The sequence below is a fragment of the Neodiprion pinetum genome, chromosome 2 (genome assembly GCF_021155775.2).
Source record: "Neodiprion pinetum isolate iyNeoPine1 chromosome 2, iyNeoPine1.2, whole genome shotgun sequence".
In the NCBI taxonomy this organism is placed as follows: domain Eukaryota; kingdom Metazoa; phylum Arthropoda; class Insecta; order Hymenoptera; family Diprionidae; genus Neodiprion; species Neodiprion pinetum.
In genome coordinates this window covers 16600458-16661405 of record NC_060233.1, presented here as the reverse complement: position 1 = coordinate 16661405, position 60948 = coordinate 16600458, and the positions used below count along the sequence as shown (strand labels likewise).

General features: G+C 35.8%; 2 protein-coding genes across 6 annotated transcripts; both read left to right on the top strand.

Annotated features, from left to right (window-relative positions):
- The first annotated feature begins 217 nt into the window (after nt 1–217).
- LOC124212723 (glucose dehydrogenase [FAD, quinone]) lies at nt 218–15764 on the top strand. 3 transcript variants are annotated; one of them, XM_046613083.2, is made up of 6 exons: nt 218–333; nt 1476–1743; nt 4600–4865; nt 6275–6588; nt 12203–12503; nt 12806–15764. In XM_046613083.2, the coding sequence occupies exons 3-6, from the start codon at nt 4728–4730 to the stop codon at nt 13919–13921; spliced, it is 1869 nt and encodes a 622-aa protein (XP_046469039.1). In that variant the 5' UTR covers nt 218–333; nt 1476–1743; nt 4600–4727; the 3' UTR covers nt 13922–15764. The 3 variants fall into 3 exon arrangements, with proteins under 3 accessions (XP_046469039.1, XP_046469038.1, XP_046469040.1); XM_046613082.2 differs by having other exon boundaries at nt 218–392; XM_046613084.2 differs by lacking the exon at nt 218–333 and adding an exon at nt 425–802.
- Nucleotides 15765–23879: 8115 nt separating this feature from the next.
- Nucleotides 23880–46079, top strand: LOC124212716 (glucose dehydrogenase [FAD, quinone]). 3 transcript variants are annotated; one of them, XM_046613070.2, is made up of 5 exons: nt 23880–24198; nt 25251–25329; nt 41880–42834; nt 43793–44336; nt 45385–46079. In XM_046613070.2, exons 3-5 carry the CDS (start codon nt 42095–42097, stop codon nt 45985–45987), a joined length of 1887 nt encoding a protein of 628 aa, XP_046469026.1. In that variant the 5' UTR covers nt 23880–24198; nt 25251–25329; nt 41880–42094; the 3' UTR covers nt 45988–46079. The 3 variants fall into 3 exon arrangements, with proteins under 3 accessions (XP_046469026.1, XP_046469027.1, XP_046469028.1); XM_046613071.2 differs by having other exon boundaries at nt 23890–23947; XM_046613072.2 differs by lacking the exon at nt 25251–25329 and having other exon boundaries at nt 24182–24198.
- Nucleotides 46080–60948: the final 14869 nt, after the last annotated feature.

Sequence of the window (60948 nt, the reverse complement as noted above, 5' to 3'; positions counted from 1 at the left end):
GTTGGAGATTTTTAAACGTTTCTGTTTGCTTTTCCTAACTTTTCATTCAGACGATACGTCCAATTTATCGGTTAGCGTTCGGGAATGAATTTGAAATAGGCAGGCAGAGGTTTCTTGTCGAATAGACGACGACTGGGCGATGGTGAAGGTGGGACACGATGGCGGGGGAAGAGCTGGCGAGTTTCACTCCTGGCATTCACCGAGACGAGGAGCCAACGTTCGACTTCAAGACCGGCTCACTTTATATTCGCGATTTGTTCTCGGTCAACTAAACTAAAAACTGTTCCATCGTTTCCGCTGACAATAATCCGTGACGTCAGCTGATCAGTGCAAGTGAGTTTTTCAGTGAACACAGTCAACGGTTTACGGTTCACCGACTTCCAAGGAAAAAAGTACCGTGACACGGATAAAAATACCGTTCGCTCTTTTCCTCACGTTGAAAAAATTTCATTGTATAATTCATCGCTTTATCGAATCAATTGACCATTCGGTGTCCGAGATTCGATTCCATTGATAAACCAGTCAGGCATTCCAATAACGAAAATCGGTCAATTTTTAATCATAAATGAGATGCGATGGAACTTGTTAAGTGATGGTTTTTTTTTTTGTTTTTTTTTTTTTTTTTGAGTGTCCGTACAAGTTTCGTCTTCGGTGAAGAAAAACGTGGTTCGATTTTGTACAGAGAAAGTGTGTGAAAAGTGATAGAATATGTGATTAAAATAGCTCTCGTCAGGCGGGAAAAACATTTTGAAACATTGAATTTAAAATGAAACCACTTTCTTGTTAATAATATCAATGAAATGTAATTGTACCATCACTTTTCATCGATCGAAAAATTTATACAGTTTGACCAATTTTGATTAAAGATAGTTCATCTCATTCGCAAATACATTTTTTATAAATTCTCTGAGTTATATTTTGGATAAGCTAATTTTGAGAAGCCGCTAAGACTTGAAAGGAAAACGTATCCGAATAAAATTAGAATCGATTGCTTTTGAAACGTGAAAAGAAACAAATATGGTCAAATAAATATTGATAGTATTTGGCGACAATAATAATACCGGAGCAACTGACAATGTTATACAATATGTAGAAACATTTTCTGTACGAGGAGGAAACAAATTTATATAAATATATAAATCATGATCGCATAACTGATTTCAGATTGATAAGTTAACGCAACAGATGCCCGCGAAATTCGGCCAGAGATTATATAAATTTTCTGAATTATCCATAATAAGATTAACAATAGTAGCTTGCGACGTTTCAATCACGGTAACTGTAATGTTGACAAAATTTATAAACTATTTTTAATAACTCGGAGAGAAAATGTAAATTCTAGTCGCAATTATACTAAAAAAACTTGAAGGATGTTGATGTTGAAAGTGAGAAGAAAAGAATAAATTTAGCCTTCGTTTAAACTTTACTATTTCAATGCTCCTGGTATGACTTTAAACAAGTACCGTTTCTTTCAGCTTATTCATCGCGCGTGAATATACGCGGTCAAGTGGATGATAGCCTGGAGCAAAACCTATCGGTCTAGCCGTCTAGTTTTCGAAAGAAAGTTATATCAGCAACGCTTGTAACTTGGTCCGAAGTTCGGCGGCGTTAATAGTTGCAAAATTTCACCAAGAACGGTCGAAACTTTCGGCTGCAGTTTTGCCGCCATCCACACAACACGTGTGAACAACAACTTGATCTTGAGTGAAAGTGAATCCGTCATTATAACTTTCAAGATTACAGGTGAGTGACGACCTATATTTAGAATATTTGCATTTATCAATTTATCAGAGTCCGATCTTTCTTCCTTCTCAACCTTTCAACTCGCGCATTATTGTTCTGAGCCAACTTTTATAACAAGATAGTATTGTACGGTTTTTGGTGTCACCGATTACGAATCTTGAATCGAATTTGAAAAATTCTAAATGCCTGATTCAATATGGCAGACAAAAGTTTCAAATTTCACTGAATTCAGTTGAAAGACTTTACGCAGGAGTTTTCGGCGTCGCTGATTACAAATCTGAATTCAGATTTTTCAAATTCAAGATGATGGATCCAATGTGGTGAACGAAAATTTCAAATTTCATGGAATACGGACAAAAAATTCTATACAGGGGTTTTCAGTATCACCAATTGGATTCACCGTACTGAATTTTCAAAATCTGATTTCAGATTCTTTATTATCAACCCCGAAAATCCCTGGTCAGAGTTTTTTTTATACATTCGATGAAATTTGAAATTTCTATCTGCCATACTGGATCCGCCATCTTGAACTTTTTAAATTCGATTTCAAATTCGTAATTAGCGACTCCAAAGACTTATAATTTATGTAAAACGTGTAGAGGGGTCACTTTCTCGGAAATTAATTATTACTTCGACTGTCGCGATTTTTGGGAATCAATTTGTTTCTAACAATAATAATTTACAGTATCTCGCAATAATGACTCTCAAGTATTGCAACCTATCAGTATGCTGTCAGAAACAGTAAAGAACCGCAAAGAAATATGTTGCAAAGTTCTCTACATATACAAAAAATGGATATAAAATAAATGGCATGAATACTTACGGTTATGATTAAAAGGGTTACTGACCTGCGTCAATGAGAGACGGTATTTGAAAGAAAAAAAAGTTTGTACGCCTAGTGCAGTATGTTCCACAATCCTTAATTACAATTTGTTATTAATTACATTTTAATGAAAAGTTACATTTGGGGAATTCCATGAGAACCCGATCAACGTCTGACCCTCGCCATTTATTATTTTGTTTAATAAATTTTTTGCAATAATACAGACTCTGAAACCGTACCGTGATTTTTTCAGATTTCTTATTCAACTGTTCAATTATTTACAAATATTTAAAGTGTTCGAGAAAAGAACCTACTTTAAGATTCTTAAAAAATTCTCAGACATCGTATTTTCTATTCCAAACATTTCAAGACCGGACAAATGATGGGCCGATTTTTTCCCATTTTTTTTCTCAGCACTAAATTATTTTGGTCAGCTAACACATTGTTTAAACGGTCTGAAAATTTTGAAAATTTTCAAAACTTTTATTCTCCACTTGGAACATTTCTAGACCAGTTTCATTATGGAGCGATTTTTATCTATTTTGTGGTACGTGAAACTTTTCTTATCAACTTCATAATTAAACCGGTGTAGAAACGTTCTGAGTGAAAAATCGAAGTTTTGAGAATTTTTTGAACATTTTCAGGCCATTTAAACAATGTTTTAGTTGGTCAAAGAAATTTGGTGTTGAAAAAAAAAAAAAAAAAAAAAAAAAATAGAAAAAAATCGACCCATCATTGGGCCAGCCTTGAAATGTTTGAAAAATAAAATACAGTTATTGGGAATTTTTTGAGAATTTTAAAAAAGGTTCTTCTCAAAATCACTCTCAATATTTATATTATAAATGATTAACTAGTTGGGGTAATTACAGAATCATTTTTGAACAAAATCGTATGGAATTCCCCATATGTGATTTGTAATTGAAACAAAGTAAAATATTAAATCCATTCTTAATTACAAAAGATGGATTTGTAATGCGTTTTTTATGTACAATTATAATGCAGAAGTGTAATTTTGACTGATGACAATTCTTTTACGCAACGTGACCGACTGACTTCAACGCTGATAATTTCGGCGCAAAAAAGGTTCCAAGAAGAGTCAGAAAACTTTTTGAAACCTCCGAGTAAAACCGTGAAGTTTATAGCAATAATCGCTTTGAGGTTTAAAAACGTGTATCTTTTTTTTTTTGCAGCATTTGCTGAAAGGCAAAGTTTGACTTGCTGCCGTTTTTTATTGCGGGGCGTAAAAAAATTCGAACATTTCAAATACCAGCAGCGAAAAGGGTTGAAACCGATGGCTTTTGAAATTTTGAAAAGTCTAGAAAAAAATTTAACTTTCGTGAACGAAAATATGCCGAAGCTGGGCGAATTTAAAATAGCTCAAAATTTGTGGAAAAATGTAGACTATTCAATTCTCTTCACAACTAATATGTCGCATGGCTTTTGTTCAAATATCTCGGAAGCGTGAAGAAATCTATACCTTTTTGAAAATTTAAAAGTATTTTGCTTTTGCCTAGTTTCATCAGTTTCCACGATCGCAGCTTCGCAGCTTTTCAACTTAGGAGATTGCGATATTTGAAAACTTTCAAAATTTGAAACGGCTCTAGTTCAACTAATTTTCAGAGAAAGTCTTTGAATTCTTTCAAATTTTTCACATTCTTCACCAGCGTGTTGCAACCAGTCGAACTTTGTCCACGTGTCGACGGATTGAGGAAAATATGTCGCGATGTCCTGAATCGTACTTCATAACTGAGGACGACTCATTGGATCCGGAAGACTTTGAGCTTTCGCAACTTTTTTCAAATTTTTATCCGTCACATTTTCACATGTAGATATCGAACTTTAAGGTTTCGCGTCTAATTTTTCCAAGGCAATGGACTCGGTGCATCAGCAAACGCTTTTTGCACCTCAACCAAAACTTGCAAATGACATTAATTCTCACCGGATAAATGATCGCAGAGACTAGCATCACGTTAAATACGAAACCGAGAAGTTTCCAATCATAAAGTCGATCTAACGAGTAAATATTCATGCAGAAACAGCGAGAGTATCGACTCTCTCATTTCCTTCCTGCCTGCCAGTCGGCGACTTCGTCCAGTATCGCCATGGCGTTTCGGATCGAATGACCATAAACTTCGCCAAAAGCTAACATCGAAGAACCAAGATGTCGACCGGCTTGGCAGCGCTTGCTGGATCCTCTTCGCTGTTGGGACTGACCGCCATTCCGCTGATCGCCATCGGCCTCAGCGTCATTCGCTACAACAGCGTCGACCCAGAGGGTCATCCAACCGACGCAAGACAGGTGAAATATCGCAGTAGCGAAGAACATGAAAGACCCGGAATTCCGCAGCTTGCGCAAGTTCATTACGAAGTAAAACGACTCGGTTGTGCTCAAGCAAATTCAAAACGGGACTGTAATCATCGTGGCATTTTTTTTACCACAAATAAAAACTTCGAGTCTGACTTGTATCAAGTACATGTCCGCAATCAAGGACGAATTGGTTAAACCACCTGAATGAAAAGTTTGTTAGAAAGATAATGAAAGACATTGAAAAATTTCAGCAGTGTACTGACCATAGTGAAGAAGAATGAAGTAACACTTCTATAATGTCATAGAAACGAGCATATGATTATGAGCAAATTCCAGTACCTACCATACGTTAAGATATGTGGACAATTCGGAAAGAAGTTTTATGTAAATTAAAACGCTCACATACTTTTCGATGTCGATAATAAACCCCAGTTATAAGCAACGCTTTGACGGTATGGTTGCACTTTTTTCTAAAATAATAATGGACCTTAAACTTTCGAGGTGAAGTATTTTTTCTTTGAAATTTTTGTCACAGACCTCAAAAGATTCTCGTTTATCATACCTGACAGCGCCTTCGGCGGTCAGACTGTCTGCGAAAGACGGAACCAACCCTGATAGAAAGGCCTTTCCAACCATCTACCGTTTCCAGTCTTGTATAAAAATAGCATGACTATAATGTAATATTACCTAATTTTTTCCCGTCACAAGCGGATGAAAAAGCACCTTGAAACGTTGTGTAAAATTTTTCATATTTATCAGCACGTGATATTCGAATTTCTTCAGATTCGTTTCTGCTACACAGAAGGGACGTTTTTTCATCCGAGTTCACCATCAATGGCTCAAATGACACTACTGAAACTTTTTTAAACATGTTTTTCGCTATTACCAACTTTTAATTCAGACGGTCCAGTTCATTCATCCCTAATACGCTGAATCTGGGTCTTGAGTTTTATGATTTGACTTACGTAAAACAGTGTAAATTTCACTATTTTTATGATCACGTCGAACTTCTAAATATTTATCGTGACCTAGAATAACGATTAAAAACAGTTACTAGTAAATTACTAGTACATTACTTGTACCATTTAACGCGACTTTGTATCAACTCGTTTTTCGAGCATCGAGTCGAGCATTGCAGTTTCCAAGTGTGAGGGACATAACTCTTCAAGTAACACAAACACTCTCGATTACATGAACGTAGTTTTATCCACGAAACAAAAGTTCGGTGTTATTTTTCTTTTTCTTTTTTAATAGAATAACGTTTACTTCAATTGAAAAAAATTCTGTTTCCTCAGCCACATTTCAGTAGATTGAAGGAATCCTTTGTGCGAATCGAGACTTGGGTCTGGACGGTTTTCGAAAACTGAATAACGGTTACGCAATTTTCGACCTTCTTTTAGCTTCTGCCGATGTACGATTTCATCGTTATTGGGGGAGGAAGCGCTGGAGCCGTGGTGGCTTCAAGGCTATCGGAGGTAGCGAACTGGACGGTGTTGCTCCTCGAGGCAGGCGGCGATGAGAACGAGATTTCCGACGTCCCGGCGTTGGCGGGATACACGCAGCTTTCGGAGTTCGACTGGAAGTACCAAACTTCACCCCCGGGTGCTTCGGCCTATTGCCTTGCGATGGTAGGAGATCGATGCAACTGGCCTCGAGGCAAAGTTCTGGGGGGCAGCAGCGTCTTGAACTCGATGATTTACGTGCGCGGCAACAGGTGAGCAAAGTTAAGGTCTCGTGCTTTCGAAACTGACAAGGAAGGTCAGTTTGGGTCTATCCCAACTCGATCTCTCCGATTTCATTTCTTTTGTAATATGTTATACCTAGAAGACTAAAAACTAAGCGACACGTATTTTCTTTATCTGCCATTAACATTTTAGGCGAGTGAAACCACCTTCCATATTAATGCATGTCATAAGTCGCGTCTTGGCAGTTTTTGTATTCAATTAAGAAAATAACGTATTTCATTTCTCGTTATGAGACATCTTTTCCACTAGGATCGGTTAAACAATATTATGTTCCGACTTAAACGACATGCCTTACTTTGGAGGGTGATTTCAGCCCCATAAAGTATTTAATGGCAGATAAAAAAAAATACGTGTCGCTTATTTTTTAGTCTACTATAACATATTACAAAAGAAATCATATCAGAGACATCCACCTGGGATAACTTCCTTGTAAGAGGCTAGCCGCTTAGGAATCAAACAAATAATTTTATTTCATTGGACAAACTGATTATGTACTACAGAATGCAAATATTTCTTTTTTCATCGAGCAGCATAAATTTTAACAGTTTCGAAAAATTCATGGTTCATGTTAGCTGTTTCGACATCACAAACCAAGTTTTACGTGATCATTTCACGGGCAATAAATCGGTGACCGCGTATAGGTCTATTTTTCAGCAAACCCAGATAGTTGTAATTGTTGTAAAGTTAAGAGTACATCGTTGGCTCAATTCGACCTCACAAGGTAATGTTGCGTTCAGAAAATATGCCTTTTCTGTGCGAGTGTGAGGATCTGCGACGACAAATTGACTGTAAAGAATATTTTTTACTGCCAGACTTTGGGCGAAAATGGAAAAAAATGTACCAGTATTTTACACGGAAATGGCACTGTTTTATTACGGAGCCAAATTGGACTAACGGTGCACCTTCACATATACAACTCTGCATGAATGGATTATGTGAAATGTGGTTCTTAGTGTTGAAACAGCAAAAATCAAATATAAATTGACATTTGCACCTTAATAGTGATCAGTTTCCGCGACATAGTGCTCTCCTTGACTTAAGGGCGTTGCCTATGCCTCGAAGAGCGCGCGCAAACAGAGACTCACGATTTTCCTTCTCATTTCCTCATTTTTGAAGATAATTAGGTTCTTAGGGGGTCATTTTGAAGGTAAAGGATAGATCTGTGTCGCCTTTTTTGCCGAATTTTCGATTTCGCTTACAGATTTGCGTAAAACGTACTTGAAAGTACGTTATGTTTGAAGTGAAACACAGCGGACAGTGAATTTTTTTTCGCAATTCGGCGAAAAAGGCGACACAGATCTATTCTTTATCTTCAAAATGACTCCCTAAGAACCTAAGTATCTTCAAAAATGAGGAAATGAGAAGGAAAATCACGAAGCATAAAACAGCAAATTTTTCGCGCAAAAGGCGGGCGGCTGCTAGCGCCACGACTGCGTTGGCGGGCGACCATGCGAATTACAGGCGAGGAGAGTAGACTCAACACCCCCCACTACAATTCCCCTCCTTCGAATCCTCGTCGCTCGGCACGTGGATAGTGTTCCGCGCTTTTATTTTTGCTTGTGTTTTTCTACAGTGTTTTTTATTATTTCGAATCAGTATTTATTCCCGCGATGGCTAAGAAGAGAGGGAATGTGTCTTTGGAGAAGAAGAAACGACCCGGCATAAAGATTTTGGCTAAATTTCAGGAAAAAATGAGGTAAATCGAATTATTTATATGATTGATGGTGCACCCTCTCTGACTTCGAGATTCAATCACTTGAGTACGAACAATCGCAGGGCTTTAATTTAAGAAGGTACTTTCAAGAGCCGATAGTGCTGTTCATAATAGCAGTATACATTCATTCTCTAGTTTTTTTATACATACGAAAATATAAACTAGAATGCATTGTGACGTGTGGTACTAGCCCGGTTTGCATTAGTCGCTAAAATATGTCATCAATTTGTTACGTGTTCAGGTTAAATGATCGAAATCGATATTCGGCAATTAGCATGAGTGTTTACACTTTGTCGATCATAAGGAATATTCTTATCACTTATTGTGACTACCTAAGTATCCAAGGTAAAATTACAATGTACCTGGCAGAATTTTCCATACAAAGTAAATACGGCGCGTACGTATTAGGCCACTAAAATACGCGCGTTTTGTTTTTAGAAATAAACTTGACGTAATTCTGGGGTAATCATACATGCACACATTACTTACAAATCAGCCACCTACAAAACTGTCATCAAATCAGATACTACTGCCAAGTATAATTTATTTAGAAACTAATGATGATTTTGATATACTATAACTAATGATGACAAAAAAAAAAAAAATTGAAATCAAAATTGAAATTCTAAAAAAAAAAAAACGTAAATTTTGATAAAAAAAAAAAAAACAATTGGAGTACGTGGTCCTGGCGGGCCCATGCTTATATTGCCATTACAACATTGATATAGCTCGACTTGTATTTTCTTGTGCTTGTTTTAAAAAAGCCCGCCTTTACCACTATCTCCAATTTTTTTTTTTTCAATAAAAATTATTTTTTTTTTTTCAATATCAATTTTGATTTCAATTTTTTTTTTTGTCGTTATAGTATATCAAAATCATCATCAGCTTCTAAATAAATTATACTTGGCAGCAGTATCTGATTTGATGACAGTTTTGTAGGTGGCTGTTTTGTGGGTGGCTGTCAAATTAATATACTTGGCGAAAGGTTTTTGCAACAGAGGTGCTTTTTGGGGATATCAGTACTTTTTGTGGGATTTCGCTTGAACATTTCAAAATTTTGCTCGCTCGTTGCGCTCCCTCGATAGATTTTTGGGATACAGAATTAATATTTGAGACGAAAATAATCGGTGGAAAAGCCAAATTAGAGCTTTCTCATAATTACATGTATCAGGTCCAAGGTCTTCTACACATTACGAATAGGAAGTGGTGCTATTTTATAGTTTGGACGTCAAAGGGATTAATTTTTGATAAAATAAAACGTGACGATAAATTCTGGACCGAAAAAATGGAGAATAAATGAGCAGATTTCTTTTACTTTTGTTAGTAACCCGAAATCGTAGATTCTAGACGCGCCCGACAACGCTCAATCCGCGAACCCCCTCAAATCATCGAAGCCCAGATAAGGCCGCGCGTAAGAAACAGTAAATTCACGACCGACAGACGACAAAACACTGTAATATAAATATATGTACATATGTACATAAATATAATAGCTTTGTATATAGCTTACGTGCAATATTTCTGTGATTTATGTTTAGTTAGTTGTATGTATTACTGTGCTAAAAATTTGCTAGTCATATCGTTATAATTATATATCTGATTATTCATTCCAGGAATACTTTCTGCAGTCGGACCAGACTGCGTGTATACCTATATATTATGTAAATATTCTATAGCCTATTTTTTCATTACTGTCTGTGACCTGCACTTGTGACGTATTACTTTCCATAGTTTGCGCTTTCTATAGAATTTATTTAGCCATATAATGTATACAATGCTCGATGCTTTGTTATATCAATTTTCTTTATCAAGATTACTGTCATGTTTCACTTATCCTGTTTCAATTTAATTTCTATGAGATCCTTCTCATACAGATTTCGTGATTATGTTTATTAAGTTTAAACGAGTTCAATTTTACTTTTACCATTTTATATTATTTTTCATCATTTTGTATTTGTTTGGTGCAAACCCGATCATGGTTGGGAGGTAGGGACGGGTTAGGCGGGTCTCTGTTTGATAGCGACCTCCACGTGGTGAGACCTGGGAGATTGATGATATTTTCGTTGCTATATCATGAATTTGCTCACAGCTATTCGTTGCATTTTCAATTTAAAATGACCTGTGACGACGTCTGGCCGGTATTCGTAAATAGTTACGTATTATTTTCGAGACTGTATTAGGAACAGCTCTCAGCCGATCAAGCTATGCTTTGAGCTGACTCAAGACAGTCCTGCAAATCGAACCTGACTATGAATACCGGCTATTAGACTATTACCAGTCACGTGATCGCATTGCGTAGAAATACAGACGCCGGTGAATATAATTTTCGTTGAAATATGAAGAATGTATATCTATATCAACATACGTATAAGGAATTCTACGTCACGTCAATCAAAAAATGACCTCGTATTTTTTCAATCTATTCATACTTTTTTTCACATGAAATAAAGGTAAAAAGAATCGACACGCATTTTGGTGTTCGTCCGAATTATGTTTGTTTTCGAAAGTTACAAGACAATCATTCAATTTTGATCCAAAAGGAGCTCGGATATATCCGGTTCTATTCGACGTAAAGACATCATTTACAGTGCATTCGGAAGGTGAACGAATAAGCTTTCATAAAAAAAATGCAATGTTGAACATTATTGAAAATCCCAATTTTTATAAACAATTCAAATATTTGACGATTTTTACCTCATTAATGACAAGTTTTCGAATTATAAAAAAAATAGTTTCGGGTTCCTTATTAAATTCTGTATTACTAGTAAATTTTTCAAGTGGAATCTGAAAGGAGTCTACTTTTTTTTCCTATTATTCATCAGGCGCTGCGTCGTGCCGAGCGCGATACACTGGGCTGTTTAAAAGTATTTGAAACCGAATGCCCGTGAGGGGTGGAAGAGGCTAGCCGCGTCACCCGCCCCACTCCGGCGACAGCTCGGCTGCTCCGTCTCACTTGTTTCTTTACCCTCTCTCTCGCCACGGTTAACGCGGGAAGCGGAGTAGCCCGCGCTTTCTAGCTAGGCAACGCCCTTAAGATTGAATTTCCGAAATTTCTATCAATTTCTACTTCATCATTTAATTTTCCTTGATTTTCAGTGTAATCAGTAATTCATTGCGATTTTCTGCGACTCAACATGAAATGTTCTAAATGTTCCAACGTTCTAAAGTTGAATATTAAAAAATGCCGACTTGATAAACAAAAAAATTTCCAGTGACTTAGTATAAGAAAATCTTCTAAATAAAATGAGCCACGATGGAAGCATATGTAAAGAATTTAATGACGTTTTTTTATCGTTTCGAAACGATTTAAAATAATTGGAAACGAAGCATCGATTTCGAAGCTTCTGTCCACAATTCCAGTATTTTTTATTTTCCTACTTTTGAAGAGGTCTTCGTGGTTCACAAATGTAATAATTTCATAAATCCTCAACGTACGCTTGGGGACAATGAATTTGAGACAACTAATTTTTTACACTAGACAGTTATGTTGGCAACACAGAGAAAACTACATCGCCATAGTCGGCCGATCACGAAACAAACTCAATCTCAATAAGCATAACATAACCCATGACCGTCGAATCTAACCGTAGAATACCGCGGGGATAATGACTTGTTGGATTGACACGTCAATTCTAAGGTTAGATACGACGGCCATGGGTTATGTTACGTTTATTGAGGTTGAGTTTGTTTCGCGCTCGGCCGACTGTGGCGCTGCAGGTTTCTCTGTATTGCCAACATAACTGTCTGGTGTAAAAAATTAGCCGTCTAAGATTCACTGTCCCCAAGTATACGGTCTATCTCGTGAAATTAATAAACGGTATCAGTTTTTGACCGTCGAACCCCCTCAAATGATCTTACCCGGTTTTCAGACTGGATTACGACGGCTGGGCAGAGCTGGGAAACAGCGGGTGGAGCTACGAGGAGGTGCTGCCGTACTTCTTAAAGTCGGAAGACAACAGGAACCCCTACTTGGCTCGAACTGGGTACCACGGCACCGGCGGCTACCTGACGGTGCAGGAGTCGCCGTGGCGGACGCCGTTGGCTGTGGCATTCATCAAGGCAGGGAGCGAGCTGGGCTACGAGAACCGAGACATAAACGGAGCCAACCAGACGGGCTTCATGCTGGCCCAGGGGACGATACGAAGAGGGAGTCGCTGCTCGACGGCAAAGGCATGCAACACCTTTCGCGAAATCATTTTGAATTCACTGAATATGTCGACGAAATATGCTTGTATAAATATTTGTCCAACTCTGCATTAACGTCATACGATTGTTGAAAAGTGAAGAATAGAAGGACAATTTTTGTTATGAAGTCAGCCCGTGTTGTTTTGAAAAAAACATTTCGTTCCCGATTTTTGGTGAATATGGTGAAAGAAAAAAACATTTCGACCTTTGGCACTCTTGGTCAAACAGAGGGGTCAATAAGCTCGGGAGAACGCCGAAATCTGACGCTTGAATTTTTTTACTTGCAGGCGTTCCTGCGACCGGTACGAAATCGGCGAAACCTGCACATAGCTCTGAAAGCGCAAGCAACGCGGATAATCTTCAACAAGAACAAGCGAGCAATCGGGGTCGAGTATGTGCGAGACGGAAGAATGAACGCGGTGCGAGTCCGGCGAGAGATAATCAGTTCATCGGGAGCGATCGGTTCACCGCAGCTGCTGATGCTGTCGGGAATCGGGCCGAAGGAGCATTTGGAGAGTCTCGGAATCCCGGTGCTGTCGGATCTGAAGGTGGGCGAAAACCTGCAGGACCACGTGGGCTTGGGCGGCCTGACGTTCATCGTCAACGAGCCGGTCACGCTACGGAAAGACCGGTTCCAAACGCTGCCAGTGGCCATGGACTACATAGTGAGCGAGAGAGGCCCGATGACGAGTCTGGGCGTGGAAGGTCTCGCCTTTGTGAACACGCGCTTCGCCGATAAGTCAGGTGCCTTCCCGGACGTGCAATTCCACTTTGCGCCAAGCTCGATAAATTCGGACGGCGGCGAGCATATCCGACGGATATTGGGGCTCAGAGATAGCGTCTTCAACACCGTATACAAACCGTTGCTAAGTGCGGAGACCTGGACAATCCTGCCTCTGCTACTGCGGCCGAAAAGTGCCGGCTGGATTCGACTTCGGAGCCGCGACCCGGCGGTTTACCCGGACATCAATCCGAACTACTTTACCCACAAGGAAGACATGGACGTGCTGGTAGAGGCCATCCGCATTGCCCTTCAAGTGTCCAACACAACGACCTTCCAGAGGTTCGGATCGCGTCCTCACATGATACCCTTCCCCGGCTGCCAGAGGTTTCCATTCGACACCTACGAGTACTGGGAATGTTCCATTCGCCATTTTACCTTCACCATTTACCATCCCGTTGGAACGTGCAAGATGGGACCGGCCGATGATCCGGACGCTGTTGTCGATCCCAGGCTTAGGGTTTACGGCGTTCAAGGGCTCAGAGTCATCGATGCTTCCATCATGCCTAAAATTGTCAGTGGCAATCCCAACGCCGGCGTGATCATGATAGGTGAAAAGGCCAGCGACATGATCAAACAGGACTGGCGTGTGCACAAGAAATTCCAGGGAACGGGGAGGTAGCAAAGCTCGCAATAATCCGCGGACATCACGAGACACGCATGATGTTTATCAGCTCCGAGGCTGTGCGACTGCTCTATTTGCATCCACCAAGTCATCTCGATAAAACAGACGAATGGAATTGGCTAAAATTTCGACAGTGCACTGCGTTTTAATCGCGGAATTAGGAATAAAACAGACTTGGTGAGCGAGGTAGTTTCACTTTTCATCAGAGTTTCAAGGGCGTGTGATAGTCCTGCCTTTACCGACAGAGTCACCTCGACCGTTTCCGTTTTATCGATGAACAAACGAACAGAATCGGCTCCAACTTTGACAGTGTACTACATTTTCATCGCGGAATTTAGGATTAAGCAGACTTGGGAAACAAGGAAGTTTCACTTGTTATAGAATTAATTTCAAGGTCATGTTACAGTTCTACACTCGACAAACGACTGACATCATTGTTATTCTTCGTTTACTTTGCAAACGAATGAACGGAACATGCTTAAAATTCGATAATACGTTACTTTCGTATCGCGACATTTAAGAATCATAGAAATATTCAAAATTATTATACGAACGCTCCGATTTACATGAGCGGAAAAATGTGGTTGATATGATTAAGTTCAGATATGGAGAACGAGCTACTTTCGGTTCGTTGGTTACTCAATGAGCTAGCCGGGTTGCTCAAATTAGGATACTGTTTGGTAAGCTCGGTTTAAGGCTGTGCAACAATCAAAACTTTACCAACTGAGTCATCCCGACAAATAAATGACCGGAATCGGGTCAAGTTTAGACGGTGTATTGATTTTTCGTTGCACAATTAAAGAATGTTAGTCATACCAGTTACGTACTCTTTCCGAGTAATTGTCATACTTGCGTATAGTTTGTTTTTGTTGATTATTCGTAAGTGATATAGACAAAGCATTTCGAGCTTCACACTTTACAATTTCTGAATAAAGGTTATATACAGTTCGAACAGTCTTTTGGTTGACAAAATGCGGTATTCTTAAGGGTTTTACAATTCTCTCCTCTTGGAAACGAAATCGTTTCAAACTTGAAAGAATGATAGTGTTTGAAATTATGCTCGTATATTGGCTCAAAGCGATTCGAAAAATTGATGGCAACACTGAACATGTAATGGATTCTTATTTAGTTTGAGGTTATATTAAGCTACTGATATCCGAATCCTATGTTTTCCATATTTTTACATCAATTTTCGAATTTTTTTTCACTCAACACACAAACACAATAGTAAATGCTATTATATTCCAAAGTTTCAAATAATTTCCTTACTCTGGAAAAGAGTAGCTTCGTGGGCACTGCGATCGCCCCTTAATTGAGAATTCAACGATTTTTTGGTTTGCCATGTTTCAAAAATTTTAATATCAATAATTAGAAACTAATGGCGAACGGTTTTGGGCTATCTTTTAAGCAATTGAAAAAACAGAGTATCAACGCGGCGTTGATTACATGCAATTGAAATAAATTCATTATCCATGGTTTAGACTAACCGATTAAAATTTGCAAGGTTTAAAAATAATTTCGACTTTCGAGTGTGGATTCATATGAATTTTTGTGACTATAATTGTAGAAATATCTGTAAATAAGGTTATAATTATGTATTATATTACGATACACGTGCCATTTTCCATCCGACTCTTTTTCTCGTCAATGTAACTAAATGTTTGCGAGTAATCGTGAGACATATTTTCTTTTTTATATACGTTACGTTATAATAGGTTTAGATGGGAGATATGAAACAGAATGAAAGAGTTTCGACAGTTGTAATAATTTTAATAGCAAAACAAAACTGCAAATAATTTGTAAATGTGAAAAATAAAACTATGTATAAATTCAAATCCTAATATTAGCACATAATTTAATACCCATTCGGAAAAAAAACATTATCCCTTGGTGCAAAAATGTCATTAAAAAAATGGAAAATAACAAAACAATTTCAACTCACAAGTACATTCCAGTTGTGTTTTATTTTCTCTGATTCAGCGACAGACAAGCGATATTTTGTATTACTATCTTGGATAACGTAATTATTGTTCATTTTTACAATCAACCGTGCACAATCATATTTCCGTACGATTGTTGTTTCAAACAGAATTTGAAAAAATTTCTCCGTTATCCCAGGACTCCGTTGACTTTTTATTTTCACTGGAATCTCGTAGATATGAATACCAGGCAAGACTTCCTACCTTACCGACAGTCTAAAATTCTGCAATAACGATATTTCTGAATAAGAACGGTAATTGCATAATACCACGTTTTCAACTCACTTGAAAAAATAATCGAACCACGAATGACGTCAGCTTGTGTTTCCTGCATTCAAGAGTGAATTGTACCAATATAGTTGGTACCGAATAGCCATGTCCTTAACCAGAAATCAAAGGAGAGAGTTCATCAACTCGGAAGCATGTAGATATTAACGATATGCTTTTATAATGTAGGTACACGACACTCCGACTGAGGAACTGAATAATTAAAGAACCAGTCTGTATATATGCAACAGGACGCCCGACGTTCATTTAGTGTACTCAATATTTTTAATTAACCTCAACTGATAGCGCGATCAAGTATGATAAACTAATTAATCTTGAAAAAACACCGGGTGCAGATTTTTTTTTCGCACATTACACCACGGAAGAACTGGAGAAAAAGAAAACGACAAGTGGGACGTAGAAAGATAAATATACAGTCGAAATTCATCACCATGCAAAACTTTCATTTTACTGCCGGCAAGTTTGGGTTTGTACGTTACGTCTGCACACGTTGAAATATACAAATCCAAACAAGAATTGCGTGCGGAGAATGCATTATACGCCACAACGATATAATACGTGCGATTTCAGAATATCGTCGGTATGGAGTAATCCATACATACTTGATTGCACGACGTTGTACGTTGGGTGTGGATTTACCGTGACTGAAAAAAGTAGCGAAACACATTCACAGATTGAATATCATTCAATCAAATCAAATATTTTCGAGAATGGTGAATAAAAAAACTTTCGGACATCGTCATTGAGTCAATAACTCAAGTACCTACCTCAAAATTCCTGCATAATTATATTTATAAAACACTTGACTCAACGATTTTCATCCAGAATAACAAAATTTCTCGAGTACTGGTTCACTCATCCCTACGCGGTCCTAAAATTGTTTTCTTTATTTTGTCTATCGGAATTGTGAAGCTTTTTTTATCGAACACTTTTTTCTTCTGCGAAATATTCTTCGCGAATTAGGTTTTACTTTTTTTTTTTATTTCCATGAAATCCATACACGTTATACGTATATACCTATGTCATAGTACATTGCGTCACTAGTGCGAAAAGTGGACGATTTCCGATGAGTGTGAAGTTTGTAGCACGAGCCTCAATGTTACAGCAAGTGCTGCCATCGTACGAGCCAGATATCACTTATACGCAAATGTGGCACACGTTATTTTTTCTAACACCTGTGAGGAAAAGATTGATTTGCGAAGTAACGAGGGTCCCACTGACAACCTGTAAAATTGGGGTTAGGTAACTTACGCTCAATGCAAAGAGCGCGTACACCAATCAAAAGGCACTAGTGTGTGAAATATAGCTTTTTCAATTGTGCGCATGCACCAACATCGTTTTACCGCACTGTTTGGAAATGATGCATTTTACGCACGTCCCGCAGGCTCCGAAAATCTAACTTTTCAAGCATGCTTTGAAAGAATATTATTATCAGAATCAGAAACGTAATTATTCCACAAAGCGTAAAACAATGCTTGATAAATACTTAATATAACGTATAAAAACCTGTTGTTGGTATCTCGATTCGTTATCTAGATAAAACTGAATGGAGAGAGACTTTCACCGAGTATAATGAAAGATTCGTTCCTATTTACACCTACACAACGTTTGTAAATGCGTCAAGTCATCGCTAGATCAAGTAACAAGGAATTAAAAAAAATTATACACAACGTATAATGTGATACGCAAGTATTAAAATGCTAAATTTGCAGACCATTTGATTTTATGTAAAAAAAATATTTACACAACGTTGCTTAGTTCCGAACGTTGCACGAGTTATAAATCTTGATAGTCAATCTTATTCAAAAATTCATCTTCAGACATTCACAGTGACCAGGCTAACGAGTTTGGAATGAAAACTTGAACCATGACTTCGTAAGGAATTTCATAGATTACAAAATGCTTTCTGTATCAAGTCCGTATTATCAAAAGCGTCTGAGCGATGAGAATATGAAAAAACGATGCATCTTCCCACCTCGTTTAATTAAAAAAACTTCGAATACCGAGAACGATATTTAAAAATTTGATCCAAGAAATATGCTTTGCCAAAAATTTTTTCCTTCTCTTGTCGCTGTGTACATCGAATTTGGCCGATGGGAGCGAAAACAAAAATTAGTGCTTTCAAACAAGACACTCAATCGCGTAATCAGAAATTCTGAAATAGGTTATTTTTGGCCCTCCTTCTCGGACGTGACGAAGGGTAACCCTTCGGAGTATAACGTCAGAGACAGACTTTCGGATGCCGATGATGGACGGAGAAATCAATAAGGCGACCTTATCGTGCTTTATAAGCATATTGTAGGTCTAAAAATAGAAGGCTCAGGTTATTACGTAGGGAAATCGAAGTAAAAAAAGTGGGATTATATAGGCGTGAGACATGCACCGTTCAATTTCTAAAGTTGAACAACCTTCTATTAGCTGCTGCTGCAACGGCCTTGACTCCAAAAATGAAAGATGCTGTTGCAGTCTTGCCGTTACACTTGTACACAAGATTCCATGAAGCTGTCCGTACAGGAAATCAAGCAAGGAACGAAGTGGCTGATGAAAAGTTTGAAGTTGCTACAGCGTACAGTCGAAACGCGAAAGTGTAATTAAGTTTCGAGAAACAAATATTGATTATCGGACACACGGAGAGAGCATTTACTGACTTTACTCGAATAAACCACGTTTGCGAAGTTTTTTTTTTTTTTTTTGTTCGAGTGTTTAAAAACCATGGTCAAAGTATATCAAATTGAATTCACTAAAGACGATAGCTTTTTTTGAGTAAAGAAACTTATTTTCTACCCATAATGCACGTCGATGAATTTGAAATTCTCTGTAAATTATCAATCGTTGTAACATTATTAAACAAACTTGTCATTCATATAAGGAAACGTAACTTGGTATATGTACCTATGTTATGTCAATTTTAAAGTCACTGATTATGAAACCGATTTTGTTCATTTAAATTCGCGATTTTTTTTTTGTTCACGATGAAAAAAAAAAAAAAAAAAACAAGTTTTTTTGTAATAAAATTGTAAAATCCGTTTAAATTGAATTTCGCTTTTTGAACTCTAGTATTACTTTTAACTTTTTTCGTTTGTTTGAATGCCTAAACATTGATTATACATTCTTGAAAGTTTTTCGCCAAAGCAAAACAAAATGTATCATTGTAGGAAGACGATAGTTTAAAGGGTCGGTTACTTGTTCGATGAGAGTTGTAACATATGTTCGAATGAAAGACTTTCTCGAGGTTTAACAATTTTAGTCAAGCGATGTTGAATACAGCATTGACAACTATGCGACTTCGTTCAAGTAATATAAAACTGATTTTTATTCACGTCTTTTCGTTGAAACTGTTTCGAAAATTGAGTTACGACTCGGTAGACGTGGAAGAAAAAATAATAATTCTTTTTCATTGCTAATAATATCTTTGCGTTAGTATCATTTCTAAGAAAAAACAAGTGCAAAGGTGTGAGGAAGTAAAATAGTCATAATAAGTGTTTCTCGTGAGTTTCGAGGACGTGTCGGTTCTGCGAGCAAAGAAGTTGAACACGCAATCCGTTGTTCAAATATGTTCGGGACAAATTGTTGAAGAGGTATATTCAAACACCCGAGAAAGGCGGCGAAGCTGGAGACGAGTCGAAAGTTTGTTTATACAACAGAAAAAAATAAAAAAAAAGAATAAAATGAAACTTTTCGAACTGCAAAAGGTAATTGATTGATTTATTTATTTGTGAAACGAGTGAATTGTCGAATGAGAACTGAAAATATTGGATACGGATTAGCGGTGCAAAGAAATCCGATGGAGAGATTCGCAATTCGTATTTTCAGTTACGAGTATTGTCGATTTTGTAATCACTTACGAACTGGGCGAATTGAACGCTCATTAATATGATTCGAAATATTTGAGCGAGTTTCAACATTCGCGCAATTGAAAATGCTACCAAAGCGAAGCGCCAAACCTGTTAATTATAAAACTAATACACCGATTGATTCGACGAAAGTGAAATTTAAAAACCACTCGGTCACTACTTTGAAGGTTTTAATTTTATATTCGAAGAATGTATACTGTACAGTACGAAATAAGAAATTCTCATGATTGGATATTGCTTTGTTATTTTGTTACTTATCGCGCTAAAATAAAAGAAAAAAAAATTAGGAAACATTTTTTGGCAGATTAATTTTTGAATTCTGATATGAAATTTAACACGAGGGCTAAAAAGTTTTCAAAACCAAAATCTAGGAATTTTATCTTGCGATAAAATCACGAGACATGGAAAATACGTTTAGGTATATATCGAAGGATTGAAAAATTTGGAGGGCATCTCCCATTAAATTTTGTGACATTATTTATAGTCCTTAAAATCTTCGAGATTACAAGAAATAACTGAAATCCTATCGAATCTCTTAAAAGCCCCGAAATGCGTGAAATCGTATAAAGTCCCTGGTATCCCAACATGAAATCATATCAAATTTCTAAAATTTCTGAAGTCTGAAATTCTGTAAAACCTTTTTAATCCATCGAAATTTGAAATTCTGTGAAACCTGAACATTTTCAAATCGCATGAAGTTCCTGAAATATTCATACGAAATCATCTGAACTCTGTGGCATTTTTGGTCTTTGTAATTCTACGAATTCTTTTAAAATCCTCTGAAATCTATTCAAATTTCACGAAACCTTGTAAAATCTTGTGACATCTCTAAACACTTTAAAATCACATGTAATCCGTGAAATTCTATTATGAAATCATCTCAAGCCTTCTATATTTCTGAAGTGCTTAAAATTCTATGAAATCTTTTGGACCTTATAAAATCTTGTGAAATCTCTGAACGCTTAAAATCACATCATGCCCCTGACATCTTTGTATGAAATCATCCGAACTCTCTAAAATTTCTGATTTTTTAAATTGTATGAAATCTTTGAACATTCTTTGGAATCCATGGAAATCTAACGAAGCATTATGAAATTTGTGAAATCTCTGAACGCTTAAAATCACAAGATGCCCCTGAAATCTTCGTATGAAATCATCAGAACTCTCTGAAATTTCTGATTTTTGAAATTGTATGAAATCTTTGAACATTCTTTGGAATGCATTGAAATCTAACGAAACATCATGAAATTTGTAAAATCTCTGAACGCTTAAAATCACAAGATGCCCCTGAAATCCTAACGTGAAATCATCTGAGCTCTCTGAAATTTCTGATATTTGAAATTGTATGAAATCTTTGAACATTCTTTGGAATCCATGGAAATCTAACGAAGCATTATGAAATTTGTGAAATCTCTGAACGCTTAAAATCACAAGATGCCCCTGAAATCTTCGTATGAAATCGTCAGAACTCTCTGACATTTCTATAGTCTTTGAACTCCTCGAAATCTTTAGAAATCTTTCAAAATCATGAGATCTTGAAATCTGGGGTATAGGCAATAAACTCAGTGATCAGCCCTTCGACACATCTCTTTATTTTTGGATGACATGAACGGGAGAAAGGCGACTCGTGTAATTAAAAATGGCGAAGATTTGTTGTGTGTAAATTTCACGTAGAATTCTCGGTGTGCAAAAAATGCTTGCAAGGTAATTACACGCCGGTCACGAAGCGTTGCTATTAAAAATAACAAAGCCGGCACGGCTAATTTCACGAACCTTGAAAGGAACAATATAATCGTAGATCTGAGCATCAAGACGCTGCGAGCAAAATTTATAACAATGGAAACGTACTTCATTCCGTTGCTGTCAAGGAAAAAATGATCCAATCCTTCCTGATGCATGAAATTACGTGGTGAATCAAATGAAATTTTGTCCCAAGAATCTCTCTGCAGTACGGAAAAAGCAAATAGAAAACCGCAAATTCAAGTTTAAAAGGTTGACTTTCTTATAAAATTTATTAACGAAAATATATTTCATCAATCATTCGTTTTTGTAAATCGTTCCGAAATTGTATTAAACGTTTTTTCAATTTCGGTGGTTACATGATTCTCTATATTGATATCACCCGAAATGAATTTTGAATAAGGTACAACTGTATTGTTTACAACAAAATGGTTTTATATGATTCGAAGCCAGTTGATTTACGAACAAAGTCTGGTTGATGGAATCCGCAAAACCGATACGAATTTGGGAGTAATGACAGATCGTAATCCGTTTCAGGTTACTAATCACTGAAACGTTACGATCAAAATACACAGTTTTCCATTGTTTTCTGTACCCATGAGATAATTTTCTGATGAATCCTATTAGAACTCAGATTAGTCGCCAAGACTTGGTCGTTTTGAGTCTTGTCTGACTGGACCATACACGTGCTAAATCCTCAACAAAACACAGATGTTATAATTTGGCAAATCAATATATGTATAACGATACCATTTAAGAAAAAAACATCATCATTTCGAATTTTCAGACTTGACTGTGTTGAAAATCCGTTGATCGGTATAAATAAATCACAACACATCGTCATTTCACAATACAAGTACCGATAATTTCTTTTCAAAGTTTCGTTTATTGTACTTCAAATTTGTTTGTTAAGGACAAAAATATAGGACTTGTTGAATTCACGAAATATAGAGTTGAATCATGACGTGAGGAATCTGATCGCCACATTCGGCAAATTAACCCTTTCGTACACACATTTTTCCTCACATGCAATTGACTTGAAATTTTGCATACATGGGTTTTTGGGGTCACTGATTACGAATCTGAACTCGAAATTTGAAAATTAAAAATGGCGGATCCAATACGGCGGACGTGAATTCAAACGATTGTTTGATTTTGATAAAACTTTATGTCGCATGGCTTTTGGGGTCACTGATTACGAATCTGAACTCGAAATTTGAAAATTCAAAATGGCGGATCCAATATGGCGGACGTGAATTCAAACGATTGTTTGATTTTGATAAAACTTTATGTTGCATGGTTTTTGGGGTCACTGATTACGAATCTGAACTCGAAATTTGAAAATTCAAAATGGCGGATCCAACAAGGAAGACAAACAAAAGCAACAAGAAGAATGTTGTAAAAACTGTAAGTTTGTGTAAAAATTGGCATTCGAATTTTCATGATTAATGCCCATTCGTTTACATGCGATATTTTTGCAATAAATAAATGACCGACTTTTGTAATTTATTTAGACTTACGATATAAAATATATCAGGGACCATGTGGAACTAAAAAACCGGGTGGTTGTTACCAAAAAATTAGTAGCAAAAATAAAAATCGTGTCGAGTCAAAGATTTAAACAAATCCTTTCTCTGCACACAAACACCTGATACCTTCGTGAAACGTATCGTTCCAAACCCGACGGTTGTTTTTTTTTTTCTCTCGAAAATAAAAGCGACAACTGTCAAAAAATCACGACGTGCTGCGTCGCACGCGTGCCGAGGTGGCCAATTCGACGATGGGTGAAGAAAGAAGAGAGTTGTTGGGGTGGACGGACGGATGGATTACCACATCATCGTGCCTAATCGTTGAGAAGTTGAGAAGTAGGCGATAGCCGCTCGTCCAAAGATATTCAAATAGGTAGAAGACGATGTTCACCGGCATGGATGAAGTGTGAAGGTGCAGCTGAGAACGACGACAAGGTAAACGTGCACAGGTGAACTCATCGTAATCCGGAGGAGAAACACTTTCACTATCGAAGCAAACCAACGTCGAGTGCTTCTCGGGCTGACTGTAAACCCAAGGCGAGACAGTGTCGCTCCAAGAGTTGAACCGTTCCGAACTCCTTTGCCTGGTCTATGAATCTGCGGCTCGACGATCACGTGATTCTAGTGTTTTTGGTTTGTTTTGTTATTATAGTCGGTTTTTTTCTTTTTTCCTTTTCTCTTAGTTTCTTATCGTTATTCATTTTTTCCGTCGATTTTGCTTCACCGTGAAGACAGTAATGTTCAGTGATTGATGAAAAAACAGCGAAAAACAAACGGTCTTGATTGATTTGAAAACCAGTGCGGCAAATGTCTCAAATTTTTTATACGTACAAGTGATTGAACAGTGCTACGGAATCATACGTGGAAAGAAGACTGATAATTTTGTAATTATTTTTTATCACAGTTTTTAAAGAAGTTGGTTCGGATGGATGTCGATACTTTTTATCAATTCTATTACGAGACTGTTGTGATCATTGAGTATTTGTCAAATTGTCATATTCGTAAGCTGCTACGATCTTTCTGAAAATCTGAGAATACGAAGTGATCGGATTATTAACAAGAGCTTGTATTTTGAACGCTTCGTTTCACACGTCGAATAAAAATGTTTGTCGATATGATCGAAAATCTAATAGATTCGTTCAATCTCACTCAACGATCGGTTTATTTTATTCAACAGGCTGTTTTCTACAAACCCGGTTAAAGAAGTGTGGTATCCCCCCCCCCCCCCCCCCCCATCAAGATGGAATCGTTGAATATTTAATTCTACAACGTTGCACGAAAATTTCTTACGATCGAGAAATGGCATGATTAAATTAACTACTGAAAACAAAATTGAATATCTCTTTCAGTGACGTTGTAGCAAAACAGTGTTCTGAATAAAACGAGCTATCGTAGAGTGAAATCGAACGAATCTGACAGACTTTTGACTATTTTAAAACAATTTTAAACGAAACATCGATATCTGAGCTTTTGTCTATAATTTCGGTATTTTCTGTTGCGTTATTTTTTAAAGAGAATATCTATCCGTGTATTACGAACGTAACAATTTGATAAATAGGTATTTACTTTTGGCCAATCAACCTCCATAACCAATATTTATTCCGATTACTGTTATCCATTGCCATTATTACAGTTATCATCGATTTTCAATTGAATTGCCAATTTTCCGAGCAGTGTTTTTTACTTCCCTCAGAATAAATTGTTACAGCAATATAGCAATGTACGTTATTTTTCTTTTATCGCGCGTGGATTACGTAACGAAATTTCTCCGGTAGACGGGCATTATAATGACGTTAGTTGTCCGCTGCAGGCAGTCATGTGTCGTATTATATGATCTGAGGATTGTTGTTTCTTTGTTTATTAGACGGTAGAGAGTTTGACCGGACTGTTATTTTCTAATTCAAATTTCCCTTTCTGTTTGTTTTCGAAAATTCAGATTGGAGAAATTTTACAAACAGAAAGAAGCTTGATCACCGAATCCGAGCGAGAGGTTTTTCAGGATCTGAAATGAACAGGTGAGTTTAAAGTGACTATACGGAACAAAATGAATAAACAGCCTCAGTTCGGACAAGTTTTAACAGAAAGTTGACAAAAATAAAAAAAAAATAAAAAAAAAGACAAACAACGAGCTGTAGTTAATTTTTTAAATTCGACACACGGTACAGTTTTTTCTTTCTGTTGAAATTTTTTGGTTCTCAGGGTTTCGCATCGATATGAGCGAACATCGTTTTGACATAAAAATTTTTCACCACTTCGATATGACGAGATGAAATCCTCTGCAACAAAATAAAATTATAAAGAAAAGCGTGTCCAGCTTATTTTCTTTAAACAATGGCCGACATCGGCCATTCGTAATTGTAACGAAAAATAAAAAAAAAAGAACTGCGATCGTGTGATTTTCTGCGTCTAAAAACAATGCTTAGTAGAATTTTTACCGTTTCTGAGTGAATAAACGGAAAAATAAACGTAACAATTGTTTGGGGTAGAATATTCGAAACAAAATTTCTAACCGACAGTTCAATGACAAAAAAAAAAATGTCCTTGAATTTTGCTTGGCCTTCGAAAGTCCTGAAAAATATCCTTGAATTTTTTTTTTTGGGCCCTGAAAATATTCTACTCTCAATGTCCTTGAATGACGTGAAAATTTGTTGAAAATGTCCTCGAGATTGTTGCGGATTTTTTGTTGTGTTTTTTTTTTTTTTTTGAAAAATCGTTAACCGAAAGTGGTCTAAAAATTTCTTTCGCGAACCGATTTCTCGATAATTTCGGTACAATTAAATCCCGTGCAATAAACAACGTTCAAACGGATTGCGCAAGCCGATATTGTAACCAAGAAAACGAAAGTCCCCCTTTCGCAGCCGGCGCAACGGTCAGTTCGAACATGGATGAGCAATCGACGCACGCCAACCTCGTGTTGTCATTTATATAATCCCAAACCGGGTCGCCGCGAGAATGCTAATAAATCTATTTATCGTACCGGCTTGATTGCAGCTCTAACGCCTCGTTATATACGAGCCGAATTGTTATCACATTCGCAAACATAAACAGCGAGGTCGGTAACATTAGCATTAATTTACAGCTCGGAATTAGTTGGAATCCTTGTTTTTTTTTTTGTTTTTTTTTCCCCCAAATTGTTTTCTCTCTTTTTCAGAAGCGTTGTGCAATGCCCAAAATCGCCGTCTTGTTTTATCGACTGTAATTATTCACATCTGAGCGAAGAACAGAAACGAAAATAGAATTTATCACGTTAATCGTTGGATGGGTTAGTTAAGCGTGATTATGTAAAGTTGATATGAATTGGAATTATATTTTACTTGATTAGTTTTTTTTTTTTTTTTGTTTGGCCCGTTTCTTTCGGTTTAACACGGTTTTAGATGTTTTTGCTCCTCTAAGAATGAATATCGGTAGAGCGTAAATTATTGTGTACGTTTGAGAATAAGAATTCCGCAGAGTGTCGGAACGGTTTTTTTTTTCTTTTTTCGAAATAATGTAACAGTGTGTAAAATAATTCGATTCTGATTTTGTATGCATATTCATACGAAAAATACAAATTTCAAGTTCGAGTTTTCAGGTTCAAGTTCGAATTGAATTGCAACACGAACCGATATTTTCACTTTCGAAACTAAGAAATCGTGGATGTATTATCGAATCCCGAAAATTTCTAAGATTCACTCGAATCAATAATGAAAAAAGGATATCCGATGGTTATTAACGAATTTCTTGAAAATCAATCAATGCAGATACGGTATAAACGAAAAATTAAAAACTCGTCACAGAAACCTTCAAGCTGGTATATTTAAAATCACGTGAAGAATAAATTTATTACAATTTTCTTACGTTTCAATCACTATAAATATATTTTCGTGTGAAAGTAATAAAAAAAATACAGTTTTCAGATTTTCATTTTCACTTTAATAACTGAAGCTTTGAACGATGAATTCGTGGTACTGAAATCATTTTCACAATACCTGAAGATATTCCAAAATTTAATCGTAACATTTCCATCGCATTCGGTACGATGAATTTATTTTGATTGATAAAGATTTTGGCATCTGGATCGGTATGATGAAGAGCTGATTATTTTAATATATTGTTTGTACCGACTGTCTTAAAAGAGAAAAAGAGATAGAGAGAAAGAGAGAGAAAAAGAGAGAGAGAGATTTATCTGCGATGGTGAAAGTAGAAATTAAAGAAGAAATTAAAATCGACGAATTTAATACCCGGCGGAAAGGATTGAAAACATTGTCTGTCTATAATATGCGGTAGAAATGAAAACAGCGACCGACTTGTCATTCGATTCGTTTCGCGTTTCTGTTTCCAATTCACGCTCGAATCGCGTCGTCGGTTGATTGAATTTTTTTACGACCAGTATAACCTGTTTCGATATTGAACTTGGTCGTTTTTCGGTGTTCAAGGTTCGAGCCAAATATTTTTGATTCCTGTAATTCATTCGTTTTTTGTGTTTTTTTTTCCCCTTTTATTTTTTGTTCGTTTCGATGATTTGGCGTCAAGTGAATATAAAACGCAAAGAATTTTGTGTTCGACTCGGAATTTTCGAAAAATTCTAAATCCTGAAAAATATGGCCGGAAGGCGGGAAAAAAAAAAAAAAAATGAAAAAACTTTACCCATATGCTTAGCTGTCGACTGTAACTTTCTTCTGGAATTCAATTTCAATGTTGGCATGCTGCAAATTATTATACAAGTAAAAGTTTCGACCTAAATGAATTACTGCGATTTAAACTTTTTTTTTTTTCTCCTTTCTTATATTCATATTCAATCAGCTGGAATATTTACTTGATTATTCATTTATTTTCCGCTATTGAAACACCTGACTAAAAAAACAATTCCTAGAATATTCGGTCATAATTTATCGAACTCGAAATGAATGTTGAACAATAGACTCATTTGGGAATGCAAATATATACCAAACTAGTCCGGTAAAAATAAGATGTTCGGGATATGGCTGCATTTTTGTGTACAGCGATTTTCGACCCTGAGAAACTGAAGTCAGTTTTCCTGAAAAATTGCTATAGATAGATGAAAATTTACTTAACCATCGTGTAGAGCGGAAAATTCTACGTCGAATTATGTCCTCATTTGTTATGTCGGAAACGGCGTCGAATTAACCAATTAAGGAAAAAGAAATTCTACTTATCGACGACATCTGGGGAATTTCAATGAAATAATGCCTTGTTGCTTGATTTCGTAATCCGACTTAGTTTCTGGCATATGGGGAAATAATACGATGTCAAATTTTCGGCTCCACACGATGGTCAAGTCATTTTTATACATCGATAGCAGTTTTTTTGAAGAAAATGCAAAAAAAAAAAAGTTCAAGTTCTTCTGTTTTCTCGAAACGCCGGCTTGCGGCTCAAAAATAACTTCAGATTTCAGTTTCTGAGGGTTGAAAACCCTTGTACACAAAAAATTCAGCCGTATTCCAAATATTTTTAATTCAAACCTATGTTGACTGAACTAAAACGTAACGAGAGAAAAAAAAAAAAATTACTTCATCAAAGGAAATGACACATTTTTTCTGAATATTCGATCGATTGTTTTATGCCTTCGAAGATACGAAGTGAGGTGAAAAAAAAGCGTTACACAATTTATACTTACTAGTTGTCGAACTAGATCGAAATCTGTGTGACGGTACGTTTACAATATTAGGCAAAGCCGCAACTTTGAATGATGAGTTTCCTTGCATTGACAAAATTTGTCCTTACCTGAAACAGAGAAAGCGAACATAAATTAGAAAAAAATTAATAAAATCCACTCAATAAACAGACTTGTGTTTATTTGTTTTCGTTTATCCGTATCCTTGGTTTCATTTTTCACGATTATTGTACGTGTAATAAAAGTCTGTTGAATTATTTTTAAGAACAGCGGTTTAAATTCGATAAAAGCGATTATATTAAGATGTAAAATTTCGAAAAAATGCTGTTCAGAAAAATCCCGCAAAAAACTACTGTGGCAACATTGCGCTGGGTGAATTTTTTTTCATTTATAGATTGCATAACCAGAACGTAGAATAAATGCGGCCAATTCGAAAATAATTTCCGCTCGAGTGATGAAAATTTATTTTGCCAAAGGCAAAAAGTTCCATCGATTCTTGAACCTTTCCACTGAGATGTAATTAACTCACCGACAATGTGTAATGCCAATGGAAAAGAAATGAACGTGTATCCTAAATTTTTTCCTATTTTCGAGACGATCCTCAATCAACGACTCGGTGGAAATAAATTTACTTTTACTTCCAACTATAATGGATGTTTTTCAAAAATATTACAGCCACAAGCAATCTATTTTTTGTCTCCAGGGTTCCAAGTACGCCAATCCCAGTTAAAAGATTTTTATTGCACCGGTAGAAAAATTCTTCTCGACACAAGATATAGTTGGGTAAATAAATAAATGCATTGAATATTTAATTTATTAATTCACCGCAAGTTTTTCTTCCGAGTCGAATATAATATAAGATTTTCGATCCAAATATCGTACGCAGCTTTTAATTGATGCTGGATTCGATTTTGATTGTTATAATGATTGATAATATAATACAATTGAATAATTTTTTGTGATAGAAAAGCGGCAAATGAATACCATGGACAAAATGAAGTAAATCGATTTGAGTGAAATGAAATTATGTATTTTAGTACAGAAAAATTCCTTCGCCCACGAATGTAAACAAACTAAATCGGATTATCAAGTATTTCAGAGCATGCGCACAATGCTGTTTATTTTTATTGTTTCTGCTCCAATTTCAATAAATTTTCGGTCATTGTTCTGTTGAATTAAAATTTTTTACAAGTCACCTAATACGATTTTTTCCCCATAGATTCGAATTTCATAACAAAACCTCTATAACGCAAGATCACAAAAGAAAAAGATTATAATCAAACTGTTATTGAACAAATGCTGCACTTCTAGACAGTTTTTAATATACTTTCTTTCTTAAATTGAGTTGTGAAATTTACTCCATAAAATTCAGCTTATCGTTAATCGACTCGAGTTTCACCATTCCAATCGTGAATTTATTACTATCGTTAGTCTTTTCATTTGATTGATTAGTATTTTATTGGATAGAGTAATCTAATAAGAGTGCTGATAAAATTTAATTCCCTTGGGGGGGGGGGGGGGGGTTCAGCGTAAAAAATTAAAAAAACACTTTGTTTGTGAATTTTTTTTAAAAATACGGATTGAGCAAATTCAGTCAAACCTTTTGTACATTATTAAGTATACTTTTAAAAATATGCTGTAATTTTTTCATGCGGAAATATTGAAAAACAAAGCGGTGACAGAGTTTGCCCCAGAACGTCTTGGAAAAAAAATTCGATTTTTCGAAAGTGCAAATCTTACCCCCCCCCGCGTTAAAGCATCGTCATGAAATCAATTCTCACGATGATCCAAATTATGGTAGATTGGTAGAATCCCCCGATTCTACTTCTGAATCGTACATTCGAAATTAACATTTCTTCGCACTTCCGTATATCGCTAAAAACTTGGAACCTATTTAACAGCTGACGATCAGTTTTGATTTATTTTTTAATTTATTTATTATCTTCTACAGACACGAGTAGAAGCGATTAGACGTGTGATATATCGCTCAGTATTTATCTCGTAATTGTCTGATGAAAGAAATGTCGGAAAATTTAGTGCTATAGTTCAGTGAATACGCAAAAGTGGTATCTTCCACTGGCCGGAATATTAATGTTTAAAAACATAAATAAAACGATCGTTGTACCGCGGTAAACGGAAAACGGTTAATGGATGTTTGCGTGTCGTAAGTGTGACATAAGCACCGAAATGTCATACTCTATCCACATCAGCTGACCAAGATCTTTCGATTTGTTTACATTTGTTTGCATTCGAGGCAGTGCGTGCTCATCTGTGTATACAATAAATATCATCACTTAGTGTCATGCACGGTTAAAATTAGAGAAATTATAACAACGTTTGAAATAACAAAAACGGGTGAGAATTTACGAGGAAGCAAAGGAGAAACAACGCCGAATGATAAAATGCAAGGAAGCAAAATGGCAAAAATCGATAGTATAGACGGGGTGAAAGAAGGATGAAAAACATGGAAAAACAGTACAAAGCCAAAAAGATGATGTTCAAAACGCAACCGCAGACGTGATTCGAAAGGAGATAGAGACAATAAAGGGTGACACGATCATTGAGATTATACGTGAAAAGAAACAAGCGAACTTCCCATTATTTGTGCTCGAAGCTAGTATATTTCGATATAAACAAAAAACTTAAATGCGACTGTAGAGTACTTACAACGAATTTAAACAAAACAGGATATCGCAAAATATTCACACCTTTTTCCTAGTCATACATTTTATCTTTGGAGAATCGTCGGTTCTCGTATTTTCATCAAACTCCCGAGTGTTTTAATTCTTTTTTCGAGCACATTTACTACGTGAAATCTTTATTTTGCAAACGTGACTTCAGATATGTGATCAGCGACCCCAAACACCTTCGGATACCAATTTTCATCCAAATCCGTTCATCCGTTCCGAAGATAACACCATTTTCATTTTATCTTTGTAAATTTCGTTTTTTAAATTATTCAAAAATTACTAAACCAATCACAGCCAAAATCTAATCAGGTCTAAGTATGAAAGAGGTGCGTCGATTAAGACCAAGTTTATCAAAATCTAACTACTCGTTCTCGAGATACCGTCGGACAAAAAATTTATCACGCACGTACATACATACATACATACACACACACACAGACGTTCATTTGAAAATGATTGGAAGTGATTCTCCGGACATCAAAACGTGGATATCCAGCGAGAACTCGATGTTACATTTTCGGGGTGATTACAATGACTTCCTATTTTCTATGAAATCCGAGAAACGGGATGTTAAAAATCTGCATAAACTGTGCGAAATTAACAGAAAAATTTAGCCTGTGACCACGAGGCAACAGATATTAATTGTGAGGTGTATATAAGAGCGGTAGATGAAAGTAAATGTAAAAGGTATGAGTCTGGAGCATTTATACTGGTTTTGAATGCTCAGGGTTTCCTGCACGACAAAGACGAAATAGAGGATACTGTTACGAACTTGAAGGCTAAAGTAGTGTCTTTAACCGAGATCCATGTTACGGAAGAGATAAACGTTGCGGAAATAAAGATGGATAACTACGAAGTTGTCAGACGTGATACTGCCAATAGCAGAACAGGTGGTCCATTGACTTATATCGATAAGGACCTACGATGTAAAGTAATATCGGAAAAAAAAGTATCGAAGAAAGAACGTGGATAAGTTCAGTTCGGTTAATGGGCAAGTATAGCGACACGACAATCTGTAATGTATACCGATCGCCAAGCCAGAGCGTAGGAAAATTTACAGACGAAATAACTGGAGAATTCGATGAATTGATAGAAAAAGGACATATTTTAATTGTTGGGAATTGTTAACATTGATCTCGGTAAACGAATATTCAAAACGATTGACACGGGACATTGAAATGTATCGGACCGAAGCAATATGTAAGCGGACACGATAGAATTACGGAAAGTTCGAAAACGCTGATAGATCTGGTTTTTTTTTTTTTGAAATTTTGATATTGCTAACGAAATACTTTGGACTACGAAGATTACTGACCACCGGATTATAAAAGTGGATCTCCTTGAGAATGAAAATAATGATAATGGATTAACGGAACTTTATAGACGTGACTCCTCAAATTTTGACGAATACCAGTTTAATCGGATGATAAAAAATTATATTGGATATAATTGTGACAGTAATGGTACTGTAAAAGAATTGGCAATACACGTGGTGACAGGTGTAACGGAATCACTGAACGCAGTGGCACCGAAAATAAAAAAGAGAGTTCCAAGGAAATGGCAAAACAAACCCTGGATTACTGATGCGGTTAGGGAAGCAAATAGGTGCAGAGACTATGCGTATAAACAAGCAACAATCAGTAATTTAAAGGTAAACTGGAATCCGCATAAAACAATGCGTGAAACAGTCGTTTCCGAAACAAGACAAAGTAAAAGAAAACATCACGAAGAAACTATTGATGCCGTAAAAACCGACTCGAAAAGAATTTGGAAAAACTTTGAAATCGATGATAGGAGGTAGAAATAATGACGACGAATTAAAAGATGTACAGTTTGGGGGACATGTGTGCAAAAATAAACATGACATAGCCGATAACTTGAATACATTTTTCTTGGAAAGTGTAGAAGAAATACCAGATAATGATCAAGACGATAACCAGGGGAGAGAAAATATGAAGCAGTTGTCAATTTGTTAAATTTTGATAATTTTGAAAATTTTAACGAGGTAAGAAAAGAATAAATTGATAAAATTGTAAATAGGCTAAAAAGCAATGCAGGAACGGAAGATGGGATCAGCACATGGAAATGCTAAAGATTGCGTGGGAAAGTGTAGGACAAAGAATGTTGGTACTCATGAATAAATCAATGCAAGAAGAAGTCTTTCCGGAACCATGGAGAACATGAACAATAGTACCGATACCAAAGGTGAGAAGCAAGATAAAGGCGGAGGAACACCGGCCGATAAATATGTTACCTATGTGTGAGAAATGAACGGAAGTTGCAGTAAAAAATCAAATTGTTAAATATATTGAAAGTAATAACATTCTTAGAGATGAACAGTCAGGATTCCGGGAAGGTTACACTTGCGAAACGGCACTGAAAAATGTAATAATAACATGGAAAAGAAGTACAGAAGAAAATAAAGTGATCGGTGTCGTCCTTTTAGATTTTAAACGAGGTTTCGAAACAGTCGAACGAAACATGTTACTCTGAAAAATATCGAACAATATGGAATGACAGGAGCTGTGCTTAAAGGGTTTAAGTCGTATTTAAGTAATAGAATGCAACAAGTCAAATATAGTGATTGCAAGTCGTTAAAGCAGAAAAATAGACACGGTGTCCCCCAGGGCTCTGTGCTTGGTCCGCTGCTATTTTTACTATACGTTAATGATATTGCGAAAGAACCGCAATACTGTGAATGTAAAATGTTTTCCGATGATACGGTGATATATGCGAGTGACGATGATGCGTGTGAAGTGGAAAGAAAATTAAATGTTGAGTTAAATAATGCAAATAATTGGTTAAACAAGAATTCACTGACAAGGAAACGTTTTCAGGTGTCCCCCTCCGATTTCGATGAAACTCTGGTATGTTATAGAGGGTCAAAATCGATGACATACGTATTTTTTTTTATCGGCCCAAACTCATTTTAAAGGGGTGAAACACCCCTCCAAAGTTGACCACCTCCCAAGATGATTTTTCTGTTTTGCATACAAGGAGGGGATTTTGATAGCTGATAATGGTAGTAATAAATACCTTGTCAAAAGTGATGAAAAACACACTTCGAATATTCTCAAGAACTCTTCATTTTAGGGGTTAACTTGTGTATACAAAGTTCATTTTTTACATTAGAAACAAGATGTTCATCAGAGCTCAATGAATCCAACAGCACTGTGAAGAGCATGCAAGAATACAGAATACGTGCTTTCGATTTTTTCCCAAAAACTGAATTCTTATCGACTTTTTTCCCAACATTGCGGATTATGTCTAGTATTTAGCCATGAATCATTGAATAACATTGTTTGGGGCTCGCATTCATTCTGGCATCGCTCTCTTATCATTTTACTGTTTTATCATTTTTTTTCAAGAAACGTAAATATTTTTCATTTCAAGCAGACTATCAACTATTCGAAAATTCGATGTGTGTCATATGTAAACAAGTCATATCTCTACTGACACCTGAGACTGAACACGAATGAAACGAAGTTTACGGTAATTCATGACCCGAGGAAGACACATGCGAATGATCGTTGTGATATAAAAATAAAAGGAATGAAGATAGAGGAGGTACAAGATATAAAATATCTAGGTGTAGTAATTGACAAACATTTGAGATTTGACAAGATGGCAATGTTCATCGTCAAAGAAGTAGGAAAAAAGGTGAATTTCACGCATGGGTTCGATAAATATGTCTCAGTCCCAACTCTAGTCATCATATACAAAACAATCGTCGCACCTCGTTTTGAATATTGTAATACGTTAATGCTAAACATAAATAAATATTGGATGGACATAGTGCAAATAACACGAAATCGAGCGATGCGAGCAATGCTGAGATGTGACAGGCATACAATAGTGAGGGATATGCTCGACGAGCCGTGTTTCCTCGATGTACGACAGAGAATGAAATGTAACGTTTGTCTGTTTGTACGTAAAATAAAAATGGGTCTAATGCCCAACTATTTACGAGAGCAAATGAGGCTAGTAGGAGAAACTCATGATTATAACACACGACAACGAGGAAACATACATATACAGCACTGGAAAAAAAAGTATAACCTACACATGCTTCGACTATTACAACAAAATTACCACAAGCAATAAAGGAAGTGAGGAATATTAATATGTTTAAGAGACTGCAGCTAAAAGAATATGTAAAGAGTGATGGGTAAAGCATGGATTAATAAAGCATAGAATGTAAGAAATGTAAAAATGTAACCTCCGTGTGAGAAATAAAGCATATTCAATCAATCTCTCTCTCTCTCTCTCTCTCTCTTCAAGAAGAACAAACGAAGTATTTTATTTATTTACGATCAACTACTCGAATAGAATGCAAGCGGAGCAAAATTAACGGCGCGTTTAATCTGTAATGTGAAAAGCTAAGCTTAATGGTTGTATCATAAATCTGCAGACGCTGTGATTAATCAGAGCGAGCGTTAATCGAGTCTACCGATTTCCCCGGTTTATTCTGTGGCGGATCGTTGATCGCTGTTTCAATGAAGAGGCTGTGTCCCTAACCGTGAATAAATTGATGTCCATTAATCGCGGTCAATGGTGATTATAAAAAAAGTTGGAAGTGGCCGTTGACCGTCGTGGAATGCGCGCTAGGCTGCACCGGCTGAAAGTGAGCCAAGACCTTTTTCAACCAACCCGCGCCTCTCACCGGCTCATTTTACAGCCCGATGCGGTACAAAATAGGCCAGCTTCCGCTTTCCGGTTGCGCGGTGCATTTCCGGCTTTGTTTTTTTGCCGAAGCCGTTTGACCGAAAAATCTATCGCGCAAGAAGAATGTGCGAGTTTTGATTGAAATCGATCACAGCCTCGTTACAATTTTCCAATGAATTGTACTTGACGACAAATTGTACGTTTCGTTGTCTTCGCGTACGATTCAAAATGAGGACGAAATAAATTAACAATTTCGAAAGAGTATTTTGTAATTGGACGCGCGGAAAATACTGCCGATGTTTTATTTTCATTTCGTAATTAGAGCGAAATGTGATACAAATGTTATTAGTATTTCATTTCATCTAACCTTGTGAAAAAACAAAAATGTGATTTACATATTTTGTAATTAGGGCAAAGTAAAAACGAAATTAAATTTATATTACAAGTTACATAAGATTACAAATGTAATTTGTACTTCGCGTAAATTATATTTTCATTTCGTTTCACCGTAATTACCGATAAAAATGCATTTGTAATTTTACGTACCTCCAATTACAAAAAATACAAATGTACATAATTTGTATTTTATACAAGTAATGACAAAATGTAAACACTCTTCTTATTTCAAAATCGAAATATGATTTCAAGATACATAAAAATTACAAATACAAATTTACATATTCTGTAACTAGGGCAAAATAAAACCGAAATTAAATTAACATTACAAGTTACATAAAATTACAAACGTAATTTGTATTTCGCGTAAATTATATTTTCATTTCATTTCACCGGAATTACCGACAAAAGTGCATTTGCAATTTTACGTATCTCCAATTACAAAAAATACATATGTAATTTGTATTTCGTACAAGTAATGACAAAATGTAAACACTTTTCTTATTTCAAAATCCAAATATGATTCAAGATACATAAAGATTAAAAATGTAATAACAAATGTTTTGCAATCAAGGCAAAATGAAATAGTAATCACATTTACATTACTAGTTACATAAAATTAGAAACTTGATTTGTATTTCACCAAAATTACATTTTTGTTTCAATCAAATATAAAAATAAATTAAATTTTTTATTATGTATAATTCCAATTACAAAATAAAAATTTAAATCGTAATTTATTTGATCCTGATTGCAAACCTATACTGCAATTGATATATTCTTTATTTCTAAGTGCTAGTTGTGAAAAATTTCTATTAGAAATATGATTTGTAATATATAATTGACCAATTACAATATCGCCCGTAACTTAGTGCAAGAGTATTTCGGAATGTGTGCTCGGTTTTGGATCAGATCATCGAGCTGATTAGATGGAGAAAATTGATTGTTTAGGTTCGTAACACGGGGTCTTATTTTAGAATTGTTCTTGAAAATGTTGAATTGTTGCAACATGAATATACACATAAAAGATAGAATTTGTTCAAAAACTATGAGATGATATTCCGCGGTTAGCATACATGTATATGTATATGTGATTGCAAAATACATAAGATAATACAAACATTTTTTACCGCCATGCAAGAACAGGAAGAAAGTTTGCAAAAGATGGAATACGATTATTATCCAACCGCAAAGGCCGTCTTCTTCTGACTTCTAACTGGTTTTGCGGTAGGTTTATTTACGTAATTTCTCTTACATTTTTATAGACGTTTCGGACACTCTTTTATAACGAGTACAACATATTCGGTTTGAAAGTCTACAAGGATTATTCGATAAAAAAAATTTCTGAATACTAATTTATAGAAAACCCCAAAACGATGTTGCGCAACCGTAAGGATCGATTATAAATATATCTGAAATCTCTGTAATAATAACAACAAAAATGTCGAAAAAAAACCCAGAAATAAGGTAACACAAACAATACGAATATAAAAACGACAATAACTGTGATATTAATGATAAAAAAAAAAAAAAAAAATGTATTGAATTTTCTAATTCAATATAGATATTATGTCATGTGCAATAAGAAAAGAAATAACCAACATTTACAATATATGGACAAAATCTCCCAAATTACGAGCGCAGCGAATGATCCAATTTTTGTCAAGCTTGTCGAAAAATTTACATCAGTAATATTTCGAAAATCTTGACTTTCGTAACCGAAAGAGAAGTAGAAAAGGGAGGCGGAAAAAGAAAAAAAAAAAAAAGAAGACAAACAAACGACGAAGCGTGCCTATAACACTCCGAAAGACTTTCTCCTTTCGCCGTTCGTTATGAGATCACCGCGTTTCCATACCGCGGTCTGAATCCGAGCGAAAATAAGACGAGCCGTTCTATCCTAACCTTAGCCAACACTGCGACATCCACTTCTATCCAGCCACATATATGTGCGAGAGATAAATAATGTGTGGCTGCCGATTCGCAATCTGAATCGGCAAAGTGCTGCAGGGAGAAAGACTTCCGCCTATACTCTCACACTCGAAGGAGCGACCTTACTTTTGCCATTTTGCGGGTGCTCAAACCACCTTTGCATTACCATGCATTTGCAGAGTGAAATTTTTATCAACATTTCAATGAAATATTGACTAGAGCCTGAAATATACGGATATTTTACAATTCGTGGATACAAAAGGATTTGGAAAAAAATGTATGGTAAATTTTTATCGGTTCAAAATCCATACTCCCCTGGTGCAAACAATTGCCACACCCGAATACCAATTTGATTTTACGATTAAATAGAGAAATCCTGACACTTTCGCAGTTTCGGCATAGAATTTTCTTGTTAATTATCGTATGTTATCATAGATTAACGTCGATCTTTGTAGATAAGTTTGGAATGACTCGCATTTGGCGACTTTGGACTGACTTTCTTGAAGCGACTGACTGACTGATCTGACTTCCATATTCACTTAATATCACACGCCTCTAAGTCACCAGGAATAATGTGTTGCAATCTATTGCCCACAATCAGTGGTGATAAAGCATCTTTTAAACCAGAAAGATTAACTAGCGAGTGATACATCGTCTCGATCAGAAAAAACGAAAGTATCACTCGAGTCTGCAATTTTTCTCATTAATTTCACGGTAAATTCTTCTGAATCTTCCTCTACCGTTCATAAGATTGAAGCCTTGATAATGCAGTTTCGTGTTACATGTTTCATGTCAGTACGTGTTTGTCTCCGAGTAGAATGCTCAAATTCCGTTGATTCGTGAAATGAATGGTGTAAAATTGTTTATTAAACTCAGAATTCGACAGAAAATCCCGTATATCAGTTCTGGCTAATTCTTCTATTTCTCTGAACGATATTTCATCGAAATGCTTCGTTGCAGTCGCTGAGTCTAATCCCAAAAACGCACATAAGTGCTTCAAATACGACGGTACATCCATTCCAAGTTCTTGCGCGACATTTGACCAGAAGGAATTATTCTTGACCTTTTCAACGACGTAGTTTCCTGGCGAGGCATTTATTTCTCTTGGAATCCCTCCGGGGTCTTCCATTTTCACAATTTACTAATTTGATCAAGCCTTTATCACTGCACTGGTGTAAATTTCGCGATTTGGGTGTGAAAATAACAATTAATCTCGGAATCAACATAACCTCATCGAGTAACAATTGAATAACGGCGATCGACCGCGCCTCAAGCGGCAGATTGCGGTACTTACAGTAAACCTCGACCTTATTCCGTAAGCGGAATAGCATCGTACTACTTGTGCACTGTTTGTTGCAAAAATTCTTCAACTTCTCACATTACATATCATTTGACAAGCATTTCATAGTATTTCATGACTAATTCATACCGTTATACAAGAATTGCACAACGCATTTCATAGTATTTGACAGTATTTCATACCATTTCAAAAGCATTTCACTGTATTTCATAGTCGACTGTCCCAACGATTTCACGAATGGTTACTCTTGGTGTTGAAACTATTTTTCATGAATTCACCGGTCAATAGTCGACTGAATATTGCTATATTGAACTAATCACCGTGAAAAAGAATCGAATCAACGACTTTATTAAATTTTCAACAATTCCAATGCGATTAAAGATCACAAATATCAAAAGACAATCCCTTGTTTATTATAGTATTCGTTGTTTTTATTTCCGCGTCTGATTATATATACACGCGCCTTGCAATTATATCTCTCCAAGAGAAGAAAGCCTGCCTCCCTCGTTAACGTCTTTCATTTCCTTTTCTTCCGTCCGGCACGTTTTCCACATTATTATTCACACGGCAAGAGCAATTTTATACTTTACGCAACAAACGGGATTAAATAATGACAAATTAATTACAGTGACAAAATTGGGAACAGCAAAGCCTAAACATTTGTACAGATTGATAAAAAAAAAAAAAAAAATTTCAACTATGTAGATACGTGTAATCAATTTTCGGATTTTATCATACTTTTTGCGATTCAGCTTCGGACTGAATGCAGATTAAATTTGAATTCTGAGTTGTATTTCTTCGGAAACAAACTGCGTTGTTGGATATTAATTTATACATGTATCGCATGATGGATTGATATTTATGAATCGAGGTTTGTTTTTTCGTAAATATCTTTTCTTTTCTATATTGGATTAATATTATTCAATTTTACATCCATTAGTTAGCTTTAGTTGGAGAGAAATTTGAGCTGCAGCAAGCAAGCAAGTCACTAAAATGCGATAATGAACGATACAGATTATACGTCAGTAACGTCTTATGTCTCGAACTTTCACCACTCCCATGCTAATTTATACGCATTTGCGTATTACACGTCCACAGCGAGTCGCTGAATTACTGGTATCCGTGATACTGATATGCAATTGCGCGTTTCACCTGGTAACGTTCAAGTGTAAATCAACCGGAAGGTTAAATTCAATTGACTTCTTATCAATTTTTTTATCTCTGCAGATTAAGATACGAGACAGGCTTCGTATTAGGCGGTAAATTCTATTTCTTTGTTTATACTTAAATAAGTTTGTCGTCAAATTTTTAACTGTTTTATGGACAGTGAACAGAAATAAAAAAAGGAATTTTCACTGGGTGGATTTGGTCGTAATTCAGTAACCCTGAGATCATTTCGGTAAATCGGATGAAATTATGGTTGGAAAATTGAATCTTTGACCAGCGATCTGTATTGAGATTATTCAATTTTAATTACCATTTTTGTTTAAACAAATGATCTTAGTCCACGACTTTCTCTCGAATTTTCAACGAATGTCGGCATAAAAATTGTTCCACAACGTCTTGCAATTGTTTTGCATAGCTATTCTAAAATTTCCATTAATTTTTTGAAATTCTACAGTACCAAGCTCTAGATATACGGTAAAATAATTGTACTGAATTGGCAAAAGTTTGGAATAAAAAACCGAGGATGGGATGAATATTTGCACCACGAAACTTTTCAAACTTGAATCATTTACACACGAATATGCGATTGAATTCGTCAGTTACACACGAATATGCGATTGAATTCGTTAATTCAATCAAAGCAATTTTACTTCATCAATAGCTCAGCTTTCGAATGCAAAACCTACAGATTCGTCAGATCAGCGACCCCAAAAACCCGCGGGTAAAAAAATTCAGGCTAAAATCTCGAGTTAAAAAATGTGTTCCAGAAAGGGTTAAACAATTTCTTCTCTCAAAATTTTCCAGACAGAAGAAAACGGGCTTCAGGCAAAGGGTAAAAAACTGAGAGTGCCGTGATATGATGAATTGCGTACCGATCGGCTGCAGGGGACTCGAAGAGGTTCGACAGCGTCCACCGGACTTGAAAAGTTGACGGTTCGTTGTAGCGGGATAAAAAAAAAAAAATTGCGCAACCAAAAACAAGTCCTCGGTAATAAAATAGTTTTCGAAAACACCGAGAGATGGTGCTGAACGCGATTATGGTCACGTCGGCGTTGAAGGGTGCGGTCGGAACAAGTTTCTGGCTGCTCCCGCTTCTGCTGGCAGGACTGACTTACTTCCAGTACGACCTGGTGGACCCTGAGAGCCGGCCGATCGACCGATACCCGGTAGAATCTGAGTACGACTTCGTCGTCGTCGGCGGCGGTTCAGCCGGCGCTGTAGTGGCGAGCCGATTGTCCGAAGTGCCGGAATGGAAGGTGCTGCTTCTGGAAGCGGGGCCGGACGAGAACGAGATAACGGACGTTCCATCCTTATCGGCGTACCTGCAGCTGACGAAGCTGGACTGGCAGTACAAGACGGAGCCGACGGGGATGGCGTGCCTGGCGATGAAGGGAGCGCGGTGCAACTGGCCGAGGGGTAAAGTGCTGGGAGGGTCGAGCGTCCTCAACTATATGCTCTACGTGCGGGGAAATCGGAAAGATTACGAGCACTGGGAGGCGCTGGGCAATCCGGGATGGGGCTACGAGCAGGCTCTGCACTACTTCAAGAAGTCCGAGGACAACAGAAATCCCTACCTGGCGAAGAGCCCCTACCATGGAACGGGGGGATTGTTGACCGTTCAAGAAGCTCCGTGGCGCACGCCACTTGTCGTCGCCTTTGTTCAGGCCGGGGTCGAGATTGGCTACCAGAACCGCGACATTAACGGCGAACTTCAGACTGGCTTCATGATTGCTCAGGGCACCATAAGACGCGGGTCCAGGTTAGCCTTTTTTTGCTTTTGATTTTTTTTTTTTATACGTTGCTAGAAAATGTTCTCATGACGTCACGGCCTGGTCGCCGGCGCCATTTTATTACCAGATAACCCAAGTTTTTAATTTTAACGGCGGCAAATCATAATTCTTGGGGATTCAAATCACTTGTGTCACATAAATTAACGAAACGTAATCAATGATGTACCTACGTGTTCTACTATCAACACGTGAAAGAAACACGGTCAACGGTAACCTGTCAGACTAGTTGCATTAGTTTGATTTTTTTCCACCAGAAGACGGATTGCAAAGTGACAATCCCAGTAGTGTACGATCTTGGTTCTCGGTTTTTACAATTTTTTTTCGAGATACGTTGCATATTTAATGATTGACAAGTATATGAAACAGGGGTAAAATTTTCTGACAAATCGATCGCTGCTTTTTATTTTGTAGAATTAATTCCAGATTGTTAGAAAAACGCGAATTTTGAAAAAAAAACCTACTCTGAAACATCTCCAAAACGTCTCAAATTCGTCGAAAAAGTGTTTCTGTACTCAAATGAAGGCATTTTGAGGCAATATTTTCATTTTACAGTGAACCCGATGGTATCGGCCACCACTGACTTAGAATTTCTGGTTGTCTAACGTCAATGACGTATCAAATTCCCTAACGTTTCCCGGTATTACAGACGAAAATAGACAGTTTCGAGGGCGCACAAACTTCACCAACAACTTACAAAAGCAATTTGAGTTGTTCAACCTTCTAATTACAAAATACAATGTGTTCCTGTCTTTCCTTTTTCACTTTTTTCAAAATACAAACATGAATTACATTCCACCCACATGTCATACACGTTTCATAATCATTGGGAAACGTGTCATTTGTATTTTATGTGTTCTTAATCACAAGATACAACGTAATTCGTGTTTTATTCTTCTAATTACAACTTTGCCCTCCACCGAACTCCAGGTGCTCGACTGCAAAGGCTTTCCTCAGGCCAATCAGGCTCCGACGGAACATTCATACCGCGATGAACTCACACGTGACAAAAATCCTGATAGACCCTTTAACCCTGAGAGCCCTAGGAGTGGAATTCGTGAGGGACGGTAAACGCCACATCGTCAAGGCCAGGAAAGAAGTAATCCTATCAGCCGGAGCCATAAACTCTCCGCAGATTTTAATGCTCTCCGGAATCGGGCCCAAGGAACACCTTCGGCACATCGGAGTCCCGGTGCTGATGGACCTGAAGGTGGGCGACAACCTCCAGGACCACGTTGCGATGGGAGGTCTGACCTTCCTGGTCGACAAGCCGGTGGCAATAGTCCAGGATCGGTTCTCCCCGATTGGACTAACGATGCGGTACCTCGTGGATGGCGCCGGGCCGATGACGACCTTGGGCGGAGTGGAAGGCCTGGCCTTCGTAAACACGAAGTTTGCGAACGAGTCCGGGACCTGGCCCGACATCCAATTTCACATGGCGCCAGCCTCGATAAACTCGGACGCCGGAGCGCAGGTGAGAATAACTGGAGGCTGCCTGATTGCGATTTATAAATAATTGCATTTTTTTCACATGTGCAATTTGTGATATGGATCGGGACGGAACGAGTTACAAATTACAATTGTATTTTGTGTTCAAAGTACAATTATGCTACGTAATTAGGGCGGAATGAAGTACGAATTACATTTGTAGTTTAGAATTTAGGTAAAATAAAGTACGAATTATATTTGTAATTTCGGTTTTAAGGGGGGGGCGGGAGTTCCGGTGATATTTCGATAATACCGAATTCTTTTTCCAACAAAATAGGTGTTAGCAAATCTGTGTAACAGTTGATGCAGTGATTCGGAAAGACTTGGCAAACTTTGATTATTAACTGAGCGATAACTGCCTCGCGTCTGCAGGGCAGTCAACTTATCTGAAACCCTGAGATGCTACGCTTCCCCGCGATAAGGTGCGAATCGAAATTATGTTGTTACGGTAACTTGTAGTAGTTGTAGCACTCATCAGTCAGTTAATAATAAAAGTTTGCCGAGTCTTTCCGAATCACTGCATCAAATGCTTGAGATTTGCTTAACCTCGAAGAATCGCAGCACCTGAACAACCCTCATGCCGCGATTCACGGCTGAAGCTTAAAAGGGCCAGTCTGTATAAGAAGGCGAAAAAAGCTCGCGCACGCGCACTCGAAAGCTGAATCTCCCAAGTCTCACTATTTGCCTCAGTATGTAACCAGAACGCTACACATGTTCCAATGAGTCCAAATGTAATTTTGGTTCCATTTAGCCCTGGTTACAGACTACATATGTAACGGATTTGTAGTTTGCATATTGTCCGTCAAAGCTGCCATATCACAAATGTGGCTAGTATTTTAAACTGTATAAATATTGACGTTGTTAAAATTGACCAAAAGTGGCCAGTATGGACTACTACGGAACAATTTTCGTGGTCAATTTAGACCTTGAACGTCAGATAGTGTCAGATTGACGATAAGTAGTATCAGATTGACATCAAAAGTCCAAATTTTCACGTTGCGATCGACTAATTGCAATTTTGTTCATCGTGGCAGGTGAGGCGAATCTTCGGGCTGACCGATACAGTATACGACACGGTGTACAGGCCGATAGCTAACAAGGATGCCTGGACAATAATGCCGCTGTTGTTGCGACCACGGTCCAGAGGGACGGTGCGACTGCGAAGTTCCAATCCTTTCCACAAGCCCATCATCAACGCGAACTACTTCTCGGACCCAAAAGACGTCGCGGTGCTCGTCGAGGGCGTCAAGATCGCGATGAAGGTCAGCGAAGCGGAGGTCTTCCGGCAGTTCGGCTCTCGAGTTTATCGTCGAAAGCTCCCCGGCTGTCAGCATCTAAGATTCGGGTCTGATGCTTACTGGGAGTGCCAGATCAGACACATCTCCATGACCATTTATCACCCCGTTGGAACAGCTAAGATGGGACCGAGGAGTGATCGCAATTCGGTCGTTGATCCTGCGCTTAGGGTTCATGGTGTCAAAGGACTTCGCGTCATCGATGCTTCGATTATGCCGACGATTACTAGCGGCAATACCAATGCTCCGGTTATCATGATCGCTGAGAAGGGGGCTGATCTCATCAAAAGCGACTGGCTCACCGGCAATGGTGAGAAAATATCACCACTCGTCGCGATTTAAGGAATAGATTTTCTGATTGGGCTCGATGAAATTTGACCGTGGTGGGTCACACCTCAGTAGAATCGCGTAACTGTCACACGGGGTCAAATTCACCCTTGGTTCAAAAAAGTGATATCCTGCTTTAACGATCAGTTCCCAAAATCTAAAAAAAAAAAAAAAATCTAATTATTATTTCAAGATCGCAGAAAAAGTTCTCTTTGTTTTCGTAACCAATCTCGATTGTTTGAATATTGTAAGACATTGGGAAAGTTACGGTAAAGTGGAAAAAAAATTTTTTTTTCTTGTTACAGAATTGATGTCGTGCAAAAACACTATGAAATTCTGTTTCTGAACTTTACGTGGAGCTTGACAAATGTTTGGGGTTAAAAGGTTGATGGAACTGTTCTAATTTTGGGTGAATCGTTAATTTGCAACCCTAGGATTATACGTATCTGAACGTCGATTTAGCTTTATAGCCAAATAGAATATTATATCGCATAGAGAAAGGATTTGTTAACCATACCAAGTATGGTGAGCAAGCATAATATGATATAAAAAATAGTTATTTTTTCAGTTAAGTAAATGCGGGATTCATCACTGGATAACACAAACTGTTGTTCTGATGATGTTTTTTTTTTTTTGAAAACAAATTTAAAAATGTTTCCTTGCGTGAAAAGAAAATATTCCTTTCGCCGTGGTTCATAAAGTCAAAAAATTTTACACTTATTTTGCAAATTCAAAGCAAATCCATCAAATTCATTACAAACTTGCAAAATAACGATTTTTAATTGTTAAATGATTCGTTACCCAAACGAGAAAAATGAGCAGAGATGTTCGAAATCAATGACTGGATTAAATTGTTCTCAAGTTTTTTGGTAGAGATATCTCTTCGGTATTGAAAAGAACTGAAAATCGTGAATTTTGATTAAAACGTTTCAGCAATTGAAAATTCGAGATGAGTCTCAATAAAGTTCTTCTGATGCCAAAATCGTAAAATTTGCCCGAATTCAATTAATAACATTATTTCGTTCGTAAATAATTCTACACTTATTGCCTAGAATCCGCAGAATTTCGACAAGCTAAATATATTTTGAAAAAAAAGCAGTATAATTCATTGGACGTAATTTGTGCTAATCTTGCATAAGGTTTTTCTTTCCACGGATGAAGAGCTAAATGAATATTCATGTTCAGGTGATTTGCAGATAATGAAATACCAAGAAAAACGAGCGATGATTTGTTCAAATTTGACATACGGATCACGTTTTGATTTACAAAAAATGTAAAATAGAACGATGTCCAAAAAAATTCGATAGCTCTGCTTAATGTGAGACACAATTTTTACCGGACTGTACACCTCGTAGTAATTGTTGAAACGCGCTAGTACAAAGCTTATGTAATGATGCTATACTGTCATTTCAATCGACAGTGTTGGATTAGTTAGAATGTTACGTTGTACCTTTTTAGAAAAAATTCTCAATTCTTGGCCCGGGAGTAAATTCGCGTCCCCAACTCATAGATAACGTTAAATTCCCGATAAAGAAAAAGTTAAGGGGCACGAATTTACTCACAAGTTAAGGATTTTTTCTGCAAGTGTATTGTTGATACAAAGTGATATAATACGTATGTGCTAATAATTTCAAGTGTGTATATAATTTTCTTGTAAAGTGTAAATGATTGTATATATATATATATATATATATATATATATATATATATATATATATATGTATAAATATTATATATATGTTGCCCTCAGGTCAAGTGTCATAATATGTTTATAGGAAACAAAATAACCGAATTAGTCATAGGTAAATACTGTTGGAAGTAAATCAAGCATTTTCGAATTTTCAAAAGAAATTTTGATGAATGTATCAATTTTCCAACAAGATATCTTTCCGTTACAAACTCAAGGAACTTGAGAAAATTTTGAAGGGATCAGCTAAAAATATCGTTTAAAGAATGTATAAAATTGTTATATATTATATAAGTCATCGTAAACGTATAATATTTTTACAATAATGAATTTTCGCAAAAAAAAAAATTCAACGGTTAGTTATATAATAATATAATATAATATATGATGAATATAATTGATGCTTTAAAATAAGTATTTGTTATTGTTTTGTTTTCCATTGTGTTAAATGTGTTCTTTTTTTTTTTTTTTTTGCTCATTAGATGCTTAGATATCACCGATTACACGTTTCTAATAAACAAATGGTTGTTATTGATCAAAGATATTCCCAAACGAAGTAATATTTCCTACTGCGCAATTGGCAAAAAATATCAAAATTGTAATTGTGTAATCAAATAGAATGTATCTTTTGACAATTGTGTGAAAGTCAAACATCTACGATTGCTGTATATATAATAAAAAATTAGTTTATACCCTGTTACTACATTTTTACGAAATTGTGTATCTTCGTTCATAATCATCATTTCCATAATTGCATGGGTAATTTTAGAAACATCAAATGCGGTCAGAATTTTTACTTATTCCCAATTAAAGCGATATTTGACCATTGAAAAGGCAATCCAAAATCTCTTTTCCCAATTTGGAATTAACCTAAGACTATTTAAAGTGTCATCTTCGCTGTTTCATCCAGATTCTAAATTCTGTCGTACAATGTAAATTTGAAACTGTATTTATTGTAAGTTGTTGATGATTTCGAGTGATTTTACGATTATTATACATTCAACGTTTATGCACAGTGAAAAAACTTCAGTTGACCGTTGAATTATTGTATTTCGCATTTTTCTCTGAAATAAGATCAGGGTAAGTAAAAGAATTTGATTAAACGTGTGTGGTGGGTTATAAATATCAGTTTTTAATTGATTGCAAAAACAGAAGAAGGAAGAAAATCAAGCATATTATAATAATTAACGATTGCAATGCAAATTTAATGAACTGTTTTCGATCTGATAAGGTTGCGAAAGATGAAAATGATGTCGTAAGTCTGAGGAATAAAATAAATTTCAGATATCTGTACACATCGATGCTAACGGACATCTCCGATCCTTTGAAAATAAAATTGTGGATTAAATCTGAATTCGAATCAGAAACTTCGAAGCTTCAAATATTTTCTGACTCCCTTGAATATTTAATCTCTCATAACGATTTAGCATTTCTTTTTAACAATTCCAGCAAGAAGATAATTATTAATTTTAAACTTCCGATAGATTTTTTTTCAACACTAACCGAGCAATCGATTGGTTCCGGATCATAATTTCTTCTCGCCGAATTGACCGTGAGAGAAAAATTATAGGGCGTTGAATAATTCATGTTGCGAAATCTGTTGCGAGACGAATTCAAAGTAAAACCGCCAAGGATATAACGGAGAATGATATTTATTTCAGTTTGTCGTAAGCTTCTCGATTTGAAACTCATGCGTATTTGTCCAGAGGGAATATAAAATTTTTTATGCCTGAGCCAAACAAAACAAAAAAAAAAAAAGAATTAATTCGCTAATTACGGTCAAGCCGCGTTCCTACCTTTACCGACCGAGCACGCATCTGTTTGACGATTTTCGGTGTACGAGTAACTTGCCTGAATTCCGCTACAAAAAAGCGATGCATCGTCAAAATTTGAACCCTTTCCCTTTCTTTTGTTTATTTAATATAAGCAGAAAAATGGTAAGTTTGCTCGGTCGGTAAGGGTACGAGTATTAAGATTTATCTTACAATTAACTCTGCAAGATAGTCTTTGACAATTTTAAAGCTAAAAGTACAAATCTCAAAGAAAAGGAAATTCGAACGATTCGTACGCTGCAAAATCGTTTATATTCAACGAAATCTGATTACCAACATATATTGTTTTTCTAGCTTTCGATTGTATTTTTTAAACATTATTTTCTTCTACATACATAGATACATATATTTATGTTTATTCATTTACCAAATATTATACATCTGTATTGTTATTTGAAAATACAACACATTCCACGGAAAGTTAACATCGTTTCGTTCTTATGACTTGGTGCGTTGTGTTTTTTTGTTTTCTTTATTATTATTATCATTATCATTATCATTATCATTATCATTATCATTATCATTATCATTATCATTATCATTATCATTATCATTATCATTATCATTATCATTATCATTATCATTATCATTATCATTATCATTATCATTATCATTATCATTATCATTATCATTATCATTATCATTATCATTATCATTATTATTATTATTATTATTATTATTATTATTGTCATTACTATTATTACTATTATTATTAATGTTGTTGTTTTTATTACGAAGGCAAGTTAGCTGGCGAGTGACGTAAATTTCCTAAACATCGTCGATATTTGTAGTGCAAATTGATCACGGAAGATTTCCGCAGTTAATACGAAGGTCTCGTTGTGGTTTTGCCAACTGTCCAATTATACAGCCGTTGCCCCCGTGAAATCAGAAAACATTCCATTCAAGAATCGATCGCGGAAGAACGAGTGAACGTCGATGGTTGTTTTTTTTTTTTTTTTTTTTTTTTTTCATTTTTTTCCCCCTCAATTCGATGTAAGCGAACACGTATACCAAATTTTGGGGAATGAACGCTTGGCTTACCACAAATCACACGGAATTCCCGCTTATTGGTAGTAGAAAAAAAAAAGCCTATGACAATTAATTGCAAGAGACTGAAGTGTAATTCGGTAGATGATAATATTCAATCTTTGAAACCGAGAAGATGTTGTTTTTCTTCATTCATTTGGACTGTTGACGATCAATTAATCGAGTGAACAAAGTCTTGGAATGACTGACGATAAGCTGAGGTGTGTGAAGAAAAAAAAAAAAAAACAATTACCGTATAAAAGTAATGCGGGTATAAAAATTTCTGCATTCTCGACAGAGACTTTTTTTTTTTTTACAACTTCAGAGCAATGTAATTTTTTTACAATTTATTTAACGAAACCTTGCACCTAATTCGAACTAGTGATCTGATAATTCGTTTCCGTTACAGATAATTAAATTCTCGAAAAGTACCTCGAGCAAGATATTTTGTTTTTTTAAATCCAAATCTTGGTTCTCATCCATGTTAAATGTAATAAATACTAAATTTTTTCTTGGGAACTTGGACAGAATTGATAAGATTCAACTTATCAAAATTTGCAACGTTTCGTTGGTTTCATTTATTTTCCAACTTCGTCAGGCAAGCTGTAACAAATGTACATAAGCTTTAAAATTAAGTTGCATAAAACAATAGACATGATACATGTAAGTTACAAATTCAGAAATAATAAACTAAACAAAATTACAAAATATTTACTTTTGAGGTTAAATCATCGTTAAAATCCTCTGGTCCATAACATCAAGTCAAAAATATGTTTAAATAAGACTAGACAGATATATACATTTTTTTAATAAAATTATAAATTCATTGTGCCAATAAATCAATTTAAATGAAATAAAATGGACAAATGTAAACAATGATGGACAAATACACATGTCAAACGTAGTGACTCTTAAATCACAGACTGTACTACTCTCACACAGTGTGATAGTACGTGTGGAGGTCGCATTATCTGTATTGTCAACATGACTCTGTTGTCCATGACTAGTACTATTCATATTGTGCGCGAAAGTTCAACCTCTAAGTAAAATAAAAATAATTACTATGACTTCACTAAATCCTTAACATCATTTATCAGGTCACTGTAAATTGTACTGAGGTTTTGCGTGTCGGATCTAAAATTGACACAATTCATCGCCTTAATAAAAATCATTTCACTTAGGTTTCTCTTCATGTAATTTTTCTCCAGATCTAAAATCTCAACATCCTCGAACTGAAAATTATGACCATCCTCAACAAAGTGATGTTCCGCTAATATTGTTTTGTTGTTTTTTATGGACTTCTCAGGTCTGCAGTCAAGTTTATGTTGTCTCACTCTAGCTTTTAATTTTTGCCTGGTCTGTCCAACGTACCATTTCCCACACGAGCACGGAATCCTGTATACAAGGCCAGATCTATCTTCTTTCTCCACTTTGTCTTTTAGCCGGGAAAATAGATCCTTAACCTTGAATACATTATAGAATACCAACTTGCAGTTGGTGTGCCTAAATAAAGATCCCAGTCTTGGTGACAAGCCTTTTATGTAAGGAAATCTGCTAAACGACCAATTCCTGTTGACATTGTTGCTCCTGATGTTGTTTCTAATCCTCTCGGACACAATTTTCTCACACTATGTGAGAATGTGCTATGGGGAGTCCAGCAAGTCCTTCAATTGCCATCATTGCAGTAGATTATGTTGTTTCAATGGCGTTGACTCACCTTGACTTTGAAATTCCGATTATTAAGTCGTATGTCGATGATCTCTTCGCAGTGGTTCCAAAGGATAAAGTAGACAGCATCTTGGATGTGTTTAATAATGTTGACAAGGACATCCAGTTTACCTTGGAAGTTGAGAATAACGGGAAGTTGCCTTTTTTGGACATACTAATAGAAAGATCAGAAGATGGTGACCTTATAACTTCTTGGTTCAAGAAACCGTACAGCTCAGGAAGAATTTTGAATTTTAATTCCAATCATCCATTGAGCCAGAAATTGGGGGTTGTAAAAGGGTTTTTGAACAGAGCCATGCGCTTGAGTCATGTGAACAAGACCAAGGAAAGTATTCGCATGGTTAGAAGATTACTGTCATCTAACAATTATCCAAACAAGGTCATCAGCAAGTGTGAGAAAATTGTGTCCGAGAGGATTAGAAACAACATCAGGAGCAACAATGTCAACAGGAATTGGTCGTTTAGCAGATTTCCTTACATAAAAGGCTTGTCACCAAGACTGGGATCTTTATTTAGGCACACCAACTGCAAGTTGGTATTCTATAATGTATTCAAGGTTAAGGATCTATTTTCCCGGCTAAAAGACAAAGTGGAGAAAGAAGATAGATCTGGCCTTGTATACAGGATTCCGTGCTCGTGTGGGAAATGGTACGTTGGACAGACCAGGCAAAAATTAAAAGCTAGAGTGAGACAACATAAACTTGACTGCAGACCTGAGAAGTCCATAAAAAACAACAAAACAATATTAGCGGAACATCACTTTGTTGAGGATGGTCATAATTTTCAGTTCGAGGATGTTGAGATTTTAGATCTGGAGAAAAATTACATGAAGAGAAACCTAAGTGAAATGATTTTTATTAAGGCGATGAATTGTGTCAATTTTAGATCCGACACGCAAAACCTCAGTACAATTTACAGTGACCTGATAAATGATGTTAAGGATTTAGTGAAGTCATAGTAATTATTTTTATTTTACTTAGAGTTTGAACTTTCGCGCGCAATATGAATAGTACTAGTCATGGACAACAGAGTCATGTTGACAATACAGATAATGCGACCTCCACACGTACTATCACACTGTGTGAGAGTAGTACAGTCTGTGATTTAAGAGTCACTACGTTTGACATGTGTATTTGTCCATCATTGTTTACATTTGTCCATTTTATTTTATTTAAATTGATTTATTGGCAGAATGAATTTATAATTTTATTAAAAAAATGTATATATCTGTCTAGTCTTATTTAAACATATTTTTGACTTGGTGTTATGGACCAAGGGATTTTAACGAAGATTTAACCTCAAAAGTAAATATTTTGTAATTTTGTTTAGTTTATTATTTCTGAATTTGTAACTTACATGTATCATGTCTATTGTTTTATGCAACTTAATTTTAAAGTTTATGTACATTTGTTACAGCTTGCCTGACGAAGTTGGAAAATAAATGAAACCAACGAAACGTTGCAAATTTTGATAAGTTGAATCTTATCAATTCTGTCCAAGTTCCCAAGAAAAAATTTAGTATTTATTTTGTTTTTTTTTTTTATTTTTTGTATAGGTTCTCATTGTAACGAAAAAAATTTTCCATACCAATTCGCAGTTCAATGTATAATTAACACAGTTATATTTTGTCCTTAGAATGTGTATATATAATGAAAATTCATAGCTGACGAATAATGAACTCTTCGATTTCTGAACTTTGAAAACCGATCAACAATGCAAAGTTTTTTTTTGAAATTATTGAAGCCTATAACTAAACTTTCTGTATTAGAATTCATGGGCTTGACATTAAAATACATTTGATTATTTCAGCGATTTTTTATAATTGTTTGTGGTGATAAAAACGAACGATTACTAAATCGGTGGACAATGAATAATCAATTGAATCTTGATGATATTGTTTTCGAAATTCATAGCTTCGCTTTTGTGAGGATTTTTGGGAGATTTTAAAAAATTTGAAGAATATTTTCCGTCCAACAGAACTCGACTGATCGTCATATTCGATCGATTTGTCAAACGGTGATTCATGTCAATTTACATCAAGTTATAAAAAAAACTATTTTTTCCTTTCGGTGGTTTCTAAATTTCAAAGTGAAACCAGAGGTGCTTTTGGGGTGGATTCCATTACTTTTTGTACAGTACATTGATAACCTAATCATCGTTATCTCAAGTTTATTTAATCGCTACATCCGGTTTGTTTAGACCCGCTATAGATTTTTAAACAAAATTTAACCCGTCAACAGCCCCTGGATGTTTAAAGTCCTGCGATTAGTTCTACGTATTTAAATACACCAGCTAACCACGCGCACGTAACATCGATTCTGTCTCAGACAGAGCTCTCAGTATCCAAAACCAAAAAAAAAAAAAAAAAAAAGAAATCATGACTGAATATTCAAAACGTCAAGGGGTTTGAGTGAAAATTTTCGTTAAAAAGTATACTGACAAGAGACTCTTCTGACGCTGATGAATTTCGATACCGATTCGTTATTTCTACGTACTTTTTTACGGCTTTCAGCGATTCATTGTTTTTTTTTTTTTTAACATAAAAATATGTTTTCACTCAGAATAAAATGTTGCAGTTGATCGAGAAAGGAGAGAAATATGCGATAATATTTTCACCGTTACAAGCAAAAAGCTTCTCGTCGCTGTAACGATTGCATGTCACATTTTCTTCTTTTTTTTATTTTTTTTTTTTTTCATCAATAAATAAAAGTATTTGGCGAAGCCACTTTCGTGTCTATTAACGGTTACGAATATTATAATAGTATAGGAAAAAGAATGTTCTCGGGAATTCTAATTGCCTGTGCTTACGTGAGCAATAATATTTATACCCAAATCACATTTATTAAAATTTCTAAGAATTATTCATGACTTTTATACGTGGATCAATTTACATTAACCACGGAACTGTGTTTTTTTTATCGAGCTGTCTATAAGAATATAACAGCACATAATAAGTGTACAGGAATAATTGCAAGCATAAAATAACCTGGTATTAAAAGACGAAGAATCTCGTTTCGGTATACTTTGAAAAAAGTACAAATGATAAGTTACAAGAAAATATTATCAAAGAAATATGCACATTGATCTTCGGAAATTTTATACACGAAGTAATATTTTGTTCAGATCGATATGAATATTATGCGAAAATTACATTAGAGGTTTGAAAGAAACGTTAGTATAGTTGCTTATAACATCCGGAAAATTAATGACGAATGTTGGAAAATGTCAAAGAATATTCAACGATGAAAGAAATGAAATCTGCGATTGAGGATCGAAAAGTTTCGCCGTAAGTTTTTCGAGATAGATCGTAATCGGAGAAGTTGAAATTTGTATTTTCAATAAACAACGAATATCGTACAGAGATTTGGATTTATTTACCGAACGCGTTTCAGTGTTTGGCAAATACCGGAAATAAAAAAACGATAAACAAGTCGCGTGCAAAGCAAACATTTTGATACCTCGAATATCGGAGAATTTGCAGAGACTTTAATGAGTGAACGATTATTTTATACTTATTTTGTAGCATCTACGTAGATACGAGTTCCAACAAAAGTCCGTAAAGAAATTGGTTGACGGAATAAATTAATGAGTAGTCGTTTTACTGCCATGGAATAACTCAACAAATCGATTCATTTTCATAACCAGATATTATCGGCAATTTTGATGATGGCAAAAAATAGGAATAGTGCCAACATCCTATATTTTATGATACTATTGATCGGTATTGAAATTAAGCGATTGGCTTTTACGTACCAAAGTCACATGCGAAAAAGATTCAATGATTATTTGAAAATTTTTCACGCAGCTATTTGCAACAGATGTTTAACAAAATATTTCCACGGATAAAGAAACTTTTTTTTAACGTATCGAAACCTTTTTCTGAAACATCTCGCACGATATTTTTTTTCTTTTTTTTTTTTTATCAAATCTTTCAAGTATTTCCATATTACATATTGGTCTTGTCGATCGATTTTCAAAACATTATTCGGAGAAATTCCAAATTCGATACTGCCGACAAATTTATATGAAATTTTTTTTGATATCTGTGGAATCGTCTTAATGAAAAAACTTTACAAATCTTTTCGAATCGACCGAAAGAGAACAGAAATACTCGGTTAGAGATTAGGATAAAATTTTTTTTTTTTTCTTTTAAGGCATTTATTCAAAATTGGAAGACATCATTTTTCACCAGAAAATTCACATCGACGCAATTATATTTATTTTTATTGGGTTATTCCAATACGCCAATCACCTCACATCCAGCGATTGAAAAAAAATGTTTATTTTTTCTTCCAATTCTGCAAATATGGAAGCAAAGTGTGAATTTTTTTCTTGTATTGGATCGGAAAATCAACTTCACGAATTCTTAACTACATATGTACATATTTTGGCTTTAAAAAAGGTAGAAAGTTTGACAGAAAAGCTGAAAATGGTGAAGGCATAAAAAATCCACAACAATGAACAATCAGTCGGCATATGTTTTTAAATTCTTCATTTCAACTTCTTTGAATTGAAAAATTCTGAGGATTCTACATTTCGGATTTCAATATTTTCATTTCCTAAACTTGCCTGTTTATCAATTATTTCTACGTTTACAAATCCGACAATTATTTACAGATATTGTAATTCGCATCACCCAAGAGATAAGAAATCGCGACTGTTTCATTAATTTATCATTCAAGCCCTAATCCAACAAATAATACGCAAATTTCTAAGCGAAAGAAATATCTGAAACAATTATTAGAGACACGGGTTCGAAAATACTTTTAGCATAAAATTGACGGGGTTCGATTACATAAAAGTCAAACTAGTTACACGAGTTGTAGCGAATATTGATCAACGTCCGATTAGCGAATTCAATTCTCGTAGAGAATAAATTTCAACGCTTTATGAATATTTATAGTCGACACGTTGTAGCGAAGATTGATCAACGTTCGATTAGAGAATTCAATTCTCGTAGCAAATACATTTGAACGCTCTACGAATAATTACGGTAGACATGTTTTGGTAAAGCTGTCCTGTGACAAGAAAAAGATAAGATGCACGAATCAAGACGCGACCAGATGCCTGATTTTTCGTCTATTGTCAGCCGAAAATAAATTCCGACTTGCTTACATAAGGCGTAATGCTACGCGAAAGTAGAAAAAAAAAAAAAAAAAAATAGTTACATCTTTCTCTCGATTAGTTACCAAATAAATACGCTATTTTCTGTAAAAATTTATTTGTCACTCGTTCTTTTGTACAAACCACGTCTTCTAGACATCGTAGCGTAACTTTGTCTAGCCTCATCGAGAGTTGCGCTGTTCATCAAACCAATTACAACTAGTCTAATAATTATGACTAATTTGTACATTTTTACTCACAATTAGTTACGAACTTATTACTGTGAAACACATAAACATCATTTTCATTCATCATGTTACGCGAATATTTCAATTCGTATTGTTATACTTTTATACTGCCATTCGCTTACTATTATAATAAATGAAAATGATAACGACTAAGTAAAAACATACAAATTGGTTGTAGTTATTGGATTAGTTCGAATTTGTTTGATGAACAGCGGAACTCTCAATGAGGCCAGTCTTGCGAAGCCTAACTTTGTGCTCACGTAATCGGGTAAACTTGTTTTGACACTGTCCAAGAAAATTTCTTAAAACGGTTACGTTGTTTATATTGCATCGAAACAGTTCTTCTCAGTTCAAACTACTTTTCGTACTACAGAAAAGCAAAGAAACAATAAGAAATGTTTTTTTTTTTGCCCACTATTTGGTTGGATAATGGCCAATTATTTTGATCCATCCGCGTATTTAGTGAGGTTAGATTTAAGGTTAACCACACAAATCAAGTGTGAAAAAGACTCAATGTTTATATGTAACTTACTACAACTAGATCAAAAAGGCTAAGAAATTGTATAATCACACCAAGAATGCTGTGAAAAGTAGCGAACTTAAATTTAATGATGTTACTAGTTCGGTGTTAAAGGAGGAAGTAACAAACCAAGGATGTCATTCCAAGATGGCCTATTTTTACATCACAGCTGCTTTTCCATACATCATTGTTTGACATGAGGCGATAGTGAAGACGGGAAATTCAACATAATGCGAATCTAGTTCAAAGCGTTTAAATAATACTGGAATATAAACAAATGGCTCAAGTTCTGGATGAAAGTTTTTCTACTGACCGTATTATTTTTATAAATATGGGCCCATCTCATTTATTTATCGTTTATGCCGGTTATTTTCTTTCCCCACGATCTCAACATGATCAAAATCAAAAACATGACCCTTACTGAGAAAATGATAAACCAATGCGAGTCTGTCTGGGTCACGTGACTTGATATCGTATTTGTAATTACAAGTGCGCTATTTTAAGTTTTCTGAAGAATTCTGCGGATGGATTCTCAAAATTTATTTTCAACATTGAACGACAGCTCGATCTCCACTGATCTCAAAGTAATTCCTAAACGTTGAAAGTAGTTCGACGTCTCGCTGATTTCCAAGCAATTTTCAGTACATAATTACAGCTTGAATTTCAGTGATTTTTAATTATTTTCAACTTACTGGCCTCTAGATTATGTTGTTTGATCCTGCGTCTGGTCACTCATATTTGAAAAAACTAACAGTCGATGCGCAGAAAAAATTATAAAAAGAAAGATTTCAATGTGTTGTGAATTGTAAGGATTTGGATTCGTTGGTGAATGTCGAAGATAAACAAATGCGTATAATAATTAGCATTTAAATTTTCTGTAAACATTTCCGCAAGCCTCGTCTACTATCATTAGGTTTACTTGAATAAAATTACTAAAAATTTTATACATCAATTAAATTACACTTGCTCACACGGCGAGAAATATTTTTCAATCTCTGTTACATATCAATACTTTCAACTATCTACTTATTTCTGAGCCCACACAAATGCCAGAATTTCATATTTTTATGTAAGTGAATTTCAAATCTAGATATATCCGACTGCTGTTTTAATATTCAATTTAATCGGCGCATCTAAAAATCAATCACATGTTTACATTTTTACTTGCGTACTGGCGGAAGTGTTTGAACTACGGTCTTGCCAAAATTTTATTGACCATTTACATGATGTCCGAATAGAGGTGACCAAGGTTCTGGATATTCGTTCTTTTGTTCTTTGGAACGACTGGCACGAGAGGCTTATCATGAAAATGATACGTATATCTAAAAACAATAAAACCAACAAAAGAACGGACATCCAGAACTTTAGCCAACTGTATTCGGACATCGTCTAAATGGTCGATAAAATTTTGGCAAGACTATAGTTCAAACATTTTCGCCAGTACGCAAGTAAAAATGTAAACATGTGCTCGATTACTAAATATGCCAATAAAATTGACCATTAAGACAGCAGTCTGATACAGTTAGGTTGGAATTCACTTCCTACATGTACGACTTGTAATAAACATCTCAAGCGTTAGGTAATGTCGATTTATGTAAGTGTGAATGTAATTAAGCATCCGCATTAATCTAAACTGTAATATAAAAATATGAAATCCTGGCATTTGCGTAGACTCAGATATAAGTAAATAGTTAAAAGTATTGACATGTAATAGAGATTAAAAAAAATTTATCGCCATGTAACGGTCGTAATTTGACATTATGTGAGCAAGTGGAATTAATGTATGAAGTCTTAAAAAATAAACCGATTTATGCCAAATTTGATGTACAGGGATTTTTGGGGCTGCTGATTAAGAATCTGAGGTTAGATTTCCGAAATTCGAGATGGCGGACAACATTTTTTTTTTAATCAATCGATTTATGCCAAATTTGATATACGGGGGTTTTTAGTGTCGCTGATTACGAATCTGACGTCAGATTGACAACATTCAAAATGGTGGATCCAAGATAGCGACTATTATTTTCAATAGTCATAAATAAAACATTAAATACGGCGCTGATTCTCCCTTTCAGCTTGTCCCAAGACTAACGACGTGGATGTGGGAAGAAACTAGTTCTTTTCTTTTTTTCATGATTTCTCATTTTTCCATTCAGATGGAAAAAACACAAAGAAAAGACAAAGTTCTGTGCGACGATAGCTCTAATTATAAGTATTCAAGAGTTAATTTTCGATTGCGGGTTTGTATTCGCCACCTAGTGGCGGAATATGGAATCATTCGCCATTTGCCTCGTGTAAAATTATATTATTTACGTACTCAGCGCACCGTAAGACATGGGTATGTGAAATTTGATTATTGAGTTATTGGGTTTTGGAGTTGCTCAAAGTTGAAAGTTTTTTTTTTTTTTTTATTTGAAACCGGCGTGTCAAAAAAATTGCAAAAAATATATATAATAGAACCAAGCATAGAAAAGATTAATGAAAATTTTCAGAACTGTGGCTCAATCCGTTCGCCGATAGCCGATTGTTTCCGAAAGAAATTGATTATTACAAGAATGAAAAAAAAAAGAAAAAAAAAAGAAAAAAACAAACAATAAGTCGGCCTAATTTTTCATAATGGTTACATTATTTAGGAACCTAAGAGTCTAAAAAATGTCTTAGTGCAAATTAAAGCCACGAAACATCGAAGAAATAAAATAAAAATTACCGAAAATAATCTCATCCGGTGTGATAAAAAAAAAAAAAAAAAGTAGTAATTTTAATACCAATCGTAAAGTTTATTAATAAGGGTATCAATTTTGAGGCGAAAAAGAATCAAATCAAATATAATGAAAA

What these genes read in the sequence shown, in the direction of transcription:
- LOC124212716 (XM_046613070.2), top strand. Translation starts at nt 42,095, where the DNA reads ATGGTGCTGAACGCGATTATGGTCACGTCGGCGTTGAAGGGTGCGGTC. An exon ending in ACCATAAGACGCGGGTCCAG is followed by an intron (nt 42,835 to 43,792) that starts GTTAGCCTTTTT and finishes ACCGAACTCCAG; the next exon opens with GTGCTCGACTGCAAAGGCTT. An exon ending in ACTCGGACGCCGGAGCGCAG is followed by an intron (nt 44,337 to 45,384) that starts GTGAGAATAACT and finishes TCATCGTGGCAG; the next exon opens with GTGAGGCGAATCTTCGGGCT.
- LOC124212723 (XM_046613083.2), top strand. Translation starts at nt 4,728, where the DNA reads ATGTCGACCGGCTTGGCAGCGCTTGCTGGATCCTCTTCGCTGTTGGGA. An exon ending in ATTTACGTGCGCGGCAACAG is followed by an intron (nt 6,589 to 12,202) that starts GTGAGCAAAGTT and finishes CCCGGTTTTCAG; the next exon opens with ACTGGATTACGACGGCTGGG. An exon ending in GTCGCTGCTCGACGGCAAAG is followed by an intron (nt 12,504 to 12,805) that starts GCATGCAACACC and finishes TTTTACTTGCAG; the next exon opens with GCGTTCCTGCGACCGGTACG.